The sequence below is a fragment of the Molothrus aeneus genome, chromosome 22 (genome assembly GCF_037042795.1).
Source record: "Molothrus aeneus isolate 106 chromosome 22, BPBGC_Maene_1.0, whole genome shotgun sequence".
Taxonomy (NCBI): domain Eukaryota; kingdom Metazoa; phylum Chordata; class Aves; order Passeriformes; family Icteridae; genus Molothrus; species Molothrus aeneus.
In genome coordinates, this window is record NC_089667.1 from 889,320 (window position 1) to 952,421 (window position 63,102).

General features: G+C 50.4%; 1 protein-coding gene across 1 annotated transcript; it reads right to left on the reverse strand.

Annotated features, from left to right (window-relative positions):
- Positions 1-16,086: 16,086 nt before the first annotated feature.
- Positions 16,087-36,082, reverse strand: KCNJ5 (potassium inwardly rectifying channel subfamily J member 5). The gene is made up of 3 exons (XM_066564347.1): positions 35,712-36,082; positions 27,186-28,132; positions 16,087-16,856 (listed from the first exon to the last, which is right to left on the reverse strand). The coding sequence occupies exons 2-3, from the start codon at positions 28,123-28,125 to the stop codon at positions 16,513-16,515; spliced, it is 1,284 nt and encodes a 427-aa protein (XP_066420444.1). The 5' UTR covers positions 28,126-28,132; positions 35,712-36,082; the 3' UTR covers positions 16,087-16,512.
- Positions 36,083-63,102: the final 27,020 nt, after the last annotated feature.

The following is a 63,102-nucleotide window of genomic DNA, read 5'->3' on the forward strand; positions in this document are numbered from 1 at the left end:
GGTCCGGGGTCAAACACTGCTGGTGGCTGTTCAGTCTGGAATCGGGAGAGGTGCAATCCTCCAGCGCTGAAGGACAAGTCACAGGCTCACCTGTCCTGCCCAGCTCCTCCTCTCTCATGAGGTCAGGAAGCTCAGGGTGCTGCGTTAATAAAACAACCCCACTCCCATCACTCACTGCCGCCTTTATCTTTTCCAGACACCTCTTGCTGCCAACAGCCCTGTTCTATTTTTACGGAGCAAATGCTCCGCTTCCCTGTGCTGCCCACTTGATGTGTTGTTCACACCTCGTTTACTCTTCACACCCTCAAGGACCTGGCCGTGGAAAGGATCCCTCCCCTGGAACCGGAGGACAAATAGGAACCAGAGTTGCTGTCAGCACTTGTGGCTCTGGGAGGACAGGAGGGAAAAGGGCAAGGGGGGTATCTTTACTCCTTCAGCTGCTGCCCTGATTATCCCTTCTCTCCTTGTAACCAGTTCGCAGTGGAAGCCATCAAGAAGAGCATCCCCTCAGCCAGGGCCTGAATTACTGCATCCCAGCTGGAACTCTCCTGAAATTCTCCATGCGGGAGCACAACCTCCCACAAGGGGTCCAGTGTATCCACAGAGGAAGTTTAGGACTCACAGTCCCAGATGAATAATTTAATAACTGAACAAACTTTCCAGATGTGCTAAAGATTCCCTTGTGTAATCACTGGGATCACAGGGGCCAGGCTGGGTCAGCTCATCCAGAGTCTTTAGGGTTGCCATGCAGGAAACACATCCCTGTCCTTCAGCACTTGCTAAGGCTGCAGCAAGATGCGCTCCAAGTGTGGCTACTAAACCAAGTGTAGTCTTGGAAATATTCCCAAACCATCCATCTCAGTGACAATTAGGTCAGAAATATGAATCCTTTGTTATCAGTTCAGAGTTTTTCCAGTAACTTTCTACTTAATCTTTGGAATGTGCACTATTCAAAGAGAGAGGACCACAAATTTAATTGGGATGGGAACATATGCATAAGACCAATATAATTTGACTTTAAGGAATGATCCCAGTATTTAAAACCTATCAGTTTTGCCCTCCACCTCAGTTAATAATAGCATAGGTGCAAAAGCAATCAGCCACTTCTCTTGGGATGACCCAAAGCTGCTGGGGCTGTGTGGGGCTCTGGAAGGGCATTTGGGCACCTGCAGGTCAGAACATTGTGTGCAGATGCCCTGCTGAATGCAGCCTGGCTGTGAGTTCCCACTCTAAGAATAAACACTTCCTAAAAATAAACCTGTGCTCTCCTGGCTTTCTCCTTCTTCTTCTTCTTTCCTTTGTTTTCTTTCTCTATTTGTTTTCTTTCTCCCTTTCCTTCTGCCCACCTATCCAGCAATCTTCTCATCTTCACTTTGTGCAGATCAAATATTCCCAAAATCCTTTCTCCAGCCTCCCAGCACACAAAGAAAACTACAGCACTTTTAAGTTCACTTTCTAAAATCACAGATATGAAAATAAGCCACTTTGGAGCCAAGCCTCTGTTTTACAATCATTCACAAAGCCTGTAATTCCATCTTTATAACCATCAGCAGACTGTGTAAGGAGTGAATCACTGAATTGATTTGGATAAGGAAAAGGCAGCTTTTCCATGTCAGAATTACAACAGGAAGAATTCAGAACTTATTTTCAACTGAAAAACAAATGAAATGGTTCAGAGACTCCAGAATAGTCACAGGGAGGAGATGGACAACTACCACAATAACACAAAGTTCAACATCATAGAGCCTTTCCCTTGTTGTCATTTCAAGTCAGGTGTCCCTCCATCCCTCAGTCTTCCTAAGGAGAACAGCAATATTGGCACAAAGGGCATGAGAAATTTCTAAGACTTTCCTTTTTTGCACCCTCACTTCCCACTCTTCCTAAAGGAACGTTCCAAGCCCAAGGGGAAGTTACCAATACCCCATATGTCACAGATAAGGGGTTTGGTTCTTTCCTCTGTCATGATGAGCAGGGCCAAAATCTTCATCTCTCACTGAGTGGTCATTTTGGAAATCCAGCTGGATCTGCCTCAAGGGAACATGCTTTTCCCAAGCCAGCAGAGCATGGATCTCACTGACAATTATTGAGCACCTTTTGTACTCAGCCTCTCCTCTCTCTCATGCAGAGCAACATCAGGTTAAGTGTTGTCATCCCAGCTTTTCTCTTCCCACAATCCAGCTCTTCCACATCAGCAGGGATGGGGACAGCCCTCCCCAAATGTATTATTTCATTGAATGTTTCCAACCAGGCTACATTTTTCATGGTCTTTATTTGGATCAATCACACTAAAAGCTGATGTAGCATTATTTAATCTTTGACAGGGGGAGAATTAAGATACAGGTTTATTCACTTACAGAAAATGTCAGACTAGAATTAGACGATCACTTAAGGGATTGAACTTAACTACTATGAGAGCTGCTTTTTCAAGCAGAAAATGTTAATATTCTTGCCTTGTTTTTCCCTGGGTTCTGGTGGCATGAAAATGGGATTTATTAGAACCAGGAGTAAGTTTGGGGTAAATTATGCTGTTCTTTTCTTCAGTGCAAACAACTGATAGCTGAATATTCAGCACCAAACAGCACTAGGCTGGGTCTGGGAGCACCCTGGGTAGTGCACACTCACACAGTGGAATTTTAAAGACTTCTGCCTGAGGGCAAGTGAGATTGGCTGTGCAGTCTGGGTCTGGTCTGGCTTCTGACAGTGCTGGGAGCTGATTTACAGAGCCAGGACAGCTCCTCTGCAGCTGAGGCTTTCCACACACCGAGCACAGAAGGATGGAATTCAACACCAGGTACTCCAAGAGATCATTCCATGGACATCCCAGGATGGAATGGAGCTGTCCATGAGCCAGCACTTTGTCCTGGGGCCCAAGGAGGCCAGTGGTATTGCCAGGGAAGCACTAGGAGGAGCACTGCCAGCAGGTCAGGGAGGGATCCTGCCCCTGTGCCCAGCCCTGGAGGCACATCTGGAGTGCTGTGCCCAGCCCTGGAGGCACATCTGGAGTGCTGTGCCCAGCTCTGGAGGCACATCTGGAGTGCTGTGCCCAGCTCTGGCTCCTCCTGGAGTGGGGCTAGTGGAGGCTGCAGAGCTGAGGAAGGGCCTGGAGCAGCTCTGTGCCCAGAAAAGGCTGAGGGAGCTGGGGCTGCTCAGCCTGGAGAGGAGCCCCAGTGAGAGGGGCCTCAGCCCTGGCTGTCCCTGGCTGTCCCTGTCTGTCTGTCCCTGTCTCTCCCTGTGTGTCCCAGTCTGTCCCTGTCTGTCTGTCCCTGTGTCTGTCTCTGTGTGCAGGGGTCAGAGCAGGCCCAGGCTCTGCTCCAGGCCCAGCAGTGCCCCCAGAGGCACAGGCAGGCCCTGAGCCCAGCAATTCCCCCTGCACAGGAGGCACAACTCCTGCCCTGGGCAGTGCCCAGCCCTAAGAGGCTGCCCAGGGAAGGTGTGGAGTCTGCTCCCTGGAGATATTCCAGAACATGGACACACTTCTGTGCCCTGTGCTCTGGGATGGCCCTGCTGGAGCAGGGAGCTGGACCTGGTGACCCTCTGAGGCCCTTCCAGCCTGACCCATCCTGGGATTTTGTGGAAATCTTCTCCTCTTGATACACTTGCCTGGGTCAGGAGGCTCCCTGCAATTATCACTAAATTAATAGAAATTAAATACCTCAATAATGAACAAGCAGCTCTGTAGACCTTGGTCCTGTGCTGTGCTGAGTTCCCACTGATGAAACACCCAGGCACTGATATTTCCTCTGCACCATTCAGGGCCCAAGCAGCACAAACAGCCCTGGGAGTGTGGAGCTGGGATGGGGAACACCAGCAGCTCCCCAGGAACCCCTCCTTTCATCTCCAGCCAGGCCTGAGCCACTGCTGCCCAGCCTCCTGCACCTCGCAGGGAGCTCTGGTGAGGAGGGGGTTAACAAGCAGCCACACACGTTTTCCTCCTCCCTAGCTGAGTTCCCCCCAGTCGAAGCAACAGCCTGTGTTCCAGCATGGATCTCCTCTTCTCACTCCAGGGTCACAGACTGCCAGCCTTGTTTTAATGAGCTGTGTCCTGCAAATTTCACAGTCACTTCCAGTCTAATAAGGGAACCCACAGGGGTGGTGTTTTCAATTTGCTCCTCTTTCCTGGAGAGTTTGTGCCATACATCACACAGAGCAGCTCACAGCTGGTGCAAAGAGAAAAGAATTAGCTTGTATTCCCCACGCAGGGGTTTTATAATTCAATATTTATTAAGATTGGGGTCCTCTCATTTGAAAGGCCAAACAGTTTGTTTTACTATGTGTGGGATAGATTATGTTAATATAGTGAACAAGGGCTTCCAAGAACTAATTTAGTGAGGGTGTTGAAAAGCCCTGCACATGATAGAAATATTATGAACAAGTAAGAATCCTTAATACTTTGTCTAACCAAGCCCTATGCATACAAATTAAACATAATTGGAAATCCTGTTCCAACCATCAGACTAAGGGCTACTTTACAACTGAAATGACACCTAAATGTCTAATTTTAATTTTAAATTCACTCTATAAAAGCACAGCCTGATTGTTTTCCTCTCTTCGAAAGAAGATTTGTGAAAAACGGGCAAATCTAAGCTTTACTTAAATGTATATGAATGAACACAGCTTTCAGCTGAAGCTCATTGCAAAGCAGAACTCCTTGAATATTCATTAATTCTTCCAGACATCTGATATTCCCCTGTACGCACAGTAGCACAATACTATTGCTCAGTAAATAATACCAGAGTCCCATGAGAAATTCAGAGATTTGGTTTCAACTTTTAATCTAAAAGCACTGTGAAATATTCCATCATTTTGGAATATTGACTATATCAATATTCACATAGAAAACTTTGTATTAGAGCCACAGATCTGGGAAAACCCTCTAGGACCACTAACAGCAGCCACCTGGCAACAACAGCCCAGCACAGCCAAGGCCACACTAAACCATGTCCCCAGGTGCCACAGAATGGGAATTGCACCCTCCACCCTCCCTGCCCTGGGCAGCTGTGGAAGGGCTGGACAATCCTTTCAGTGAAGAAATTGTCCCCAGTATCCACCCTGAGCTGCCCTGGCCCAGCCTGGGGCCGTTCCCTCTGCTCCTGTCCCTGTTCCCTGGAGCACAGCCTGACCCCCCGGCTGTGCCCTCCTGGCAGGAGCTGTGCAGAGCCACAAGGGCCCCTGAGCCTCCTTTGCTCCAGGCTGAGCCCCTGCCCAGCTCCCTCAGGGATTCTCCATTCCCTTCCCAGCTCCATTCCTGCCCTGGACACGCTCCAGCCCCTCCATGTCCTCCTTGTCAGAGGGGCCCAGGGCTGCCCCAGCAGGGCCAGCACAGGGGACAATCCCTGCCCTGGGCCTGTGGCCACCCCACAGCTGGCACAGCCCAGGGGCCAGTGGCCTATCGCCCACCTGGCTCGTGTCCAGCCACTGGCACAGCACCCCCTGGGCCTTTCCCAGCCCCTCTGCCCCAGCCTGGAGCTCTACAGGGTTGGTGTGACTCCGGTGCAGGAGCTGGTGCCCGGCCTTGGTGGCCCTGTTGGATCCAGGGTCCAGCCCTGCCCATCCCTCTGCAGAGACCCTGCCCTGCAACACAGCCAGAGCCAGAGCCAGAGCCAGAGCTAGAGCCAGAGCCAGAGCACAGCCAGAGCCACAGCACAGCCAGAGCCAGAGCCAGAGCCAGAGCCAGAGCCAGAGCCAGAGCCAGAGCACAGCCAGAGCCACAGCACAGCCAGAGCCAGAGCCAGAGCCAGAGCCAGAGCCACACCAGAGCCAGAGCCAGAGCCAGAGCCAGAGCCACACCAGAGCCACACCAGAGCCAGAGCCAGAGCCACAGCCAGAGCCAGAGCCACACCACAGCCAGAGCCAGAGCCACAGCCAGAGCACAGCCAGAGCCAGAGCCACATCACAGCCAGAGCCAGAGCCAGAGCCACAGCACAGCCAGAGCCACAGCCAGAGCCACACCAGAGCCAGAGCCACAGCCAGAGCCACACCAGAGCCAGAGCCACAGCCAGAGCCACACCAGAGCCAGAGCCACAGCCAGAGCCACACCAGAGCCAGAGCCAGAGCCAGAGCCAGAGCCAGAGCCAGAGCCAGAGCCACACCAGAGCCAGAGCCAGAGCACAGCCAGAGCCAGAGCCAGAGCCAGAGCCAGAGCCAGAGCACAGCTACAGCCACAGCCACAGCCACATCACAGCCAGAGCCACACACAGCCACATCAATCCCACAGCCACACACAGCCACAGCCACAGCAATCCCACACCACAGCCACAGCCACATCAATCCCACAGCCACACACAGCCACAGCCACAGCAATCCCACACCACAGCCACAGCCACAGCCACACCAATCCCACAGCCACACCAATCCCACAGCCACAGCAATCCCACAGCCCCAAACACCCATGCACACCCACCCCATCCCCTCACCCACACCCACCCCGCTGGGTGGCACTGGCAGGGGCGCCCTCCATCCCTCCATCCCCTCCCCATGTTCTCCAGAAGGACATTGACCGGGCCTGGTGCCAGGCTGAGCCCTGGGGAGTGCCAGCCCTGCCCAGCTGGGTTTAACCCATTCCCCGCTGTGCTGGGGGTTACCTGAGCACACCGGCCGGGCACCAGCAGAGGTTTATTAGCAGAATACTCTGGGAAATGCTGGCAGAGGCTTTACCAAAGCCCAGGTATGGGGACCCACAGCCTGTCCCTCCCCCAGCAGTGTCTGCTGGGTCCTCTTAGGGCTTCTCCATGGCTGGGGGGGCTTGGCCAGCACTGCTCCTGCCTCTGGCACCAGCTGGGGACTCCTGGCAGCTCCCTCTGCTCCCCGGGCTGGAACCCCCTGTGCACCCCCTCCCTGCTTTACAGCCATTCATCCCAGTGCCTGCATTTGAGATTGTCCCTCCCAGCATTTGGGAATTTACCTGCTCTATTGAACAGAATTAAAAGATTTAATTTAGTGAGATTTGGCATTAGCTCGTGCTTCTCTGCTGTCCATTGGTGTCGGAACTGAGCTGTGGATCCATTCCAATAAATGTTTGTACAAACATGTTTGTATACAGATTCATGCAGGCTATAAATTCAGCGTGAGGCACTTCTCACTGAAACATGCACTGTGACTCACCAAAAACATGAAGAGGATTTCATTTTTTTGAGGGAAGAATTTTTTAATTAGCCAGTAAAGTTCAGGAGACAACACATCATCCAAGAGTGGACAAAGGCTGCTGTTAATTGGTAGGAACCTCCCAAATGAAGAGCAGCTAATGGAAGTATTTTTTTATCTGTCTCTCCCAAATATTCCTGGTTTGGATGTTTTCTGCATAAACTGTTCGAGTTAATGTGATTATTCAGTTAAATGAGTAACAAGAAGAGATTCCTCAGCAAAGGGTGTGGCAAACATGTTAAACACGCCTGGAAAACTTCAACATGTCTCCATCATACCCAAATCCCAGCACGTGCTCCTGCTTTTTGCACAAACTGGAAAGAGAGCCAGCCACTCAAGAACCAGGAGGTGCAGAGGGGCTTTCCAGTGACCAGTGCTCACCTTCTGGTGTGTACAGGAGACTGAGCCACACTTAGACCCTTGCAGGTCGGCAGTGAGGCTCATGTTCATGCACCCACTGTACAGTTCTCATGGGCTCAGGGAGATATTATTAACCTTAAACCCAAGTTTAATCTTCCATGTCCTGCTGGAAAATCTCAGAATGTCAAGGAAAAAATTCTCTCAAGTGATTCTGGAGTGACTTTCTGTGGCCTGGAGAGCAGAAGAACATGGTGTGGAAAACAAAGAAAACCAGCTTTACCTCACACCACAGTTAATAAAAATTAAATGTCAGACGGGACAAGAAAAAGTGATGTGGTAACATACAGAGGACAGGATCCATGAGAGACTCTGAGTAATGAAAAGGTCAGGGGAACCTATAAATAAAGCCTGAGGCATGCGAGGTCTGGGGAGGCAGGGAGCTCATCAGGGAGTACAGAAACTCAGGCAATTAATGGATATGTTTTATGTAAATGGAGCAATTACTGTTCCAGGTATGGAACCTGCTTTTTCTCAGAACTCTACAGACCCTCCCTGTCCACCCCCGAAACACAGCAAGGGCTGATCACGGTCCCTGTAAGACTGGACTGTGCAGGGACAGCTCAGCCTGGGGATGAGGAGCCATTCCCACCTCTGCCAGGCTGCCCCGTGCAGGTGTGTCCCAAAGCCCAGCTGGGATGTTGTTTGTAGGCTGTAGGAGTGACTGACAGGGGTGGGACGGGACAGACGGACAGAGATGAGAGATCTCTGGAGCCAGGTCTGGGAACTTGGGGCTCATTGCAAAGGGCCTGGGTGCAGGGCCCTGCTGGGAGCTGCCAGCCACAGCTCAGAGCAGGCCCAAAGAAGGAGAGAGAGGGAAAGAGAGAGAAGGCAAGAGTGTGATAAAGAGGATGAGAGAGCGAGGAAGAGTAAAAGAGAGCGAAGTTCCCGTTACAATACCATAAATCTTCTGTGCTGAACATTCTAATTCTCACTAACCAATCTAGTACAAGATACAAATCCTATAGCATTTACATACAACCTATAAGAATCATTACATCACCATCCTGTGTTACATTTTAAACCCTAAAAACTCCTCTTTGGGTCCCTTCTGCCAAGCTGTAGGGTCTGCTCTGACCCTTGGGCCTGTCTGCAAGCAGAGGGAATTGTTCCATCAAAAGGGGATCACCTTCAGCTGGCCACACCATTGTTTTCCAGTTGTTCAGTAACTGAGGGATCTCAAAGCTTGCTTTCGTTTCAATCTCACTTATAGTTTCTATATTCTCAAAATCTTTTGCCAGGCAATCATATTTATAAGGCTTTCCTGTTTCATCTTCCCCAACAGTGGACCCCACCTTCTGAATGGAAAATCCTGAGGGCTTGCAGCTTTTTCAGGCATGAAAAGTCCCAGGTTTGCATGGTTACATGGTTGATATTCCCAGGGCTTTCCTCCCTGGTTTGAGTCTCCAATTCAGTCCCCTCTGTAGGACAGAGTTTTTCCTGGCTCTTTATCCCCAGCATCCATGCACAGAGAGCTGTCCCACCCTGCACTCAAGGGCTGTGCAATGTCCTGTGGCAGTGCCCCACCCCGCTGTTGTACAAATCTGGATGAACAAACAGATTAAATTGCAGCCATAAAGCCCCAGCTCGAAAAACCAACCTATTTAAAATTCAGGACATGCTCATGGGCCTTCTTGAGCAGGAGCCTAAACTGATCCCACAAAGCCACAGGTGTGAGCACTGAATTGTGTGGGGTCAGTGGGCGGCAGGGACAAACCCAGGGCTCAGAGTCAGCCCCTGGTTATGGTGCCTTCCCCACATTGTTTGGAGTGAGGGGCAGCTCTTTGTGCTGGGGTGGCTGCTCAGGGACACCAGCCAGGACCAGTTCCTCACAGGGCTCACAGGGCTGAATTTTGGATGTGTAATGCAGGAGGAGCTGCACAGGTGCTGAATTTTGGATGTGTCATGCTGGAGGAGCTGCAGAGGGGCTGAATTTTGGATGTCTCATGAAGGATGAGCAGCACAGGTGCTGATTTTGGAGTGGAATGCAGAAGGAGTGGCACAAGTGCTGATTGCTGGGGGTATAATGCAGGAGGAGCTGCACAGGTATGGATTTGTGGGTGTGTAACTCAGGAGGAGTTACACAGGTGCTGAATTTTGGAGTGGAATGCAGGAGGAGCTGCACAGGTTCTGAATTTTGGTTACAGAATGCAGGAGGAGCTTCACAGGTGCTGAATTTTGGATGTGTAATGCAGGAGGACTCACACAGGGGCTGATTTGTGTGTGTGATGCAGGAGGAGCTGCCCAGCTCAGGCTCTGCAGACACAAGCCCAGGAGCTGAGCTCTCGTGGCAGCAGATGGGGAGAGGAGCTGTGTGGGTGAAGCACAGGGCAGCGAGCAGCCCTGATCCCATAAAACCAGACATCCTGAAACCCAGCATGGCAGAACAGCTCCTCTCCCTGTCCTAGCAGCCCCATGAGCCCTGCCCTGGCCCTGCTCCCTCTCTGTGCCCCAGTGCCATTTCTGTCCCTTTATCTGCCTTGGCAGCATGGAGAGGCTTTGCCAGGGAAGGACAAAGCCCTCCTGGGCTCCCTGGAAGGGTCCAGCAGGCCAAGGCTGTCTCTGCCTGCACCTGGCACTGCCTCCCCTCCTTCTATTCTGGGAGCAGGGAAGCAGCTGAGCCCTGCTGTGACTGGAGGCAGATGGGGCACGGATTCAGCGGTTCTGCTGCTCATTTGTTTGGCACAAAAATGACGGGCACGCAATGGAACAAGCGGCAGCACGCACAGGGTGAGCACCCAGCAGCTTCCCCCATCATTCATTTTCCTGTTACTGTGAGTTTTTCTCCTCATTCAGGGATAAATCTGCAGCAATGCAAAGGGTTGAGTTGTCAGCCTGATTCTCCCCAGGTGCTTTTAGGTCTATTGCTCTGATTTCCTACAGTGCATTTCTTGCACTTTTGGGAGGTGGGAATGGCTGTGTCCTGCTCAGTGAGTTGCACACTGGGACATGAGGCACTTCTGAGTTCTAGGTTTTTTCACTATATCTTCAGATCAGTCTATAAAATTAACTGTAGTCAAAATGAAAAGTCTTAATATGCATAAATATGGGAATTCATACTGGAGAAAGAAGCACCCAAGGCACACAGGGCAGCTTGGCCCTACACAAATTGTGGAAGCATTTGCTCCTCTTTGGGATGGAAATATGTTTTTTATTAACCTGGCATTATCTGCATTTAGTTTTCATCTCTAAATCACACAGGATATGAGGACCTGAGTAAAATTAAGAAAGAACAGATTTTAAGATTAATTTTTTTTTGACATCCATCCCCAAAACCTTCATCAACCAGGACAGTGTATTCGGTGGTTCTCAGCCTAACCCACAGCAGCTGTTTGTACACACAGTAAAAACACAATCTCTTTCAATCTGATGAAAATCCCATAAAGGAAAATATAATGAAAGAAAGATGGGTCAAAAATATGATTCATTTGCACTCCTAAAATGCAGACTAGTCTTGCTGAATTTGCACATTGTAACTGTAAAAGGCATGAAATCCTTAAAATATTCCTGCAATGGTCTTATGCTGAATGAAGAGCTTTATGAATATTTCAATTACAAGATGAGGCATGAAAGGATAGAGTTGTTTCAATTTTGAATCACCCTTCCTTAAATAACTTGCCCTATTTGGTAGGAAACGAGACTCAGTTAAATCTGACACAGACTGGGTAAGGATGGAGCTCCCTGAGCTGGAACCCCCTGGCTGCCCCCCTTTGCTGCTTGGAACAGAGCAGCCCTGGCTCCACTGAGCAGACACAGAGCCCTCGTCACCCCTGGGGCAAACAAGCCCTGTCTGATGGCTCCAGGCCTCCCCTCCTCCTCCTCTGCTGCTCTTTACAGTATTTGGTAAATGAAAGGCTCAGCTCTTTGCTGTGCAGTGCTACACCTGCCCCTCTTTGCATCGGGAGGCCATCCAGTCCTTTTGGGATTTGAGAGACACCCAGAGGGCAGCAAATCCACTGTGCTGAATGGATCAGCTCCTTTCTATTCCCAGGTACAGAAAGGCCCCTGATTTCCTCCTCAGCCCTACTCAGAGATAGACCATGATGCAAATACTCATGAGTTAAAGCAGAGCTTTACAACCATTTCATGTCCTGATTCTGATATCACCAACCCAACCAAAATACAGCTCTGATTTTGAGAGTTACTCCTGGTTTTACTGGAGTTAATGAAACCAGGCTATTGTTGTTTTTTTTTTCATTCATTCTTTCAGATCACCCAATTGAACCAGAGTCTGTATTTACCCACACCTTCAGTGCTTGCTAAACTGGAGCAGCTCTAGAATTGCATCCACCCCAACATGTGAAGCACAGATTTTAGAGGAACTTTGGATTTCAGCTTCTTGGGAAAGTAGTTCCATGTTTGTGCTGCCTGGTTCCAGCTAAGCAGGACAGCTCAGTCCTGCAAGGAGAATGACAAACTTCCTTCAGCAAAGCTGCAGAATCAGATTTCACTTTTCAGCAGAAATGATCCACCACCACCAGTTCAGCAGACACCCCTGTGTGCATTTTCTTATGCACAACAGTGTCTCAAAGTGCAACTTTTCCTCCACTCCCTAAGGTAGGATTTAAAAAACGAGTTCAGGTCTGATAGTTTTTGGCAAAGCTGAAGGACACACTGGGCTCCCTGAAACCTTTCCCCATTTCCCTGAGAGAGAATGATCACCCCAAATGAAATCAGAACTCAGCCCTGACTTCCTCATGGAATAAAATGCCAGACTCTGGATTCTGCTGCTCCTCACAGCCACCAAAGAGACCAAGCACCCCTGGAAATGGAGCCTGACTGGTGCCACTCCAGCAGACTCTCAGGAGTTCACACTGCTTCCCTGGCCTTTGGATGGAACCACTGCTCTGAAAGCTTGCCTGGTTGCCTTGTACCTTAATTAAGCATCTTCTCTGTCCTCCACCACACTGCTGTTTAACACATCCTGGCAACCTGCCCCTCATATATTGCAGGAGATATGGCTGGCAGCAAGCAGAGCTTATCACTGGGTATTAATTACTTGAGCATAAATAACATTCCCTTTTCTCTCAGGTCCATGATCCACCCTTTCTGATGGAAATATATTCATAGTAACAAGAGAGAGAAAACAATGGGGCTGTAAATTTAAGCCTAAAATGAGTGATGAGTCTTGCAATGGGTGAAGATTAAAACTAGAATAATGAAAATGAAAAATAAGGTACATTTCTAAGAGGGATATTGATTAACCCCTGCCCAGAACCATCTGCCAAGGAAAAGGCTGGGTTTTTCCACTCTATCTTCAGATCAGTCTAAGAAATTTAACTCCAGTCAAAATGAAAATTCTTAATATGCATAAATATGGGAATTCATACAGGAGAAAGAAGCACCCAAGGCACACAAGGCAGCTTGGCCCTCCATGAGCACCAGCGGCACTGCCCAAGGACAGAACAGCTCAAAGGCTGGGGCTGGGAAAGCAGCTGATCAAATAAACCATGGGGTGTGCAGGGCTCCCTCCCAGGGTATTCCCAAAGCCTCCCAGAAACCCCAGCTGAGCACAGAGCCTCTGCTGTGCTCCCCCTGCCTCTCCACTGCCCCCTCAGCTCTGCCTCAGAGAGGTGCTGCCCACCCTCCCTGCACAGGGAGGAGAATAAAGCACAGGAAATGCAGCTTTTGGCTGCTCCAAAGTTCTCATGGGTGATTGCAGGGCAGGAGCACACCCTGGCATCCAACCCCTTCTGCTCTGCACTGCTGAGGGTGTTTGTGCTGTGCCATGTGGGCTGTGCCTCTGTGCTGCTGGGAAATGCTCTGAGGGTGCAGCTTTGCCTGCTGGGGACACACAGTTTGTGGAGAGGCACCTGGGCTCATGTTTAATAAGCCAGCCCTCAGGTGCTGTGTTAAAATGCAGCGTTCAGGTGGAAATGTTTGCACACACAACACTGGCAGCTTCTGAGAGCCCCTGTTATGCTTAAGTGGCTCCTACATGAGTTGTGGATGGATTCTGTTGTGACTTTGCCTTATCAGTGATACATTCATAAAGCAGATGTTTTCCATGTTTTGAATATGTATTTTTAGCTTGTTTACTGGGTCCATTATAGAAATGGTTATTCATGGGTGAATAGCATGCTTACAGGTTATAAATGTTTCTTGTGGAGTATTAGTTAACATTTTTAAAAGTACACTGATGAGTGTAGAGTTTATATGGGGTATTTACGTGGGTGGATGTATCTGTGTGAGTTATTTCAACTCCCAAAAGAGATGCAGCTTTGTATCTAAATGTTAATTACAGCAAAGAGTGGATCTTTTATGCTTTTATTCCCATGGTTTATTGTCCTGCACGCGCTGGTGAACAGCAGGGAAACGGATCCAATTGTCAGAGAGGACAACTCTGGAAGAGGTGCTCTCCCGCACTTTCAGGAAAGTTCAATACACTCACTAAATTAAAACTCTTTCAGGAAAAGGACAACCCTGGGGCCTGCCTGACAGGCTTTGGAAGGGGTCCCTGAACCCCCAGAAGTGATGGCCAGGCTGCACAACTTGAAAATATGGTTTGAAAATACAGGAAGCGTGTAGGGAGCCCCCAGCCCTGGGGGACCCTCTGCTCTGGATCTGCTCATCTCAATGAGGAATGCAGGAGGGTGTTTCTCCATCCTCCAGAACCAGGGAAATTCCTGGGCTCAGCTCATGCAGACACAGCTTGAAACCTCAATTCAGGAAGTCACTGGGGCACAGTTGCAGATTGCAAACACAGAACATGCCTTGTGCTGCCCCCCATGCCCTGGGATGGATTTTGCAGACAACCCAAACTCCTTACAGGAGGATATATGAACTCCCAGACTCGACAGTCTTAGGAAGGAGCAGCTTTGTGGGATGAGATCTCAAGGGCAGTGAGCAGACTAAAGAGCTTCTGGGATATTTGCAGGTGGCCATTTTCTCTCTGGGAGGCAAGAGCCAGGAAGGAGCAACGTGCAGAGGGGGTTCAGGGCCATTTTCCAGGCTCTGTCTCTGGCCTCACAGGAGGCACCCATCAAACCCCTCTCAGGTCCAGCTGAGCTGGACAAGGCACTCCCTGGGCAGGGTTTCTGTAACATCCCACTGAGGGTTCCAACTGCCTCTGACTTGCACAGACCCACTGCAGGTTTGCTTTCCATTTCCATCTCCTGCAGGAGGAGATCACTTCAGCTACAGAGGAAGAAAATCTGAAACCCAGTTTGGATTTTTGACACATAATTACCATGCAGAGGTTGGGTGAGAAGGTCTCAGAAAATGGACAAGCCATTCTAAGGATCTCATTTTTCTCTCTGTTTTCTTCTCTCTGTTCCTCTGAGACTCAGGATAGAAAAAGAAGAACCTGAGCAGAAAAACAAAAATGAGACCTCTGGAAAAGTTCTGGCCACTCTGAGGCTGCAAGATGCTTTCTAGAACTGAGCATTTCCAGTGGAGTTCCTTCCCTTGAAATGTGCTGTATAACTGAGAGGTAATTCCTGTACCCTGGAGGCTGAGCTGGCTGCTGGTTCCTAGCACGGTTCAAGTACAACACAGCCATGTAGTGGTCATTTTTCCACCCCCTCAGAAAAACCCCCACAAATTTCTCTTTCCCTACATTATAAGATTACATCTCTAAGTAAATAGTATCTCTGACCCCTGCAGATTGCATTCTCCTCCTTGTTTCCATGTCAATAAGACCACTGCTTTCTATTTCCAGTTTATCTTGTCTTTGTATTAAAATCAAGAGGCAAAACTGTATTTCAGATCCTGAGTGTGCAGCTCAGTCCAGACAATGCACATTTATTTCCCAGATAAAGATACAGTCCTTTCTCTATGGAAAATAACTCTTGCATATTATGTATTCCTCATTTTATTTTATTAAAGATGGAATTCTGCAGGTAGCCTGTTTTTTCCACCAACGTTTTAGGAGCAAGGGAAGAGATTTTCCCCAACATGGCCATTTTTTTTCCCTGTGTTGTTGAAATTTGTGGAAATCTTTTATCTCAAAGATTGCTTTTCTTCATTTGTTTTCTGGATGAGACAATCCTCTTTGGGAAATCTGGTTTTCTGCCTCTTTCTAAAGATCAAAATTGTTGGCTTCAGTTATGTCAGTGTGTTCCCATTAGCTGCAGGAACATCAGCACTTCAACCTTTATTTTAAATATGTGCTTTGCAGAAGAGCAGCGAATTTTGCAAACTGCCACTTACCAAGTCTCCCTACTCCAGAGCCTCTGAAATTCCAGAACATTCTAACCCCCAGGGGACTACATCCTTTGTTTTAAATCATCAATTGGAACTGCAACTGGGACATTGAGGCCAGAAAAAAGCCTTCACTGGGGCAAAATCTAAACTTTCTCTGACCATGGGTAGCCGATGAAATGTGTCAAAGATTCCATGAAAAGAGTACATAAAACACTTCAGCTGGAGAAGACAAAACATGAGATAAACATGTTAAAGGTCCGCAGGCAAAGGTGCCCTGCTCATATCAGACATTTTGTAGGAAATAAACCCCAATGACTGTAATCCTGGAAGCAAACACTAACATTGTAAAATTCATGAAGGCAAAACGCTTCACTACATAGCAGGGAGGTTTTTACCTTTTCTTTTAATTTAGCTGGAACAATGTCTACAATACATTGACTCACAAGTTAAGTGAAGGTATGAAATCACATTCTTCATACTGAGATGGGACATTCTGGACTGGTCAAACCCCCTGGCAAGAGGGGCAGAGTTCTGCATGTCCAATGAACACCTTTTAAAACAACCAGCAGTGGGAATTTTGCTTTTGACAGTGATGAGAAGAGTGGGCCTTGTCCATGGAGATCAAGGTGCTCTGCAGAGGAGGGCAAAGCTCAGAGCCTCAGGAAATCGAGGGGCCCTGAGGCAGGTGCAGTGCAGTGACTCCCAGGATGAGCAGCAGGCCAGGGATCCCAGCTCTGGCTCCCAGGGGGTTCCTGCTGGCCAGTGCAGTGTCCCAGCAGGGTGTGGGGCTGTGCTCCAGCGGCTCCAGGGTTATACAGGCACCTCTTCCTTCCCCTCTCCCGCCGTCCCGTTGGCTCCGCTCAGTCCCGCCGGCTCCCTGCCTTCCTCCTCCTCCTCCTCCTCCTCCTCCTTGTCCTCCCTGGCTGTCCCTGTGTCCCGGCCCAGGCTGGGCAGGGGCCCGAGGAGCTGCCCTTCCCGGCGGGACTGGGCCAGCTCCTTGGCACAGCACACGGGCGTGTGGGTCTCATAGGTGCTGTGGAAGCTGTTATAGTCCACCTCATAAAAATCCTTCTCCAGGCTGAGCACGGGGGTGAAGCGGTGTCCCCACAGCACCTCGGTGTCCATGTAGGAGCTGCGAGCCTGGCAAGTCATCCCTGGGTGGAAAGAGAGGGATGTTAGAGGCAAAGCTTCCTTATGTGCTCACCCAACCACGCCTGGCACTTAAAAGCACTTCTGTGTCGTTTCCATACCTGATTACTCTGGGACACAGAAAAGTCTTGGCTTAATAAGCCTCAAAAAGCCTCTATCATGAACAAGCCGAGCACCCAGAGGGAAAGGGGTGCATTCACATCGGCATCTTCCACCTCCTGAACCTCGTGCTTAGGGGTTTGCAGGCTCTAAGCAGCTTCTCTCTGCCTCCCCCTGCTCTGCTGAGCTGCTGTTTCTGTGCCTGACACAAACAGGTCCCGGTGGATCCTGCTGGAACAACCCCCAGCCCTGCAAGTGCTGCCCCAGCCCCAACCCACACAGCCCAGAGCACAGGGAGCCACTGCCCTGCCCTCCTCAGGACTGGCACCATCCCTTCTCTGCAGCAGGGCCAAATTCCTGTGCAGCAGTGTCAAAATCCCCTGCATTAGTGCCACAATTACTCCTGCATTAGTGCCACAATTCCCTGCATTAGTGCCACAATTCCCTGCATTAGTGCCACAATTAGTCCTGCATTAGTGCCACAATTCCCTGCATTAGTGCCACAATTAGTCCTGCATTAGTGCCACAACTCCCCTGCATTAGTGCCACAATTCCCTGCATTAGTGCCACAATTACTCCTGCATTAGTGCCACAATTCCCTTCATTAGTGCCACAATTCCCTGCATTAGTGCCACAATTCCTGTGCAACTGTGCCACAATTCCCCTGCATTAGTGCCACAGCTCCTCTGCACACAGCTGCACACACCTGGATGCTCAGCCCAAAGGTGAGGGGTTCCCAGCTGCCTTTTGACTCCCCAGGAGGGGTCAAGCCCTTGTGCTGCTGGGCTGTGGTTTGAATGAACAGTGGCTCACAGGAACTGGTACTTGTCAAGCTGCTTCTCAGCCCCATGGATCAGAGTTTAATTACTTTGAGAAAGTTTAAAGAGAAGGTTTGCAGAGCAGGGATAAGTACACCTGTGAGCAAATCCTCTTGGAATCACCCCCAAGTGTCAAGGCTTTCTTCTCTTCCAAACATTTTTCTTCTCTTTTTCCTAATTATGTTTTCATTTTGGAATTAATTTCCAGTGAAAAGCTAACCTCACAAAGTCCTCCCACTGTTCTCTCGTAGAGGGTTAGGGATTGGCCTGACTGGAATAGATTCAAAACATGCCTTGATCCAGTTTCTGGCCAATACTTGCAAGTCTAATTCCTACAGCCCAGAGCACAGGGACAGAAATCTAAAGTAATGCATAGGGAGAAAAAAATCTCAGTGTCAGATGCTTCAGGAAAGAGCACATCACATATTCTCACTCTGTGAGCTCATTAGTAACTGAAATCTCAGAGCAATCAGAAAACTCCTTTCCTTAAAAAACCCCACCTTTGTGCAAAGAGGAATATTTTGTTCTTATAATTGCTACAGACCATTAAAAGACACCCACACAGGCAAGTTCTCTGCAAAGCTGAAAGCCTCTTAGTGCTTTCCATGGTTTAAAGCCACCAGGCCAGGAGTATTTTGTTCCTTGAAAGGGGAAGAGACAGTGACACACGCAATGCTGAGACATCTGCAGTTCTGTAGCACAGGCTGCAAACCCAATCTTTCCCCTCAAGAAGATCTGCAGGAGTGTTTGCTTCTGGGCAGGAACAACAAGTACAGCGTTAGTCACAGTGTTCCAGCGTGCTGCTTCCTGGGCTGGAAGGAACTGGGAAGTGCAGAGGCTGCCTTGAGAAACACAGCCAGGGAATGAAAATCACCCCAAGTGCTGCTGCCTCATGGAGAAGCTCTGTGGAAGTTCAGTGTCTTTTCAGGAAACTCAGCTTTTGCTTTAGAACTAAGGAGCAGGTGGGGCCACTCCTGCCTTTGGTGGCTCTGCAATGTGCAGCATCACCAGCCCTGGGGTGAGGAGGGTCAGCCCCTGCCCTGGCCAGCTCCTCACTCCCTGGAAGCCCCAGCAGTGCTGCTTCCCCAATCCTGGTACAGGTTTTGCCAGGGGAGCTGTGTTCCAGGAACTGATCCCACCCTGACCTACCCAGGCAAGGGCTTTTATTCCTGTTGTCTGGGGGGTCAGGGCTGCAGAGCTAATCCCATTTCCTGGCGCTGCCTCATGCCAGGAGGTTGGAAACCAGCAGCTGGCTAAAATAAACCAGTCCTTTTCCCTTTGCACAGAGCTGGTTTGGCACCAGACATCCCAAAGGCCTCCAAGTGCCTCCTCCAGAGCCAGCAAGGAGAGCTGGAGAGGAGACCCTGCAGGCTCCAGGATCAGTCCTGGATGACCCAGCTGGTTCTTACCCTGCTTTTCCAAGTGCTGCATCAAGGTACCATCAAGGAGTCTCGGGGCAAAGACGGGGCCTCCTTGTGAAATGCGGGGGCCTGGGGCCCTCTGAGGGAACTCCTGCCTTAAAATCCAGGCCTGAAATAGCTCCTTCCCTGGGGGAGCACCTGAGTGAACCTGAGCTCCTGGGACACCATCCCAGTCCAGCTCTAAGTATTCAATTAGGGCAGGAACAATGGAAAGCTTTCAGCAAGCAAACACTGCTGCTGCCAGCTTCCTGCAGGAGCTGCTTTCTGTAACCCCAGGGGGACACTGAGCCAGCACAATAAGACAACTTGTAATTGCTCCATAATCCCATTCAAATATTCCTTTTTAGCACATGTGCAGTGGTGTTTAATTGCGTGGGGACACACTGCTTGGCAACTCCCACATCACCCAGTAAACAACACCATTGTCTCTGCTTCAAATTCCATTAAGTGCCTGCTTTGCAGGCTGCCCTGTGCTCTCCAGCCTGGTTAATTAATGCATCTGTAATGTCCCTAGCTAATTATTGCCTCTGTGACTGCGAAAAGATGACAGAAGAGGTGTGGAAACAATAAACCTTGTTTTTATTAAGAGCACATGGATGCAGCCACTTGCTACTGGAACACAACGTGCACCTTCCATGCTTGGAATATTCCAGTCCCACCCTGCAGAGGAGCACAGCAACCTCCAGACTCAGACCTCTGTGTATCCCTGAAAAAAATCACCTGTTCCATTGTGTATCCCTGAAAAAAATCACCTGTTTCATTGTGTATCCCTGAAAAAAATCACCTGTTTCATTTCATTCTGGTTTATCTGAGGCTGTGGGATGTCTTGGGTATAGGGAATCATTTGCCATATGCTCCCATCCATCAAGCAGAATCCAAATTCAGAGTATCCTGAATTAGAAGGAAGCCACAAGGATCACCAAGTGCAACCCCTGGCTGCAAACAGACCCAGATCTGGGTACCACACCAACTGTGACATTACTGCTCTTCCGTCACTCATGCACTGAAGCACTGACACTTTGGGGAGCACAAGAACTGAAGAGAGATTCCAGACTCTCTGAATTTCTTGCAGAATTAACCATAGCATGTATGGCCCCAGTAAAGGCTGTTAATCCTTCCCTTAAAGAATATATAACTCCACATTTTGGGTTTAAACTGTGCAGATACAGAGAAGTGGTATTTGGGGGTTTCATTTAAATAAACTTCACGCCAAAAGAATACAGAATCCCAGAATGGCTTGGGTTGGAAGGGACATTAAACATTGACACCTTCCCCTGTCCCAGGCTGCTCCCAGCCCTGCCCAGCCTGGCCTTGGACACTGCCAGGGATGCAGGGGCAGCCCCAGCTGCTCTGGGCACCCTGTGCCAGGGCCTGCCCACCCTGCCAGGGAACAATTCCCAATTCCCAATATCCCATCCATCCCTGCCCTCTGGCACTGGGAGCCATTCCCTGTGTCCTGTCCCTCCATGCCTTGTCCCCAGTCCCTCACCAGCTCTCCTGGAGCCCCTTCAGGCCCTGCAAGGGGCTCTGAGCTCCCCCTGGAGCCTTCTCTTATGAACAATCCCGATTGTCTCAGCTTTGCCTCACAGGAGAGCAGCTCCATCCCATCATCTTCATGGCCCTATATCCTCCTTTTCCTTCTTTCAGTCTGAGTAGATCTACTTGAATTCACAGACAGATATTTTTCAACTCTATCATATTTTAAGGGGTTGTAAGACCACTAGAAGTTTCATTTTCTCCTAAACAATCTGGTTTAAAATGAAAAAGTATGTTTAATATACATGTGTGCTATCTGTCTGTTGAGGAAAACATGCAATGATATGAGAAATCTTCAGATGTCTACTTTTAGTTGCAGCTTTCTCATCTCTTACTGCAGCAGCTCAGCTTCATGCTGCAAACAAAACTCAATATTAATGGAAACCAGAGATAAAATTTGTCTGAAGTTAGAAGCAGATGCACCAAGTTTCAGTAAAGCTAGAACTAGTTCCAGGGTTTAGAGGTGCTGGGGACCAGGGCACTGTGTCTGGGTTTCCAGTTGTGCAATAAGCATTGCACAGAGATTTAATGATCATTTCATTACAGCAGAATCCTAAGAAGTGGGTTTGTAGTCTGTGGGTTGGAGGCACAGATCAGTAACTGAGCTGTGCCTGTTCCTGCTGAAGGCAGCCAGGGATGCTCCCTGCACAGCCCCGTTCTCCTTCCCAGCAGAGGCAGCAGCCCCAGCAGACTGTGATGTGTATTAGAGCCGGTGTCTGGGCACATCTGAGAGCAGAGCGTGTAAAACAAGTGCCAGGAACTCTGCAAGAGGCGCTCTGCTGTCATCACAGTCCTTATCAAAGAGCTGGAATGGCTGATCCTGCTGCTCTGCCCTGGAGCACAGCCTGGCCTGGGAGGGCACAGTGCCCCTGGTGCCCGGGTAAAGCAGACCTCAGCACCCCAATCTGCAGCTGCAGCTGCTTGGGGGACACCAAAAGCTCTCTCCAGCTCTTGGAGATGCTGATTTTTGGCAAACATCCCATGCCAGGTGACCTCAGTTAATGGGAGAGCACAGGGACACACAGAGGGTGCTCTGCCAACCCCAAATATCCCCAGGCTTCCATGGGATCCCATCCTGAGCAGAGGTGAACCTTCCAGTGCTGCTCCAAATCTCCCCAGGTTTCCATGGGACCCCTTCCCCAGCAGAACCTCCCAGTGCTGCTCTGTGGCCTGAAGCTCCTCAGTGGGCAGAGACAGCCCAGCTCCTGGGGCTGTCAAGACAACATTTTTCATCAGGCTAAAATTAACTGTGCTCATTGAAATGCCAGGGAGCTCAGTGATTATCTGCTGGGAAATGTCATGTGCCTGCCTGGGCTGGGCCAGATCTGCTCAGCCCCTGGGACACAGACCCTGCTGGCACTACTCTCCCTCCTCTGCCCTCTCTGTTGTGCCCAGGATGATGTCTCTCCTTCTCCTGGATGCTCTGAAGCTGTGGAACACCCACTGCCCAGGAGCTGATGGCCTCAGAGGTGCAGTGCCAGTGATGGAAGTTTATGGGTGGTAAGGAAAAGGTATAAAAAATTTCAAGTTCTATTGCTGTAATTAAGCAATATGTGTCTTTCAATTTGCATTAGCATATGGTAAGTTATAAAAGTTATTAGTCCCTCTGTGTTAATTAGACCAAAGAACACTGTAACGTCCAAAAAGTCAATATTCTTCCAGCTTGAAATGGAATATTAGAAGGTAGGAGCATGGTGCTCCAATTACTTGTGCTTGTCTCCTTTAGAGGACATGGCTGGGCTTGATTCACTTTGTTATTTATGCCAGAGGAGAGTAATAGGATTTTAATTTATCTGAATGCTCTCCAGGCATGCAAAAGCTCTTAGGCACTGGGAAAAAATACAATAAAAGGACTTTATGATGTAAAGACCTTGGATTCAATTGCCATGTCTCCAGCAGGCCCAGCCTGAGCCAAGCTCACACCAGGTAACTCCTTTAGGGTTTACAGGGACTGCAGGGGCACCTCAGACACCACTGCCAGCCTCTGCCTCCAGAGGACAGTCCAGCTCATGAATACAATGACCTGAGACATCTCTTCCTATCATTTTTTAGGCAGTGTCTGTAACACTTCTGCAAGACATTCCTTGCAGAAAACTTATTTATATGCAAAATGCAAAGCAACACAAGACAACCCAAACCAGATGATGAATGCCCAGAAACTCCATTCAGTGATTTCACCCTTCCTTTGTGCTCCCATGAAAATCATGATTAATTTCAGCACATCTTTTGTTGTGACCACTCCATTTGCCCTTACATTTACAGCCAGGAAACTGTACTCTGTCCTCTGCAAAGGTGGATAAATTGAGGTGTGAAAACTCTGCTGTTTGCCTACACTCCCACAGGGACAGGATGGGTTAATTACTTCTAATCACTAAATCCCTTTTTATCACACTGACTCTAAGCCAGAAAAATATATACCTGTACTTACATAAGAGTTCATTAAAACTTCATTTAGTGACTGGACTAATCAGGCATCTGGAGTGTTTCTTGTGCCTTATTTAATTGTGCTGGGAAAAAGAGGCAATGAAAACAGGGAGGACCAGGAGTGGAGTAACAAGCTCTGCTGCCTCCGTGCCCAGGGAGCAGCAGTGCTGGATGCTGTGCCCAGGGAACGAGGGCAGCAGGAAGCTACAGAAAAAGCAGGATTTGGATCCAGGATTTGGATAACTGGCAGCAAACAGCAGAGGAAGGGTAAAGCTGGAAGAGAAGTGAGTCCCTTCAAATTACCTGTCAGGAAGTCTTGTAGGATATGCAGAATGTGTCAGCACATGCAGTGAAGGCTTACAGAGAAAAACAGGATTTTAAAAGATTGGACTTGCTAATGTTCGCTAACCAGATGAGCCAAATCCTTCACAACCCAGATGACTGCAGCACATGGGAGGAGGGCCTGGACCTCCCCTGCTCTCCCCTGTCCCAGCAGCTTTTAAACACTGCTCAGTTTGGGATCAGCAGGGCAAGGGCAGGAGCTTTGGCCAGCAGCAGCAGGAGCTGTCCTTCACCAGGCTGGCCCTGAGATTTTGGGGAGCAGAGAGGCAGGGAAAGCAAAAATGTGCAAACGGATTTTCCATCTTTGCTTTGATCCCTTCTATTGCAAGTCAGATTTGGGGCAGTTGATGTTGATAAGAGTCCCTTTCTGATAAGGCAGAGATAAAGAATTCCCTGAAGGAATGCCTGTGCCCAGCTCACCAGGAGCACTGGGGCTGATGCTGCTGCCCCCAGATGCCCATGGAGCCCCCTGGGAGTCAGAACAGTTGTCAGCAATATTGATTTTATCTTCACAGTGCTCATTTCACTCAGCAGTGACCACAACAGATCTGCCCAGAAATTCACTCCCCCTTTGGCCTTTTCCCCCCTCTTGTGGAGCCCCATCACCCATCCCAAACATGGATAGGAAAATCCTGGGGCTGTGCCAGGCTCTGAGGGTCCCTCAGTGCAGCAGCCACAGGTGCCACACAGCTCTCACTGCAATAACACCAGCTTTTTTATCTTTTTCAGCCAAATAAACCCACTGCCTTTTAGGCTGGCTGGTGAGCTGCTGTTCTTCAGTGTGCTGTTACTCAGACCTTTGAAAAACCAAGATAACTTGAACACAAAATCTTTGTTTTAAGTCACACTGTTTCACTTTCTAAAAAACCCAATGACTTGAAGGGTGTGAACTCCTCAGAATTTATTCTACACTTTTCATTTGAAGCTATTTACCATCTTTGCCTTGCACTGGGTCAGAATTAAACTTAAATGTCAGTAAATAGAACTGCTTGTTTGAGAGGAGACAATACATTACATTTGTAATACGTGTGTGCCTGGTTAAATCTACTGAAAATAGCTATAACATCACTGTCCCAAATTATCAGTGAGAAATAGCCCCACTTTTAGTCCTGCTTCCGTTTCTGTGGTCATTGATATATTGCCAATCACATTTCTGACCTGCTTTCCAAACACCTTATGGAAAACAGAGCTGTATATTCTAGAAGACCAGTGGTACCTCTAAACCCTGGGGGGGTGGAGTCCTCATTTTCCATAGGGGTTGCTAAGGGAACAAATGCTCTGTTGTATTTTACACTGCCCCGAACCCGACCAGGCTGTGACAGTGTCAGGCTTTAACAGAAGTCCTGCTGGGAGTAAATATCACACCACTCCTGAGAGCAGATGGGGCTTGAGCAGTGCCATGGGCTGGGAAGTACCTTAAGAATTTGCTTGGAGCAGATTTTAAGGTGTGGAGGGAGAGATTAATAACCCCAAACTGCTTTATCAATATTCCCAAGTGAGAAGATGAAGCAGGAAAGCACAAACACTGTCTCTGCAAGCCACTCTTCTTGTCACAAAATACCCCACTCCCCTGGCTGCCACAGGTCCCTCAGGACCCATCCCAGCCTCCAAACTGGATCCAAGGTCCACTCAGCTCTGAGTTTGTGCAAAATGCCTCCTCCAGCTCCAGGGTGGGACTTCCCAGGCTGCCTTGTGAGCCCAAGATAATTCATTTCCACAGATGTATGCTCCTTAATATCCTTACAGCCTGGCCTGTGCAATCCCTCTGGGACAGGAGCCCATTTGTAAGGCAATATTATTCCTCAGCCATGCTTTTAATTCCGAGGTTGTTATTGATAATGACTTCCTCTCCCACATCCCCAGCCGAGGCTGAGCCTTCCTGCGAGGAAGGCAGAGCAGCAGGGGTTCAAAGCATTCATAGTGTCACTGTGTGATGAGGAAAGAGGCTTTGGACAAACAAGGAGCTGCATTCCATGCTCAGATTAGGAGGCTCCAGCCTCTAATAAATGTTTAGGCTGCAGAATAAGTCACGGTTACAAATCCTTGCCTTTGATAGTCTTTTCCACTCACCCCTTCCTTTGCCACGTCTCTACAATGCTCTGCTGGGGAAGAGCATTTCCCTGGACATGCCAGGTGAATTCCACTTGCCCAGCACATATTCCAGCCCCAATGGAATGTAATTTATCCATCACCTGCCATCAGCTCTGTCTGGGAAAGTCAGCCACTGCTGATCACCTAAAGGGAGGCTCTGGGACACTGAATTACCTCTCTGGAGAGCTGCCTTTGGGAACAAAGGTTTGGGAGGCAGGAATTTGAGAGATTTTTCCTCCTCTGGCTCTTGCAACTAATAAGCAGATCTCCAGGAGGGGATAACATTAACAGTCAGCTAGGGGCAGATTCTGTGAGACAGGGTGCTGACACCACTGAGTACTTGTAACAAGCTGAAAACCCCTGCTAATGACTCAGAGAGAACCTCACTGAGATGGAACACAAACTCCAACCACCACCCACAGGAAAACTCTGGGCTCATTACTAAAATCCTGAAACACCAAAGGGGAAAACTGCTTATAAAAGCTTTTTTTGCATCTCTTGCTTTGTTTGTCCATCTTTACCCAGCAGTTCTCTCCTCAGAGCTGCCTGCAGCCCTTTCCCCTGCAGACCGTGATTCCATAAAGGCATTCTGGCCACCGCAGGCTGGAAAACCCTGCCTGGAATGCACCTGAGCATCTCAGGGGCTTGGACTCATTCCCTGTGCTGCAAGTGCAGCAGGAAGAGCTGCCAGTTCCTCCCCAAACCCGGAGCAGAGGGATTCATGTGAGTGGAAATGACCCATGGAAATGACTGCCAGGTGCAGCCAGAGCTCCTGGGGGAGATACCTGTGGGAAGGAGCCTCTGTGCCCATCCCTCCCTCAGCTGCCTTTGCCATGCCGTGGAAAGCTGAGGGTTATCCCTTTTTCAGAGTCACTATACATGGACACAGAGTTCTTTCATTGCCTGTCACAAACACACCCCTAGGAGAAACTGGGAATGGGCTGAGGATATCTCCTAATCTCCCATTACCCAGCTTTGTCTGAGCTGTTAAGCAGCTGCAGGGCTGCAACAGTCACAAAAGCAGCTTCTGTATTTTTCCTCTTTGAGCTCCTTCTGGGAATGTGTGTCCTGCACCACGTGCAAGTCATTCAGCCTCAGCACGTGCTGCTTTATGGGATACAGTGAGACTTGGGCACTTCATAGCCCCCATTAAAATCAACACTACAGCAGTACCTAAAATAGCACACTTATAGCCTATCTTTAATACAGGGAAGAAATGGGAGAAGATTTGCACCATGAATTTTGATCACAGGAAACAAGACCACCACAGACTTTAAGAATCCCTTTAATCCATTGCTTTTTTTCTCCCCTGGATCAGTTCTAAGTGATTATGAGCGGCTTCAGGACTAACCCCTTCACCTCAATCCCAAATTTATAAAAGAGGGTGAAACACTACCAAAAAAGAGGGTGAAACCCTACAGCACGAGCTAAAGGCCCAACTTTTCACTGCTGTTTATCTCAGATGCCCCACCTGAGTTAGGCACTACCTAAGGACAAGCCTCACTGTGTTCCCAAGCCAGTGAAATCCTAATGCCAAACTGCCCACAATGCTTTGTGCCCCCTTCTTCCTCAAAAGAGTGACTGATTGCTGATAGGCCCTTACCTGTGGCTTCCACCATTCCTTCCAGGATGACCACAATCTCAAACTCCTCCTTCTCCAGCTGGGTGCGGGACATCTCCCAGAAGGGGCTTTTCTCATTGATCTCATGTGAGATGATGAGAGGGGACACCAGGAACAACCTGTCGTCTCCGGTGTCAAATCCCACGTTGATGTCCGTTTGATTCAGGGGAATAAACTCTCCTTCTTTGGTCTGTTTGGACTTAATCAGTTTGGCTCGAATGGAAGCCTCGACAATGTGGGAATTGCGGAGGTCCCCGACCCGGAACATGAGGCAGAGCTTCTCGTCCCTCATGGAAATGACGGCGTTGTTGGAGAACATGAGGGTCTCTGCCCTCTTCTTTGGTTGGCTGATCTTGACGAACATGCATCCCACCATGAAGGCGTTGACGATGGAGCCCAGGATGGCCTGGACCAGGAGCAGCACGATGCCCTCGGGACACTTCTCCGTGATGACCCTGTGGCCGTACCCGATCGTCGTCTCAGTCTCGATGGAAAACAGGAAGGCCGAGACGAATCCGCTGAGGTTTTCCACACAGGGGATCCAGTTCTCGTCCTCCAGGTGGTCCAGGTCTCCTCGGATGTAGGCAATGAGCCACCAGATAAACCCAAAGAACAGCCAGGTGATGGTGTAGACCATGGTGAAGACCAGCAGGTTGAAGCGCCACTTGAGGTCCACCAGGGTGGTGAAGAGGTCGCTGAGGTACCGGTAGGTCTCCTGGACGTTCCCGTGGTGCACGTTGCACTTGCCGCTCTTCTCCATGTACCGCTGCCGCGGCTTCTTGCCCTCGGCGGAAATGAGCCGGGTCCTGTCCGTGGCGATGGGGACGTCATCCCGAGCCTGCTTGGGGATCTTCTTGGGCTCCCGGGACGTGACCCCGATGTCCATGTCCTGGTTCATGAAGATCCGGGAATCTCCAGCCATGGCTGGTCTGCGCAACAAGGAAGGACAGGTTCAGGCAGAAGGCAAAGAGAAAAAAGCCAATTTGTTTCACTCTCTGGACCATCAGGACATTGATTTTGGAGGGTTCACACTTCTCCCACAACAGTCACTTGTTAAACACAGCCCTGCAGTGACCCAGAATTAAAGACTGATTTATCACACACAGGCCCTTCAAACATCAGCTGCTACTGGGGTGATGGGGACATTGTGGGAGCATGGAACGCTTAAACCTTGAAACATTTTTGGGTTTTTTTCTGTCCTTAGATTTTTTTACATACCAAATTTGCTTGAGATCACAACTCAGAACAAAGTAAAGATACATCAACATTTTTTCAGGAGGGACTTTTTCATGCCTCAGGTTTTGGGTGCATATCAAGAGAAACCTTAGAAATTAAGAGAAAATGCTGAGCACTGCTGTCTACCTAAATCTCACATGAGTCTAAATTATGCATGAAGGCTTCCCTTGCAGTCAGCAGAGAAAGGCATCTCCAGGGATAACTCAGGTTTCAGGAGTGCTGAATCACCTTCTGGAAGTTTATTTGTGAAATAAACATTTAATTGAGAATCTTGAATCCCACGTGTGAGGGTGTGACGAATCCAGGCCTGCTGTTAATGAGATCTATCAGAGCTCACCCCTTTGCTCCACCTGACATTAGACAAAATCATTGGGCACTTTTAGGAATGCATCAGAGCTATTAAAAAGCCCACTGTCGACATTCAGAGTAATGCTTACCAGGATACAAATAAATAACACAAGATGAGGGCGGCAATGCTGTCTGCCAGTTCTAATGTAACATCCTGTTTACAGAGATGATTAGATACTCCTTTAAAAAATGAGAGTCTTGACTCTGGATGCAGGGCACAGACAAAATCTCTGTGAAAGACTACCTAAGGAGCCTTAGGGATATCAAAGATAGAGCAGCAATATTTTCTATGGCGTTCATTCCCTGTATTGTCCTCTGCAAATCCTATTAAAACCTAACTAAATCTATTACTGCTCCCTCTGTCTTTAATCTTCTTATGTGCCTGTGAATGAGAAAAGGTGTAGAGATACAATTAAGAGTATCTTGGGAGAGACAATTTTTAAGACCGAGCAAAGTAGCTCCATCTTTTCGGTATTAAAAAGCACAAAGGGTGGGCGGGAAGGAAGCAGAGGCAGGATGAATAAATGAAACAACAAATTTTCACTTCCATTCGGCTGCAGCCAAGTCTGGATAATGGCAGAGAACTCCTTGTGGCCCTTGTCTAAGTCACCATCGATCAGTGCTCCAACGAAGCAGCCGGAGCCTGTTGCTGGCTCGGCTCCGCAGGGAGCCCAACCATCTGTGCCAGCCCAGCCCTGAGTGCTGCCTGCTGCCACAGCCCTGCTCACAGGGCCAGGCCAGGGCTGAGCCTGCAGCCACGCCAGGGGCTGGGAATGGCCATTCCTGGTGCTGGGATGGGAAATCAGGGGGATCGGGTTTGCCACCCGCCCTGGACACAGGGCAGATAATCCCAGTGCTGTGGGTTCCCTTCCTCCAGCCAGGATTTGGACACACAGAGTCACCCCTGCTCTGTGTCTGTCCCTCCTGAGGGCTGGCTCGGGGTGTATTCACTCACATCCTCAGCTGCTTCTCACTGCCTGCTGCAGTGCAAGCCTCCAGACCTGCTGGCCTGGCTCTCTCTGCTCTGAGGTTCGTCTCTTTACACGTGAGCAAAGCGCTGCAAGATACTGAAAACTGACAAGGGCACAGCTTGACTCTCATTTCCCAACATCTGAAAGCACATGGCAGAGCAATCAATCACTTTCCCCCCCTCTTCAATAGGGAAAGAAGCCTCCCATCCCCTGGAAATCAGGTAGTGAAAAACCTCCTCACTTCTTTCTTGCAAATAATATTCTCAATGTATGTTTGCATTGATTGATTAATCTAAAATTACTCCATTTGGACTAAAAAGCTCGTCATCAATCTAAATGTAAAACCAGGCAAGTGTTGCCTGTTGCTTTCAATTTTAAAAGGCTTGTTTTAAAGATAATTTTGTTATAACAGTAAATTCGAAGCTATCACTGGCACCATGGGAGAGAGAACAATCCAGTTCCAGACTTCAAACTAGAGTGGAAGGTTCCATGTTCTAGATTCACACCAAAGAGACCAAAAGGATCTTAAGACTTATTACAAAGAACAGAATAGAGGAAAAGAAACCAAAAATCCTAAATCCCTGGAAAGATCACCCTGGTGGAGCAGGTTTGAGGAACTGCCCATTAACAAATGTACGGAGGAACCTTTTTAACTAAAACACTCACAGGGCTGGCAACATCCCTGGTGGTGCTACTGATCTCCAGCAACAGCTCAGCTGAAACATCTCTGCAAACCTTCAGGAACACCTTCCAAGTGATCCAGTAAAGCAGAAAAATTCCTGCTGGATAAGAAGTTAACTGACAGCTTCAGTGGCACAACAATTCGTCTTTAACTTTCCCATTGTAGTATGAGCACAACCTCAGTCTGTGGTTATTGAAAATAATTAAGCATATGAATTTTTGCTTTGGAGTCTTTAAACAGAATGCTCCTGGTTAGCAGTTTGAGCACAGCTTTGGATGGCTGCACACTATCCAGCTTTCTGCTCCAAATGATTCCAGGGCTTTCTAATTCTGAGCAAATCACTGCTCTTCCTCCTGCCTTAATTCCTCAACAGTAAAATTTGTGATATGGATGTGGATGGTCTGTGAGATCCCAGGCACCAGAATCTTCTGGAAAATTTGCTGTCATTCTTTCATGATTTTAACTGTCCTGGGGAACTTTAGTCCAAATGACAAGAGACTCTGAAAGGAGCAGTGTAAGTGGGTAAGGACCTGGTTAACTCTTCCCAGTGCAGTGCACAGCCACTGCTGCCAGCCATAAGCATCTCTGCCAGGTCATGGTAAATATGTTCATGCATCTCCCGGAGATCTCAGCTCCAGTCTGTAAATCCCTGCTCCCTCCAGCACAGAGAGCCATGGGGTGAAATTGCCTCTTACAGTCACAGGCACTGTTCTGTTTCTCTGGCATTTACTGTCTTTGGTTAAACGAGGCCAGGATAATAAAAATGTCACTTCTGTACAAAGCACTGCCTTCCTTTAGGACAGGCTACTGCATGAGGAGCTGTGAGTCAGTGCATTATCAGCCTTGCAGAGAGGTTTTATCAGCCCTGCTGATGTTCAGCTCTGCCCCGAGATGACACACTCGGGGCAGGCAGTGACATTTAGGGGCTGGGATCTGCTGCACAGGAGTCAGGCTGGGGTTGGGTGAGAATCTCCAGGAGTCAGTGCTTGGCAGAGCAGCTCCCAGCCCCTCCTGACAGAGCTGGTGCTCCTGGCAGGTCCAGCAATTTGCCACAGACATCAAGGAGAGCAAAACTATAAAACACTTAAAGAAACTTCTTTCCTTGTTGACCAGGGGGCTTTTTCCATTTAAACAATTGCTGATCTGGCTGCAGTAAACACACAAATTTCCATGGGGATGGGATTTGATGCTGGAAAGGACCAAACTGACAGGCAGGTGGAGTTTAAAGACGCGAATCTGTCATCAAGTCTGTGTAAAAGCAGATTTCTTTTTGTTTCTTTTAAACCCAATGCCTGTGTTTTCTCACGTTGGGAGAATAATTGAGCAACTGTTCTTTAGCAAACCTCCCACAACTTCCCAGAAAAATATTTTTTTTTCACTTAACCATATCTTCTTTTTTTTTTCCAGGCAATGAGTCCTTCTCAACAAGCAACCAATAATACTGAACAGAGATTACTGAAAAACCTGACCTGGTTCTTCTGCTGCCTGTTGGCCCACACCCCATAAACCAGGTTACTGTGCCCAGGTTCCTCTGGGCCACATCATTCTGCTTTAGGTTACAGTGCTGCAAGGGAATGAAATTCTTAATTGTCAGACAAGAGCAACAGAGGGAAGTAGGTGCAGGAATAAAGGAAATTAAAGCAGCAGCACTGAAGAGAATAAAAGCATTGGCTGCTGAACACTGAGTGCTCATGGAAAGATGGAGGAAGGAGAAGTCTTAGGAAAGATGGCCTTTGACAATCTGAAAAAAAATGACTTGAGATAGGCTCTGACTGAGGTGGGGCTTGGATTTCCCTGAGAAAGGCATCCATCTTTCCTCCACCCTTTCATTCCCTGTGTGTGAGTGGGACTGAGCAGTCATCTCCACCAGCCTGCCTTTCCACACCCCCCTGAGCACGCAAGGTGAGGAAAGGCAGGTGGATGTGGGGGAAACCATGGAATATTCTGTCTTTCTGACTTGATATAAATAGAGGTTTGGGGTTTTGGTGGCTACCTCTTTGGGAAGTGCTTGGGGATCCACAGGTGGAGGGAAGGCTGCAGAAGAGTTATGTCCTTGAAAGCCAGGGAAAAAGATTCAAAGACACTGCACAAGAAGGGAGACCCTGTGGCACTTCACAAACAAATGTGGTTCCAAAGCTCCCTGACCCCAGTACCTGCCTCTCCAAGAGTCATCTCACTCAGCACTGAGCTGGGAAGGTGCCTCGCCTCTCCTCTCCTCTGTGAGCTTTGGGTAAGTCTCAGCAGCACTTTCCTGGCCCTCAGGATGTGTCAGCAGATTCCCCTGGGGCTGAGGAGGCCTCACCCTGCTGCCAGGTCACAGAGATGGGTGGCTGCTGCTTAACCTGAAGGGCCAGGGTGGCTTTGAGCTTGTCACAGAGCTGGGCTGTGACAGCTCCTGTGTGCCCAGAGTGCCCTTGGCTCAGAATACCCCAACAGAAGGCGCTCAGTCTTTCCAAAGAAAATGTCTCTGGCCAGGGAGCCAATCTGACCCCAAGGAAGGGTTTATGGACATTTGCACTTTCCTTTTCCCTGTGAGTTACCTCCCAATCCATCCTTCTCTGAGATCCTGGGACCCTTCCATTGCCACTTGTGAGGGAGGAACGTGACTTTCCAAGGTATCCAAGTGTTTTACAGCACTCAGCACAGATATCACGTGCTGTAAAATTTTATTGATGCATTTTCCAAGAGGCCTGGACCAAGGAAGGGCTCTGTGTCCCATATTTCAGGATGGGGGAATCACTCACAAAAACAGTTCTTCAACACTCAATTGGGAGTCTGTGGCAGGGCAAGAATTAAATTTAGCAGTTCCAAAATCCTAAATGAGCCCCTGGAATCACTGCAGAACTCTTTCCTCCTTCCCCCACTCCAGCAGCAGGGAATGCAGTCCCTGTCTGCCTCAGGTGTGTCTGAAGATCTCTTTGCAGAGCCTCCACAGCCTGATCCACCAGATGAATAACCCAGCAAGATTATTTCCAAAGCCAACTAACGCAGTTTCTGTTCTCTCAAATAGCTACAGGTTTCAAATACATTTTTCCCTCAGCTATGGATTGAAGTATAAAAACCCCACACATCTCCCAAGTTCACAGCTGCATTAAATATAATGACTCCAGACCAATACAGAACAGAGTGGAGAATTAAAACTGTGATCAGGAGAGACTGGGTAGGTTGTTTTCTACAGAAAAAGAAGATGAAAACTAGGAAATGCTTTTTGAGGCATCATTCAGGCTTTTACAACTTGTTAGAGCACGAGGACTTGAGAATACGGAGTTTCCAGAAGATTGGGACTATCTCCTACAGCACAGTTGCACTGCACAGGAAGGATGGGAGGATTTAATCCATGTCACTCCCAGGCAATTCTCTTGCACTTCATTGCATTAAAGACATTGAGTGTGGCTAGTCCCTGAGCAAAGGATGCAAACACAATATTGTGCTCTTAGGTGTTTTCCATGATTTGGAACAGTCAAATGATGTTTTCTCTACCAACAACAAATAAAGCCTGGAAATAAATCAATTTGATCCTTCCACCTCCAAGGAAGTGACTGTGCCTGAGGCACTCTGCAGCCTCTCTGTCCCTGGCCTCTCACCCCAGCTCTATTTTAGGGACACCTTATGGTGTCATTGAAAATCTCACCACTGTCTTTCAACCAACACCACTGAACAAAGCCAGGGACACCTTTGTCCTGATCAGACATTCCTGTTTCTTCTGCTCCTGGCTGTTTAAACAGCAAACACAGGATGTTGAGAAAGCAGAATCTCAGTTCTAGGAGAAAATCCTGCCCCAAGAACAGCAATGTTCCCATTCTCCATTGTTTAGGAATTTACCATCGCAGCAAAAGAGAATCATTCTGGAATCTGCAGCTGCTTTAAAAAATACAACAAAATTTTTTTAAAAATACAATAAAAGTTTTAAAAAATACATTAAACTGTTGGACTACTTCACACTTCTGCAGTACCTTGCACCCAAAGAGTTCACTGATGGATTTACCAAACACAGGCTCTTTTTGCCCCAAGGCCTTCAGCAGTGCTTGAACCCACTGCAGAAAGGGGTCAGTGTCAGAGGGACAAACTGACCTCATACCAAACTGTTGGGCCAGGGCCAGTGCTTGCCCCCAAGGGCCTCTCCTGATCCGAAACCCAACAGAAAGTGGGTGACTTAAACAGTGGAGTCTGGAAATTTGCCTTGGAATATTACTCCAAAGCTCAGCTTGCTTTTTTTTTTTTTTAAATAATTGGGTTGGAACTTCCCAGAGATGGAAAATATTCTGCCATGGGAATCAGAAATGATCCTAATCCTTTATTGTCAAGTGGGTAGGAATAGTGAGCCAAAGAACTGAAGCCCAGAAGTGAAATACCCCCCCAGCACAAACACTGCCCACACACTCCCCACCTTCTCAGGAGATCCTGGTTGCTTGGACTGCTCAGAGGACCAGTGAGAAAAGCCAGTTTGGTTTCCCTCTGAGCTCCTTTTCCACAAATCCTAGGTCTACTTTAAAGTAAAAGGGTGCAGGAGGAAGGAGCTGCTTGAAGAGAATCTCCAAAAACCAGAGCTAAGTTTTTGGGACAGGGTCAGTTTCTGCCAGTTCTTGGCTGGCTCCTGAAACTCCCTGTTCCCAAGGGAGAGAGGCTGTGTAAAAGTTAACCTGGTGCTCCCAACCACCATGTGCTGGCACAAGGAGAACCCCAGGCGCCTTTCTGAGTGATGCAACAGGACATTGGTAAAAAAATCAGTCATGCTTTTACCTCCCAGAGCCATAACCCCCGAGGGATACCCAATGCACTGCGTTCCCTGTCCCCTCCAAGGGCTGAACATGCCAGTTCCTCATCTGAAGCTGCACTGCCAGGGCTCTGTAACTCCAAGCTGACTGGCAAGTATCCTAATTATGAAAGAATTTAATCTTGGGCTCCAGATAAGGATTATGCAGTCGCTCCATAATTCAGGGCTGCTCACTGATCAGTCCCTGGTGCCCTTTGCATTCCAGTGATCTCCACTAATCCTGTATTTGAGCAGTTCCTATTTTTTAACGTCTTTTCCTGCATCACACCTTTAGATCTGACAGCGCTTTTGCCCAAGATCGGCATCCAATCCCTGCCTTCCCAAAGAGTTCCGTGGCAGCTGTGAGTTAGGCAGGACCTGTCCACAGCTCGCACCCGGGCAGGTCCGGGCACAGGAGCCTGGCATCCCGCTGGCCCAACAGCTCCGCGTTCGTCCCGACGCTCTGCAGCCGGGGAAGCTCGGGAGTGACCTGGAATAACAAAGGAATCGTAACTTACTCGCTACGAGCGGCTCCGCATCGGTGGCGCCGGGGCTCGGGGGGCGGCTGGCGGGGGGCAGGAGCGGGGCTGGGCGAGGCTGCGGGAGCAGCGGCCGGTCCATGCCATCACCAGGGAGCCGGGCTGCTCCTGGGGGCCCCGGGCCGGCCGCCGCCTCCCTCCCGCTGCCCGCGGGCAGCCAGCATCGATGTGGCACGGGCTGCCCACGCCCTGGCCCCGGCTATCCCCGATCTCCTGCTCTGCTCTGCTCCGAGCCCTCCTCCGCCGCTGCGGTGCCACTTCTGCCTCTCCTTCCCCGCCTTGCCCTGCCCTGCTCTGCCCGGTCCGGGGGACCCGCGGTGCTCCGGGTTTTGAAGGGCTGGGGCAGAGGGAGGGCGGGAGGCTGCGTGTGACGGAGCCTTATCTGCTCCCAGTGAGCGCAGGGGCGGGGGGCGAGGGAGGGGCGAGGGCGCTGCCGGGAGCGGAGGAGGGAGGGTGGGCAGGCGGAGAGGCGAATCCCTGCCCGGGGAGCTCGGGATCGCGGGGGCTCTGAGCTCGGCAAAGACCTCCGAGCTGCCCGGGACCAGCAGCGAGGGGCTCTGAGCTCGGCAAAGACCTCCGAGCTGCCCGGGACCAGCAGCGAGGGGCTCTGAGCTCGGCAAAGACCTCCGAGCTGCCCGGGACCAGCAGCGAGGGGCTCCGGGGGCTCCCCCAGCGCTGCCCGGGATGGCCCTGCCCGGAGTGCGGGCTGGGCTGGGCTGGGCTGGCACCCTCCGGGGCTGGGGGCTGTCAGCATCACACTAAACAGAGAGCAGCTCCTAAGAGCCAGGAGGAAGGGAGAGCGCGGCATTTCACACGTGTGAAAATCGTCACCGGCACCGTGGAAACTCCGCCGGGCTGGACCAGGCACTGTGGGGACAAGGGGGACAGCGTGGTTCCATCAGGCTGTGCCATGGTGTTTGCCGACCGAGCTGTGGGGTTTGCCTGGGATCCAGCCGGTCCCCGGGAATGCTCTCGAAGTGCTTCAGTGCTTTGCCGTAATTTTTTGTCTTCCTCTTTTTTCTTCTTCTTTTATTTTTTTCCTTTGTCACTGATAATACCACACTGTCTCCCCAGCTTAGTGAAATATTTCCTTTTCTGAAAAGCAAATGTCAGGCCAGCTGCATATCTCAGGCAGATCTGCCTGGTGACTGCAGGTTACCCCCAGGCTTTGTTGCCAGTCCTGTCCCCCTGTCCTCCCTAATTCCCTATTCCAGGAGCACACACATTACAGCCCATCAGAAAAGCTTTCACAGAAGATTTGTCTGGTCGGGAAAAGAGAATTTACCCAAACCAAAGCACAGTGCAGGATTGTGTGGGTATTGCTGGAACCTGCAAGCTACTTTTTGTTCTCCTTTGAATGATTTTCAATTTTTTCTTTTTTTAAAAAATTACCCTATTGCTAATGAAATACATTAGCATTGGAATGATATCTAAATAGACATTTTGCTACTTATTATTTGCATTCCTTTTTTTTTTTTTAACAGGACAAAAAGGGAACTAATGGAACTTCATGCAGATCAGAAAACTTGGTCTTAACCAGCATAAATCTAGGCTACATAACACCTTATTATGGAGACTAGACTGGGAAAATCAAAGACAGACATGCTGGAGAAAGGGAAATAACCACAGGTTCGAATATTATTAATAGTCATATTGCCCAGGGACTGGGAGAAGAAAGCCCATCTCTATACACACACTCCTTTTATCCATGCTCTGGTTCTTCCTGTGGATGTTGAATCTGTTCAGATGGGACAGGAATCTGGAGCCTGACCAAGGATTTCAGCCATCAAAATCAGTTTTGGAGATGTAATTTTGCTTTTCCACGTGCTAGTTCGTGTTTGCCACTGCAGCACAGCGTGGGCAGTGAGCTCAGCCCAGCCAGCCTGGCTCCTGATTGCCCAGCAGCAGCTCAGGCTGGCCCAGCAAGGCTGCAACGGCTCAGGGCTGAATTCCAGTCAGCACTGAAACCCCCTGCAAGGAAAGGAAAGGCCATGGTAAGGAACTGTTAACCAGATTCTGTGAAATTCCATCAGATCTTCTGCCTGCTCACAACTGCCAGGAATGCCTTTTTGGCAGAATTACTTTTACGTTTTAGGGGTATGTCTGTGATAACTTTATAAAAGTGCTGTTTGGGGAGTACAGTCACACTTTGGGTATTTTTAATGAGCATTCAAACTTCCTTAAAAAGCACTAAACAGTAAATTCATTCCGTTGGAGAATCAGCCCCCCTAAATCACAGCGTTGGCTTTCAGAGCAGGTCCCTGGATGCTGCTTCTCCAGCACTAAGGACAGTGCCACCTTCAGAATGGCACCAGCTCTGCTTCCCCCTTCGTGTCATCTCTGTTAACAAGATTTGCAATGAATTCTTGCGCTAGGAAATGCAGAAGGAATCTCTGCGCTGCCCAGCCAGCAGCCCTGGAGGAGCGCAGTGTGTGCAAGGCTGGTGTGTCACGGCCCGAGCGGCCGCCCTGGGATCGGGGAAGGGCTCGGGGAGCAGGGGGCGCTCGGAGGGGTCCGTGCTGGCTGGGTGAGTGTGTGGGTGTCTGTGTGGGTGTCTGCCAGCCCGCACGGCTCCCATGGCACAGGAGCTCCAGTGGCGCCGTGCCCCGTGCGTGTCCCTGACGCCTTTCCCGGCTTGGGCAGATTCCCGGGGCTCCCGGCGCTGGAATTCTGCTCTCCCGACTCTGGAATTCTGACAGGCACTGCCATCTGCCGGCACCGCGGCCATCCCTCCAAACCGGCCCCAAAACCACCACACGAGCGGGGTTACACCAGGGCTTAAACGGGGCTCTGGATTTTCACGGCCCCCCCAGCCCCTGCGGCTGCAGAAATCCCAGTTTCCCCAACATCCTCCATGGATTCTCCAACTGGAGAATGCACAGAGGCTTGGAGGCTCCTCCCCTAAGGACGTTTGTCCGTGGCAGGTGGATGGTTGGGACCCTTGCCCACCCTGTGGGATTGCACAGCGCTGTGCCCACCCCTCTGCCAGGTGTCAGCTCGGAGCAGAGCAGAATTCCTGACCCCAGACCCACCCAGCACACGCTGGAAGTGCCTTTCTGTGCCTGGTGCACCAAACCAAGCACAGCCCAGGCACACCAGGCAGGGCTCTTGAGAGGCACTGCTTCAGTCAGCACCAAAGGCCTTGCAGGAGCTTTTCTTTGATCACCAGGCAGGATCACCTTCCCCTGGTCCATGTGAGTCTCTGCTTTTGCTTCCTTATCCCTACACTGCAAACTCTGCTGTTTCACATATTATTTCAACAGACATCTCCCAATTTGTCCTGATTAAAGACCAGCCAGACCTCAGAGCAGTTTTTCAGCTGCAAACCAACTCCGGTGACATCACTGTGCCCCTGCTGAGGTGGTGAAAAAGTTTTCAATGGCCTCACAGGTTTGAAATATGTTCCAGAGCTGCAGGGATCAGCAGGCTGCAGAAGGGCTGATTTAACACCAAATGGCAGCACAGTTTGGATATTTTTTGGGCTGGGATGGAAACATGGAAATGCAGAGGGATTGATTTTCTGTTCAAGATGGGATTCACCTCAGGCAGTGGCATTCAGGATGCGCTGCTCTGAGTCTGAGCAGCCCTGCTCCTTCCTTTCCAGCTGATGCAGAGAGACAGGTAGGAGCAGGAGGCAGCCAAATTAAACCTTGTGCTGGAATGGGATGAAGGATCCAATTCCAGGAGCACAGAGGTACAGATTTCACATCAGGGCAACATCTTGATTTTCCTGGGGGTGCTCATAAGCTCTAACAGCTGTACTGTTCAAAGGACATCCAGAGCTATTTACAGGGGGGATTTATGGCAACTGTGGAATGCTCAGCTCCTGGAACTGCAAGCAGAACAACAAGAACAAGCTCTAATCTCATTTTGGTGTCACTAAATTGCTCTCTGAGGATCTTACTATATCAAAAGCTTGCCTAAAATGAACAGGTTGGATTTTTGCAGGGTCCTGTAGAACACAGCAGGGCAGCCCCACTTTTGATCTGTCAGGGAGCCAGTGGGGAGTTCCCTGCATTTCCCTGAGGTTTCACGGGCTGTAAATGAGCCATCCCCTCTGCTGAGGCCAGCCTGGCCCTGACACTCGTCACCCAAAGGGACAGTGAGCCCCGGTGACAGGAGCACCTGCTCTGCAGTCAGGGCAGGCTTTGGCTTTGAGAGGAGAGGGAGCAGCGGTGCCTCCAGGGAGCGTTTTAATTTGTTGTGCAATTTGATCTCTGGAATGAGAGATGTCTCTTCCCGTTTGTCAGCCACCCCACTAGAAGAAAACAGAGTTGTAAGAGGCAGTGCTGGAAACAGCTCCTAGGATTGCTCATCCACCTCCAGCCTCCCCTGGTACTCGCCTGAACGGGAGCTGAGGCTCTGAGAATCCTGACGTGACAGTCACCCACTCTGTCTCGACTTCCTTTTGTGTTTGGGGCTTATTCAGCCCCCAAAATCAAAACGGAACTTGGGAAGCAGGCGCAGAGGCAGGCGAGGGGAAGTTTCCTCAGCCAGCTCCCCCGCTCGGCTCTGGAGGAGTCGGGCTGGACGTGCTTTGATGTGATAACGAGGATCCCCGAGCCCGGCAGGGATGCGCTCCTGTCCCGGCTCTCGGGCTGGGGCCGGCGCTGATCCCCGGCCGAGCCTCGGATCCTTTATCGGGAGTGCCCGCCAGTGGGTGAGCCCTGCTCTGAGCGAGCGCTGTGCTAATTAACACTAATTACGCTCTTGTTTTGCAGGTGCAGCAGCAGCACCTAAGGCTGAACTTCCCCGGTAGGTGCCAGGGCGAGGATCCCCGGGAGGGGCACAGTGCGGAGCCGTGTGGCATCTCCTGTGTGCTACGTCCCCTGTGTGCCACCTCTCTCCCCTGTGTGCCACGTCCCCTGTGTGCCATCTCTCCTGTGTGCCATCTCTCCTGTGTGCCATCTCTCGTGTGTGCCATCTCTCGTGTGTGCCATCTCTCCTGTGTGCCACCTTCCCTGTGTGCCACCTTCCCTGTGTGCCACGTCCCTTGTGTGCCATCTCTCGTGTGTGCCACGTCCCCTGTGTGCCATCTCTCCTGTGTGCCACCTCTCTCCCCGGTGTGCCATCTCTCCTGTGTGCCATCTCTCGTGTGTGCCACGTCCCCTGTGTGCCACCTCTCTCCCCTGTGTGCCATCTCCCCTGTGTGCCACGTCCCCTGTGTGCCATCTCTCCTGTGTGCCACCTTCCCTGTGTGCCACCTTCCCTGTGTGCCACCTCCCCTGCGAGCTCAGCACCTCTCCAGGGCCGGGCTCCTCCCTGCCTGCAGCTCAGGAGCCACAGAGGCGCCGGTCAGACACGGATGGGGGCAAACCCAGGGGACAATTTCCCTGTTGGGCTGTCAGAACTGGAAAGGTTTGTGACAAAAGCCAACACCTCAGTTCTTCCAGGTGGGGATCTCGTTACATTAATTCCCTCCTGAAGCACAAAGCCTTTCCTTTGCAGAGGGATGGGATGGGTGGGTGGGTGCAGGGTGTAACAGGAAGGTCCAGTCTGGTTCTCAAACCAGCCACTCATTAACCCCTTCATGAACACGGATCTCAGCTCCAGCTCGTGGCTCTCCCAGCACTGGCAGGACAGGGACAGGAGGCAGAGCCAGCAATTCCTTCATTTGCCTATGAGGAATCTCCCAGGGGATTTAATTGGTTCTGAAAGATTCCACAAATGTCTCTGCATTAGTGTCATACACTGAGGGTTGCCTTTGGACACTAGAAACAGCTCAGCCAAAGCTGAGTGTGCTCCCCTCCAGGCCTGGATTGTGACCCTGTGAACAGGGATCCCCTGGAGAGGGATCAGGGGAGCCAGGGATCCCCTGGAGAGGGATCAGGGGAGCCAGGGATCCGCTAGGGAGAGATCAGGGGAGCCAGGGATCCGCTAGGGAGAGATCAGGGGAGCCAGGGATCCTCTGGAGAGGGATCAGGGGAGCCAGGGATCCCCTGGAGAGGGATCAGGGGAGCCAGGGATCCCCTGGAGAGGGATCAGGGGAGCCAGGGATCCTCTGGAGAGGGATCAGGGGAGCCAGGGATCCCCTGGAGAGGGATCAGGGGAGCCAGGGATCTGCTAGGGAGAGATTAGGGGAGCCAGGGATCCTCTGGAGAGGGATCAGGGGAGCCAGGGATCCCCTGGAGAGGGATCAGGGGAACCAGGGATCCTCTGGAGAGGGATCAGGGCACCATAACCAGTCTCTTCCAGCACATCCTGTGGTCACTGAGCAGAAAGCACAATCCGTGGAGAAAGCAACAACGAGTGGCCCTGCAGCACCAATTTGTGTAAATGCCATGTTTTGATATTATTTGCAATCCATTCTCAGGAGATAAAAGCAGATTGGCCCTTGCAGTTGGTCTCACCCCCCCTTGTTCCAAGTTCAGTCTTGCCCTGGGATTCTTTAGGTGGCAGAGTCCCAAAGAACCAAAATGTGAATTCCTGCTGCCCCAGCAGGGACTGGAGTGGCTGCTGGCCACACCTGGCCCAGCACTCCTGGCTGCACTCCCTTTCCCCTGCATGGGCTGGAAATGCTCTACAGGGAATTCTCTGCTCCGTCACAATTCCAGCCTTGGGCTGGGCACTGGATCTCCTCTGCAATTAAGTTTTATTCTTTTACTCTAAATAGACCATCAAGCTGATTTCTGAGGTGCACCCACACCTTCAAGGGAGCCTTACACAGTGAAACCAATCATTCCATTTGTGCCCAGAGTGTCTGTGGCCAGTGAGGAACCTGCATGCACTGGCTGAATTCAAAGCCACCACTGCAACCATCTCTGTTCATTAGAAAACCCCAGAAACACGCAACTCGGATTTCCACAGAGTTTACTAAAATTAGCAAGGTTTTCAGCAGTTTTTCAGTCATTTGCGAGCTCGAGAGAACCATTTCTAGAATTTTATTTGCAGACCTTGCAGCAGCATTCAATATTTATAAGGAATTCCCTGTCTTGGTAGCAACGACTGACAGTTACAAAAAATAAGTACATTATAAAATGCATTAATATTTTAAGTCTGCTTGAGACTGCTGGAGGAAGATACTGCCAGCTTTTGCCTGACTGGCTGATATTTAGTTCACACAAGTAACTGACAAAAGCAGACATATCTAGGAGGGAAAAGAGAGGGTATGTAAGAAACTGCAAGAGCTACAGTGAAAGATTTGTCTATGTTTACGCAATAAATCAGCAGCAGAATGAGGAAAAGAACCATTTTTTTTCCCCTGTTTTTGTTCCAGCCACTCATTCAGTGCTGTTATGCACTCAGATATTGCTTTTGGGTTCTAAGTAAAACCCTTCCTGATCCTCCAAATAAAATGTTGAGGTTGTGCTGAATCCAGGTTTTCCCAGACAAATACGAATAACTCACATTTAATGATGCAGCTGAGAGAAAAGATAAATCTTGATCTGGCTGGAATAAAGTGCTTTTTCCTGAGCCCTCCTGCATGCTGGGTGCAGGCAGTGCTGGCCACGAGCCAGGGCTGTTTACAGTGCCAGTGTGGCTGTCCCACACTCCTGAGCATCTGCACATTTTGTTCCTGGCATATTTGTGTCTGTGGAGCCAGCTGACCTTGAAACTCTCATCAGAGGAAGAAAAATAATAAAAAAAAATCAGCAGCCAGGAGCTACCACCCTCCATATATTCCAGTTATTATCAGAATATTTTTCCTCTGTTCAGTTTGCACAGAAATGACATTCAATAACACCGAAAATGTTCCCTCTGTCCCGAGAGAGGCATGTTCAGAGTGAAACCAGAAGAAATTAAAGGCCTCTCCAGCAATCCCCCAGCACGGGTTCATAAATATAAAACTGCAGCAGTGCCTGGCTCAAGCACTGAAGACAAAATGTGCCAAAGCTCTGGGGTGCCCCTGCTCCTGCCTCCCCCAGTTTCTGGCTCTGGGAGGCCCCGTGTCCCTCACTGCTCCCACAGGGCAGAGGTGGAGTCCCCCCCCAGAGGGGCTCAGAGCCTCAGGCCTCTGGCTGTGACAGCAGGGCCTGGCAGCCCTGTCCACCCCCTGTCCACACCCCCCTGTCCTCCCGGGGGGCTGGAGGGGGGACACCCTTTGGAGCAGCCTCGTGTGCCCAGGAGAAGGGTGCTGCACTGTGGGATCTGAATTCCCTGGGAAAAGGAGGGATGCAGGCACTGCTGCCAGACCCTGCCCCTCCCCAGCTGGGACAGCTGCTCCTCCTGCAACCCCAGCTGCAGAATGGCTTTTCACAGAACCATGGAACAGCCTGGGCTGGGAGGGACAACCAGGATCATCCAGTCCCACCCCTGTCCCTGCCCAGACCCCCAGCAATCCCACCCTGGGCATCCCTGGCAGCGCTGCCCAACCCCTCCTGGAGCTCTGGCAGCCTCGGGGCTGTGCCCATTCCCTGGGCAGCCTGGGCAGTGCCAGCACCCTCTGGGGGAGCCTGGGCAGTGCCCAGCGTTTTGGAGAACCTTAATTGGCAGATCTTCTTCAAAGTGTTTCCAGTCCTCCCGAGGAGTGAACAGATGAGTTCTGCTGTGAGCTCTGTGAAACCTGCTGCAGGTCAGAGCCAGGGACCTTTCAGGGAGCCCTGGGAATGAGGCTGTGCTGCTGAGAGCCAAACTGGGTCCTCTGCAACCTCCACTCCTCCCTGCAGTTGTGCAGGATTCAGTGACACTGGAGGGCTCCCTCCCATGCTGTCACTGAGCAGCAACACCTCTCTAAAATTGCAGCAAAACTCTTGGATTCACCCCACACGTCCTCAGTGGAACTTCCTTTTCTGCCTGGATCTGCCTGGGCCTTCTTCCTGTGCCACTCCACACACCAACTCCAAATTTTACTGCTGCTTAGTGCTAAAATTGTACGAGAAAAGATGCTTCACCCAGATGGATGAAATTTACTTTACTTTCTGGTTAGTCATGAATTTCATCCTCTGTTTGATGTATCTGAGCCCAAGATGAAGGAGATCAGTGTAATCTCAGCTTTATAAAACCTTCTCAGCGTGCAGCACAACCACAGCCATAACTCAGCCAACTGCAGGGTCCCTCTGCTCCGTGCAGGAACAGACAGAGGAATTATGGACTGGATTTCCCAGGACCTACCAGTGGAAATGAGGCATAACACCGGAATTGTAGGCATGTCAAAAAGCATAAAAATAATCTTTCCCAGGAAATATGATGCCATATGGCCATGGTCTTTGTTGTGGTGAGGCTCCTGGCAGTCCCCCAGGCGCTGCCATGGCAGAATGTTTCCGAGCAGAAGCCTGGGCTGTGTCAGCTCAGCACGGAAATTGCCTTGGGCTGTGGTGTTTCCACTCTGACAAAAGCACTGGAACTCGTGCATTCTGCACTGTCCCATTAGTGGAGAATTGATTCATCTGTGCTGATAGCCTGCACACACCTTGTCACCCAGCAAAGTCCCTGAGGTGCCAGAAAGGCTCTGATTGTTGCTTTGGGTGTTTTATCCAAGATTTATGCAGCACTCAGAGCCGAGGCCAAGAAAATTCCCTGCTGTGCCTGGACCAGATGCTGCTCTCATCTGAGCTGTGTTAAATCTGAGCTAAAACTGCTGAAGCCAACAGACAGGGAGTGCTACCACCAGCCTTGTTTTGGCTCCCATGTGTGGCCACCCCATCCCCAAAACATCAGCAGGACAACCACACCTGTGTGGAAAGCTCAGCCTCTCTGATTGCATCATTTGCTGTCCAAAAGGGTTTTGACAAAAGATTGAATGTTTTTTTAAATTGTTTGCCCCAGCCCTATTTTTAGGAGCAGGATGGATCTTTGTAGGGCTCAGGCAGGTATGGCATGAAAATGCTAAAACATTTCCTGCCCAAAGCTTCACCTTCACCCCCATCCTCCACCTTTATTTCATGTTTTCCAGAGGTTTTCCCACCACAAGCAGCCAGTGTTGCCTCCAGCAGTCCCAGCACAGCCCAGCAGAGGGGAGTGGGCCACCACACTGGTTTTTCCTCTCCTGCCCAGTCCTGGGGCAAAGCCACACATCTCTATGACGTTATTTAACCACACACCCTATTTGCAAAGACAGATTAAACTTTTTTTTTGTTGTTATGCATAATTTTTCTAGTGGAAGGTGCTCCTGGTCATGGCAGGGGTGGGAACCAGATGATCTTTAAGGTCCCTTCCAACCCAAACCATTCTATGATTCTAAGCATGAAGCAGAAGCTTTACTGAAACAAGGTCTCTGTCCATAGTTTGATGGCAAAGACACACTGATTTTAAGTTCTTTACCCACATATGAGGCCTAGGTAAGAGCTCACAGTTTAAGAAAGCACTGTGCAGGACAAACACGTTTTGGGACATCTGCAGAAAAGGTTGTGCAGAGTCAAGTTTCACCTCAACCTGAGTCATGGACACCTCCCAAAAACCTTGGTGCAGGAGCTGGAGGTGCCTGCCTGGACATAAATCAAGTTCCTTTTTCAGAAAGAGTCTCTGTGGAATAAAATCTTTGTAAAGTGGAATCTTTGGCACAAGGAGACCTCAGGGTATGGACACATGTAAGAGGAAGGGCAGAGGAGTGTCTCATCTACCCAGCTTGGTAGGCTTTTGTCAGGCTGAGAGAGATAAGGAGCCAACCTGCCTCAGATCTGGCGGAATTCCTGCTCCCCATTGCAGCAGGAAGGCTCTGGAGCCAGCTGCCTCCCGGGGGGAGCTGTGTGCCCCCAGAGCAGCCTGGCCAACCTGAGCCTGGAGGAGCCACGCTGGCACTGGCCCCTGGTCCCTCCAGCCCCTGCAGTGCTGGGGCACACGGGGCAGGGTGAGCTGGCACCCGAGGCTGGCACCTGAGGCTGCTCCTCTCACCCTGGGTGGCAGCAGCTCCCTCCCTGCTGGCAGAGCCCTGCCTGGATGGGCTCGCTCTGCACATCAAACATCCTTCATCCTCAGGTGCTGACCTTCCAAAGCAGGGTCTGGTTTGTGCACCATTCTCTGGGAAATATGCAAAGGGAGCCCCGAGGCATCGCAGGCCCCAGCTGAGGGAAAACCCTGCTGGAGGCTCCCTGCTTTTTTCTTCTGATAGCAGCAACCACACACAAAAGGAATGGCAATTTGAGTGGGAGCAGTGTGGGACTGCCAGCCCCCTGTGCTGCCCTGAGGAGCAAGGACAAAGCTGCCACCCAGCCCTGCTGTTCCCAGGGCTGGGCAGCTCCTGAGGGAGGCAGGGATCCAGGGGCCCCAGTTCCCCTGGCACTGCCTTCATGGAGCACAAACCCCTGCTCAGTAGTACAGGCTTGGCTCCTGAGTCCAGCTCTTCCCATGGAGGCTTGGCCTAAATCTCACAGTGCCAGGCCCCACAGGCCCTGAGCTACCCTCAGACAGCAGCCAAAGATAACCCTTCTCCCAGGGAAAGGGCAGAACAAAGAGCAGAACACATGTGGAGGGGATGTGCTGGATTCCTCACTAGCCTGTCGTGTGTCTTTGCAGCCTCTGGGACCTCAGTGCTCTCGGGAGATGACTGAATAAACAATCATTGCACACAACTCGCTCATTTCCTCACTCTCCTATCACCGTGGGCTCCATCCCAGCCATTATCTGCAGAGGGAATTCAGCAGGGCTGTAATTCCTCCACACAATGTGCTCTCACCTTCTGCATGGCTCCCAGGGGACATCAGTGGGTCAGGATATCAAACCAGGCTTTGTGCCTTGCTTTGCCTGTCTCTGCCTTGGTTATCCTCTGGGAAAAGCAGAATGGTGACTGCTTCCTGCCTCTCTCTCTGCCTCACCTGCATTCCCAGAGAGAGGGTGGGTTTCATTTATTAGTGCTGATAATTAATAAATGATGCTGTCTTTGAGCCCCTGGGGACCTGCAGATGAGGAGACTCAGCATGAAGCACCACAGAATGTTCTACCTTGCACAAGGATTGTGCTGTGCTGTTTCTTTTCAAAGCACCTACTGATGCTGTCCAAAGTGAGAGCAGCAGTAATAATCAAACCCAAGGAAAACCTTATCACTGGCTGGGGTCTGTGTACAAATCACAAATGGGACAGGACTGCTAAGAATGTGCCTTGAGCTGTTTTATTTTCCAGCATCAGTCTCATTACATGGCTATGACAATGGGAAGCTGCCAGCAGCTCACATCCCAGGCAGCAGACAAAGAATTTAATGTTACAACTCACTTTAAAAGTTTTTTGACCAATCACACAAAGCAAAAGCACATTGACAGTAGTTCTGTCTAACCACTATAAGCACACATACCTTTGGTTAAACAATGCTTGCTTATTTCAAATACAATACCTGCTTGTAAGCCTTAAAACACAATGCACAGAGCTCCATTATTAAGCTTCAACCTTCCTAATATCTTGCTAGATAAACTTTTCTGTAGCTTAGGGAGTTATTCTAGACAAGTGTTAATACACAGACCATTGTTCTAGTTGTCCTTGCTTTTCTACTTTTTAAATAATTTTTCTGCTGACCAATCTCATGGCTACTGCTTAGCTCTAATCACAGTTCTGCTGTCTCTGAGGCCTGCCTTTTGCAGCTTTCCCAAAACCATCTGATTTTGTGGATTCCCACAAAACCTGGGCCTGAAGTGTGTGAAGTGCAGCTGAGGCTGCCAGGCAGCCTGCTTAGGGAACAGATGGAATGAATTCCTGAAGCTGGAAGGGAGGGAAGGCTAAAATGGTCAGTTGGACATTGAGCCAAAAGGTGACCTTAGAGCACATCCCAAAGGGGACAACGACCACCACCAGCAGGTCCTGCTGCGGAGGAGAGCAGAGGGATGACAATATCTGGGAACTGCTGGGGAGCAGCAGGATCAACCCATTGCATTGTCAAGGGGCTTTGGGAGCAGCAGCACAAGGAGTGGCTGCTGCTGAGCAGAGTGAGGCAGGGCTGTAGCTACACAGAACTCTTCCTTTCTTCATCTGGGAAGTACCAGGGCTGCTAAATCTGAAGCTCCAACATCAGGTTTAGCAGAAGTCCATATCTGGTTCTCCAGAACCCATTCTCCAGAACTAAAGATGATATTCTATTCCCAACTGAATTTTGCTGGTGATGTTGAACACAGCCCTAAGAAGACAACTGAAATAAGCCAAATATACCCATATCTGCTATTTCCTGTTTGAATATTCAAGCTCTGGCAGACAGTCCCCATGCCTGGCTGTGCCACCCTGCCCCTTATCCAGCTCCAGGCTGGCTCAGGCAAGCAGGAGGACACATGCTCCAGAGGAAAACCTGTGTGGAGACACCTCTGTGCTCCCAGCAAAGCTGGATCTGACAGCCAGGGGCTCTCTGGGGTTGGTGTGGGGACAGCACCTCACAAATGGCAATTCAGGAACATCGCAGGCCCTTGAGAACAACTTAGACTTCCCTAAATGCCCTTTTTAGAGCTTCCAGAAGTATGTTTATTTGGTAACCAATGTGAGAGGAAACATGCAGAGGATGAAATGAAGTGTGAGCTCATTTTAAGGCTTCAGAGTATTTGATCAATTGCTGCTCAGAAAAACCTTGGCACGTTGTGTGTACCTGGGACATCTGTGCTCCTTCTTCTACCCAATTAATTAACTTTGTCACTGAGTTGCAGCTACTATTTAGCACTTTTATTGCCATCATGTGCACCAGAAAGGGTGAGAGCTTGAGAGCTCCAATGTCCCTCAGAAACCTCAGGTACCAGACAAACCCAGCTGAAAACCTGGAAACAAAACTTCAGCAGGTGTTACCTGCTGGCCAGTTCTTCGTGGCTTCAAACACTTTCCTACACAGAGGGTTTCAAACTTCTGTTTTTCAAGCTCCAAGCAGAAGGAGAGATTTCAGATATCTCTGAGTCAGGTGCCAGTGCCACTGTTCAGAGCACTCACTCATTTTTTCTACCGATTCCTTCGCTTAGGAGTGCAGGGAAGGTGACAAAGGCACTGCTGCCAGTGCAGGAATATGGCTCTTTATCAGTACAAGCCTTATCTTATCTTCTGTAGGCCCAGCTTAACTCTCTGAAAGAAGGATTCAGTGACTAGAAAAGGGAAGTGACCCTGCTGTTTGTGCAGGAGGGATTGCACACCCTCCACCTGAGGTGCCATGAGCCCCTGATCCCAATCCCTGCTCTGATCCCTGTTCTGATCCCTGCTCTGATCCCACTTTCTGTCCTGATCTCTGCCCTGAACCCTGCCCTGAACGCTGCTCCCATCCCATTCCCTGCTCCCATCCCATTCCCTGCTCCCATCCCTCCTCTGATCCTACTCCCTGCTCCAATCCCTGCTCCAATCCCTGCTCTGATCCCAGTCCCTGATCTGATCCCACTCCCTGATCTGATCCCACTCTGATCCCACTCCCTCCTCTGACCCCTGCTCTAATAGGTGCCCTGATCCTTGCCCTCCCATCCCTGCCCTGATCCCACTCTCTGCCTGCTCTGCTCCCTCTCCCATCCCGCTCCCCGCTCCGTGCCCATCCGTGGAAGGGGTTGGATGGATTCCCTGATGGATTCCCTGATGGATTCCCTGAATCCCCAGCCCATGCTGGGCTGCAGCTGAGCCCAGCAGGATGGAGAGAGGAGCCTCTGGGCAGTGCCCCCTGCCCTACACTTCCAGGGAAGTAAGGATTTCCCTGGTGCTCCCTGCTTTGCCAAGTTTACAAGTAAATACAGGTAAGGAGCTTTGCTGCAGGATAATTCCCTCCATCAGCAGAGTTGCATAAGCCCCCCTTTCCCCACGTGGCACTGCCAGCAGAGGTGCTGTCCCCTGAGGCCTTGCCATGGACCCGGAGGCAGATCCCACAGTTTTAGGAATTTTTTATGGCAGCTGAGCTGCTCCAGTGTAACAACTTGAAGATAGTGCTAAATTCTCATCATCAGTTCTCTGAAAATAATAGAAAAATGAAGTGTGTGAACGTGTCAGAAAGACACAAAACAACTTGGCTTGTTCAGCCTGGAGAGGAGGAGGCTGAGAGGAGACCTCGGGGTGATTTCAGCATCCTCACGTGAGGCAGTGTAGGGATGGGTTTGGACAACATTCCAGGCACAGAGTGGGATTGTTGGGCTGTCCTGTGCAGGGCTAGGAGCTGGGCTGGATGATCCCTGTGGGTGCCTCTCAGCTCAGGATATTCCATGATTCTGTGATCCCATGATAACTCACCAGGGCATCTCTTAGGCTGAGGAGGGATTTCCCATCTCTGGGCCCATCTGCGGTGCTCTGTAAAGGAGAGAGCAGAGAACACAAGGGCCCTACTGCAGTATCTGACCTCCAGGAGTCCAATCCCACTGGTCTCTGCCTTTCTGGGGTCCCACATGCACTGCCAGCATTTAAACAGCCTGTGCATTTAAATTTTGTCATTAGACTCAGCACAGGAGGACAAGGCTTCACCAAGCTGCTGCTCAGAACGTGTGAGGCTGAAGTGATTACAAATCCTTTGCTTTCATCACTAGCAAGGCTTGAAGGTGCTGGGAGGGATGAGGGGTATAATTTACTCCATCTGTAGGGCTGTTCTTCCATTGCAGGCACTCAGAGATTTACACTCTCTGCCTGCCTGCATGCGTGCTCAGATTATTTAGGGAAGGCTGGCGGGGAAGCCAAGAGGAGCCAAAGCCCCACTCTCACATTTCCCTGGGCTGTGACAGTGCTTATTCCTAGGGAAGGAGCCCCAGGAGTGACTCAGAGGCACTCAGACAGCAGAGTGAGTGCTCAGCCCCCTGTCCCTGCTGCTCCAGCACAGCTGGAACCTGCTCAGCTCCAGAAGGATGGATCACCTCTTTCAGGAAGGAGGGATCACCTCTCCAGGGAAGGATGGATCACCTCATCCCAGGAAGGATGGATCCCCTCTCCAGGAAGGATGTATCCCCTCTCCAGGAAGGATGGATCACCTCTCCTGGGAAGGATGGATCACCTCATCCCAGGAAGGATGTATCCCCTCTCCAGGAAGGATGGATCCCCTCTCCAGGAAGGATGGATCACCTCTCCAGGAAGGATGGATCAGCTCTCCCAGGATGGATCCCCTCTCCTGGGAAGGATGGATCCCCTCTCCTGGGAAGGATGGATCCCCTCTCCAGGAAGGATGGATCCCCTCTCCAGGAAGGATGGATCAGCTCTCCCAGGATGGATCCCCTCTCCAGGAAGGATGGATCAGCTCTCCAGGAAGGATGGATCCCCTCTCCAGGAAGGATGGATCAGCTCTCCAGGAAGGATGGATCATCTCTCCAGGAAGGATGGATCATCTCTCCCAGGATGGATCCCCTCTCCAGGAAGGATGGATCATCTCTCCAGGAAGGATGGATCCCCTCTCCAGGAAGGATGGATCCCCTCTCCTGGGAAGGATGGATCCCCTCTCCAGGAAGGATGGATCATCTCTCCAGGAAGGATGGATCAGCTCTCCCAGGATGGATCCCCTCTCCAGGAAGGATGGATCAGCTCTCCAGGAAGGATGGATCCCCTCTCCTGGGAAGAATGGATCCCTTCTCCAGGAAGGATGGATCCCTTCTCCAGGAAGGATGGATCCCCTCTCCTGGGAAGAATGGATCCCTTCTCCAGGAAGGATGGATCATCTCTCCAGGAAGGATGGATCAGCTCTCCAGGAAGAATGGATCAGCTCTCCAGGAAGGATGGATCCCCTCTCCAGGAAGGATGGATCCCCTCTCCAGGAAGGATGGATCCCCTCTCCAGGAAAGATGGATCAGCTCTCCCAGGATGGATCCCCTCTCCAGGAAGGATGGATCACCTCTCCAGGAAGGATGGATCAGCTCTCCAGGAAGGATGGATCATCTCTCCAGGAAGGATGGATCAGCTCTCCCAGGATGGATCCCCTCTCCAGGAAGGATGGATCATCTCTCCTGGGACTGCACTGCAGCTCCCATCCCTCCCGTGCCCAGCACACAGTAAACAAGGACTGGGAGGCTGCCAGGATTCCTGCACCGAGGTTAATGAATAAACAACGCCTGCAGGACTCACTCGCCTCCTATTTTTAACGTCTGTATCTTTGATTGCATCTTCGAGAGACCTCTCCAGAAATAACCATTCCAAGAGATAAAAGCATTGGATGTTTCCTTTGACAGAACAGAGATTATCAGCATTTAGACAGAAAAACTGCTGGTAGGCAAGCAGACTCTTGCTTTTTATAGAAAATGTTGCCTTTATCATGGCAAACAGAATGCTGAAAGACAAGAAAATGCAAATATAGCAAGGGACATTCTGGAAATGGGAGCTCAGTCATGCCTTGTTTTCCCCATTTTTCCTGCTGGGAGGTGCTCTCATCACACACATTTCCAGGAAAACAATGAAGGAAGCTCAGAAAAGTGGGCAGTGTTGGAAATTAGGAGAGCTGCCAGCACACCAAGGTTGCTGCTGAAAATGGGATTTAATTGCTTGGTTATGGATGCAGTTTTGGGAATATTACCCAAGGTGAATAAACAGTTTCACAAATACAACCCCTTGGATTTCCGAGAGTGCCTTGGGTGGTTTGGAATGTCCAACATGAGAGACAAGGAGGAGAAATCCTTCTGCACTTTGTGGGAATCCCTGCCATCCAAGGGGGCTCCAAGCACCTTGGAGTCATTTGTCACTTGTGAAAATCTAGGTCATTAACTCCCCTCCTCCTGCTCTGCTTTTTTCCATGATAAATATAGAATGTATTTTCTGGCTTCAGACTGAATAAAGTTGTTAATTACACTCTTTCCTAAAAACCTGCAATTGAAATTCACTTGGGGAGTCTCTGAAAGCTGGGGAAGGCTATTCTATTTTATAATATTCTTTTGACATGTCTTAGAGGAAAAAGGAAGAAAGCTCATTTGCTTTTAATTTCTCAGTTTTGAGGATAATATTTAACAGAAGCAAATCCCTTTAAGGGCTCAGTTATGCTCTTTGAAGCTAGAGGGAAAAATCCCATTGAGTTTCAGTGCAGGAGAACCAGCCAGATGCTTTGGAAAATTATGTTAAACAATCTGCAGTGTGTTAAGTGATGCAAGAAAATTAATTTGTGCTATCATGAACTGCCAATAGGTGCAAAAGATGGGAATCCTGAGTGTAGTAGGTAAGGTATAGAAATAGCCAGGTTCTTTCAGGGGGTACCTCATCAATCAGCTCCTGGTAAAGGGTCTGGAGCGATTCCATCCTCAGCTCCTGGTGCTGTAAAAGCCCAAGGGTGCTGGTGAAACACACCTGCCTGCCAGGAGGTGTAACAGAGGGATTGACATGCTCTGCAGATGAAAAGGGCTGCCTGAGATCAAATTTATTATTAATGATGGAGCTATTAGAACAAGGGGTGTCTAATAGCAGAGTTAATTCCTTGTTCCTGTGCTTTTGTCCTCGCAGCTGCAGGGCCAACGCTGCCTCCCTGAGCCACAGAGCTCCTCTGGTTCACTCTGAGCACACCTGGCTCTGCCCAGCTGTTAAAGAACTTGTTTTGAGCATCCAAATCTGTTCCCTCAAGCCTTGGAGGATCCCATCTCCAGCTGTCCCTGCTGGTGGCCAGAGGCACTGGGCGCTTGTTGCTCTGTCCCCAAGGGGAGAGCAGCTTCCAGGCTGGGGTTGTTGAGGGAAGAACTCCTTCATTTACAGCAGGGACACAGCCTGCCCCAGCCATCCTCTGCTGATGGAGAGGGATGGGCACCTCCACAAGGCAGTGCAGCCTTGGACACCTGCCTGAGAGGGAGGAGAGGAGATGCCTCCTGAGCACGAGGGCAACCAGAACCGCTTTATCAGACACCTCATGTCTGCAGGGGGGTGGGATCATCCCAGGCCTTGGTCACTTGGTCCTTCAGGATGCAGAGGACTGAGAACTACAAAAGATGACATTTCTCTAAGCTCCAAGGTGACAGCAGTGCAGAGAGAGAGGGACAGCAGCCTCAGTAAGGTCACTGCTGCAGCCCCACAGCAGTGGGGTCACTCCTACAGCCTCAATGGGGTCACTCCTGTAGCCTCAATGGGGTCACTCCTGCAGCCTCAATGGGGTCACTCCTGCAGCCTCAATGTGGTCATTCCTGCAGCCCCACAGCAGAGGGGTCACTCCTGCAGCCCCAGTGAGGTCACTCCTGCAGCCCCCCTTCTGCAAAGGGCCCAGATGGACTCAGGGGTTCAGCTCAGATCTGGGGAAGCTTAGACCAGGAGTTTGGACAAGGACACAGGCAGTTCCCAGAGCACAGCCCCATTAAACCAGGCTGCAGAGGGTTCTGCAGCATAGGGGGGGCATCAAGAGGCACCTGGTTCTTGCCCAAAGCATCTCCCCATGCAATTCCAGTTCTGGAGCTCACAGGTGGCCAAGGCCCCCGTGCTGTGCCTGTGCTGCTGGGCTGGGACACGAGGCTGGGGCGTTGGGCAGCAGCAGGAACTCAGCTCCCCAGGTAAGGCTGCATTACTGTTTAACTCTGGCAGCCCAGCTCTTCAGTGCCTCCCCATCCATCCTGCAGCCCATTCCCCTGCCTTCCACATGCCCCGTGCAGATGAGGCCCAGCATTAATGAGCCATTGCATACAGATGAGCTGGCAGCCAGTCTGACCTGCCACAGCCACACATAAAAGCCAAGGAGGGCCTTGGGCTCTCTTCTCTTGATGCAGGAGCTGCTGGACCCAAGTTCTGTGGGAGTTCCCTGCTCTGGGGGACACAGGCAGCTCCTCTCCCATCTCCCTTCTGTGCTGGGTGAGACACAAGGTAAGGGGCTCTGTTTTACTGCTTCCCCACCATATTTCCCTAGACTGTCCCTTCTGTCTCCTTGCACAAATTTACCATGTCAGGACTACAGCAAGGGAACAGAAAAATTTTTTTTTTTTTTGTGTGTGTGGAATAGCTTGTGTGGGTTCTAGTCTGCCTTTCACTGGCTTACCTCTCCTTGGGCAGCTCTTTGCCACTTCTCTGCCACTGTTTCTGCTCCTGCCAAGCAGTTACTGAGGAGAACACTGCCAAAAAAATCTCTGCATCTACTGGAGTCCCCTCAGCCACCGGGTGCAGCTGATGGCAGTTCAGGCACTGCTCCTCTCTGGGAATGCTGAGTGCATTTCTGACAGTGCCACGGGGCTAGAAGGGCCTTCAGCCTCAGCTCTGTGACAAACTGGGGTGGGATAAGCTGGTACAAGCTCAGGGCACGATAGATTTGTGTGGGAGCTGCCAGCACTGCTGTTTAACCCTGGGTTAGCAGCAGCCATCTGGGCTTCAGAGTGACTTCAGGAACTTGAGAGTAAATGAAGGGCTAATTAAGTGTGTGTAAGTGGACAGTTAATGAGCATCAGCTCAGGGTTTCCACAGCCCTACCTGAGCTGAGAGGTGTTTCAGCTCCCCAGAAGCAACAGCTCAGAGCAGAAGTTGCCCCAGCTCAGCTGCAGAAGATGCTCAGAGCTCTAGGAACAAGGTTCTCAAAACTTCTAAAGTTAAAAAAAGTAACCACCCTTAAATTCTCTTCCATTTTGGGCATGACAATGTGTAGTGCATGGTTCACTTCCTTAATCTCACAGTCAATTGCTTTTCTCATCCCCTATAAACATCAGCAGGGAAAGAGAAAAATCTGCATATGTGTTAGTAATAAATTTAAAAATCAGGGCATACCACTTAAGGGTTGACTTGTCAGAAAATGGTAATTAAAAGTGTTCCAGCTGACAGTGCTGCTTTAATGAATTATTAGTAATGTTCTCAGAGAACATTTGATGAAAGACACTATAAGAGCTCTTGCTTAAACAAACCAATTTTCTGCACCATGCAACTTCAGTGCACAAGAGGGGGAAAATCTCCCCTATAGAATCACAAAAATAACCAGGTAATGGTTTGAATGATCACAGAGGAACAAGTGGCCATTCCTACTCAGCCTTTATTTCCTATACCACATCCTTTTTCTATAGGTGCTTATCTGAGAGCTGCCACTCTAGAGTTAAACTCTGTCCCAAAAGCCCAAAGAGGTGCAGTGTGAGAACTTCTTACAGTTCCAGGTGTTCTCCATGCACAGGGAATGTCCCTGAGACAGGCACAGAGCCTTTGGCTCCAGGTCCCTGGGACAGGCACAGAGCCTTTGTTACAGGGAATGTCCCTGGGACAGGCACAGAGCCTTTGGCACAGGGAATGTCCCTGAGACAGGCACAGGGCCTTTGGCTCAGGGAATGTCCCTGAGACAGGCACAGAGCCTTTGGCACAGGGAATGTCCCTGAGACAGGCACAGGGCCTTTGGCTCCAGGTCCCTGGGACAGGCACAGGGCCTTTGGCACAGGGAATGTCCCTGGGACAGGCACAGAGCCTTTGGCACAGGGAATGTCCCTGGGACAGGCACAGGGCCTTTGGCACAGGGAATGTCCCTGGGACAGGCACAGAGCCTTTGGCACAGGGAATGTCCCTGAGACAGGCACAGGGCCTTTGGCTCCAGGTCCCTGAGACAGGCACAGGGCCTTTGGCACAGGGAATGTCCCTGGGACAGGCACAGAGCCTTTGGCACAGGGAATGTCCCTGAGACAGGCACAGGGCCTTTGGCTCCAGGTCCCTGAGACAGGCACAGGGCCTTTGGCACAGGGAATGTCCCTGAGACAGGCACAGAGCCTTTGGCTCCAGGTCCCTGAGACAGGCACAGAGCCTTTGGCACAGGGAATGTCCCTGAGACAGGCACAGGGCCTTTGGCTCCAGGTCCCTGAGACAGGCACAGGGCCTTTGGCACAGGGAATGTCCCTGAGACAGGCACAGAGCCTTTGGCTCCAGGTCCCTGAGACAGGCACAGAGCCTTTGGCACAGGGAATGTCCCTGGGACAGGCACAGGGCCTTTGGCTCCAGGTCCCTGGGACAGGCACAGGGCCTTTGGCACAGGGAATGTCCCTGAGACAGGCACAGAGCCTTTGGCACAGGGAATGTCCCTGGGACAGGCACAGGGCCTTTGGCACAGGGAATGTCCCTGGGACAGGCACAGAGCCTTTGGCACAGGGAATGTCCCTGGGACAGGCACAGGGCCTTTGGCACAGGGAATGTCCCTGGGACAGGCACAGAGCCTTTGGCACAGGGAATGTCCCTGAGACAGGCACAGGGCCTTTGGCTCCAGGTCCCTGAGACAGGCACAGGGCCTTTGGCACAGGGAATGTCCCTGAGACAGGCACAGAGCCTTTGGCTCCAGGTCCCTGAGACAGGCACAGAGCCTTTGGCACAGGGAATGTCCCTGAGACAGGCACAGGGCCTTTGGCTCCAGGTCCCTGAGACAGGCACAGGGCCTTTGGCACAGGGAATGTCCCTGAGACAGGCACAGAGCCTTTGGCTCCAGGTCCCTGAGACAGGCACAGAGCCTTTGGCACAGGGAATGTCCCTGGGACAGGCACAGGGCCTTTGGCTCCAGGTCCCTGGGACAGGCACAGGGCCTTTGGCACAGGGAATGTCCCTGAGACAGGCACAGAGCCTTTGGCACAGGGAATGTCCCTGGGACAGGCACAGGGCCTTTGGCACAGGGAATGTCCCTGGGACAGGCACAGAGCCTTTGGCACAGGGAATGTCCCTGGGACAGGCACAGGGCCTTTGGCACAGGGAATGTCCCTGGGACAGGCACAGGGCCTTTGGCACAGGGAATGTCCCTGGGACAGGCACAGAGCCTTTGGCACAGGGAATGTCCCTGAGACAGGCACAGGGCCTTTGGCTCCAGGTCCCTGAGACAGGCACAGGGCCTTTGGCTCCAGGTCCCTGGCACAGGCACAGGGCCTTTGGCTCCAGGTCCCTGATCGCAGCTGGGGCTGCTGGACCCTTCCAGGCTCTGCGTGGCAGAGTCTGGGGGAGCTGCACAAGGCAGCACAGAGCACCTGAGTGAGGAACTGGAGCTGGATGCAGAGGGCATGGAACTCTAGGGATGGGCTCTCTGAGTACCTCAGTCAATTGTCCAGTGACTCTTTGTGTGTTTTACTGCTTGGCATCTACTGCAGCTCCTGCAGGAGGTCCTTGCTTCCAGACAGAGCCTAGACTGGCCAGAAGACATTGAGGGGAGAGCATGTGGAGACTTGGAAACACAGCCCTGCTTGTTGGGAGTGTTGTGTGGAGTGGGGAAGGATGAGGGCAAAGGGCACTAAGCCTTAATCATGGATTTGTGCTTGGATGTGAAGGAAACGGTGGGAGTGGGGGAAGGAGACTCCCATGCTTCATTTTCTTGCCATGGGATTCTTGCTGGCTTCCAGCTCCATCCAAATTTGTTGTTTGTCCTTGACAGGAGAAATGTAAGAGTGCAGCTCTGGGAATTCACCTCTCTGGCAGAAGCCCTGTGGACCCAGCCCAGCACTGGTGAGCAGCACATGCTGGGGAACTGCGGGGTTCTAGCAGGGGTGGCGGTGGGAAAAGCCCTTCCCAAGAGGAGTTCAGAGCTCCAGAGGGCTGTTCTGGGTTCAGCAGCTCACCTCAGCCCCCTGGGACCAAGGCACATCCCTAAATCTTTGGATTACAGGAATGAGGGCAGTTTGACATGGGAATTTCCCCGTCCCAGCCAGGCTGCCCCAGGAGTGCCCGCTGTGTGTGCCCTGGGCACACAATCCCAAAGCTGCACCAGCACCACACACCCTGCCTGGAGTGCAGCTCAGCCTGCCCACAGAGCAAAGGAGCTTTAGAGCTCAGTTCCAGGGCTCTGGGTGCCCCCCATCAGGAGTCCTGTCCCCAGAGCAGGAGCTGGGAGCAGCACGGGGCTGATGAGGGCTCACCCTCCCTGCTGAGCCTCCCTCAGGTAAGGGTTTGCTCCCTTCTTGCTTTGCCCGGTGTGGAAGTTTGAAATAGCTTGGGTTTGGTGAGGAGGAAAGCAGGGCAGGGACATGGGAACCTGCTTCCTCTGCAGCATTCCATGAGAAGGGCAAAGGACTTTAACTCAGCCCAGGCTTTAACAAACCCTCCCAGCCATGGTGTGCTGTGGGCAGAGCTGTGCACAGAGGAACCCAGAACGGGTAACAAACTGCCAGGTACTGCCCAAAGCCCTGGGAATGCCTGTCCCAAAGGGAAAACCAGGCAGTTCTACAAATGTGCATCACAGGGCAGAGCTGCTGGGATCTGAATGGCCACCCTGTGTGTGGAGGTTTGTTAATATCCAGAGAGTCCCTCTCACTTCCCTTTCTTGTTTAAATCTGGGGGCTGTGTCTGATCTTGTCACCCTGGGTGAGAGGAGATGCCCCGAAGAGCAGCTCCTCCAGCCTCAAATTTAAACTGAGCTCTGGTGCCTCTCTTAAACGAGCTGCCTGGACTCTTCAAACGTTTGAAGGGGTAAAGTGAGGTGAGAGTAAATCCTTCATGGGTTTTACACCACTTTTGTAGAACTTTGGAAAGCTCAAATAACATCCGAGGTTTGCTGCATAATTGAATCCTACATGAAGTGGCACAACTGATACAAGATTTTTAAAAGCTCATTAATGGCTGAGGTCAGAGCTTCAGTTTTGGAAGTAATTTAGTCCCAGGTTCAACTTAGGTACTTAACAGAAGAAAAAACTTAAAATAGGAAGCTTGGTACCTAGAACTGCACGTGTTGCTGATGATCCAGGGAAGTTTGAAACAATTCATTTTGAAATGCCAGTTTCTGAGAGCTGAGAGGAATTCTGAGGCACCAGAGTCACTTGAATTAGTTCCCTCAGGTTGGTGGAATGAATCATCACCACAGAAAATTCCATCCAGATTTAAGCTCCCAAATGAGTGGGAAGGATGTGAGATGCCTGGACAGGTTAAGCTGTTTTTCCCTGGAAATGAAACAGTGGGATATATGTAAAGGGAGTCCAAGAGGTCAACACTGCTCTCACTTTTCTGTCTGGTTCTGTCTGGAACATAAGGACCTCCTGCAGGAACTGCATTAGGTGCTGAAAAATAAGAGGCAGAAAGAGCCACTGGGCACTTGGTGATGGTGTAATTTAAATACAAAGCCTTGCACAGTGTGGGAGCTCATCATAAATCCAAACTTAAGACTTTAATTTGCAAAAGGATCTGCAAATCAGCTTTGTATTTGTCCCCCTCCAAAAGCCATTGTATATTCCCTCTGTTTCACTCCTTGCTGAGAATATTGAGATATTATACTCTCAGAACGTTTTTCCCTTCACAGATAATAAACAGGTGCCTGCCAATATAGCAATGGGCCATCTCTTCAGACTCTCCTAAAATCTGTGCTCCATCCCAGCTCTGACTACAGCAAGCTGATGCTGTTACCAGCCCACAGCTCCACACTCAAAACTTTGCAGTCACTGAATTTATCCACCCAACCCCCTCCTTCCTTTTCCATCTTACAAGCAGATGGGGAAACAGGCACAAAAAGGAGAATATTTGTCCCATAGTACACAAAAAAAGTGGAAAGTTGGGAACTCAGCTCAGCTATTTGGACTCTGGGAGTGCTTTATCACTTGACTGCACTTCCTAGGTCCTGCAGCCAAAAGCCATTTGATTAGAACAGATCAGCTGGGTTTTGGGTTAAGACAGAATCTGCTCCCTAAGTTTACTCCTTGCTGTGAAATAGCAAGGAATGAATGTACTGAATGCTGGTCTCTGACCTTGGTAATAAGTTGATTTAATTGGATTTGATTTTTCAAATGTAACATCTCAAGTCAGCCATAAAGTCTGGAATTAGCATAGCACATCTCGGCACAGGAGAGATTTTCAAGCGGCAGAAGGAGATGAAGTCCGTGCCCAATGAATTTCAAATTACACTGAGGATGAACTCAGCCATATGCATGTCAAACCCAAATTGGGCAGGCTCTGAGTGCAGCAGGCAGCACAGTTATTAATGGCTTACATTTGCTATTAGGAATGCAGAGTAGCTGCTTTGCACCCAGTTTGTTCTGACATCTCCTCACATCAATGACCCATGTGACGGGTCAATAATTCACTCCATGCACTCTGCAAGCCAAGAATGTCTTGCAAGTCAATTACACTCATAGAAATAATTAGGAGCACAAAAGTAACTGGAGGATGGGGATAGAAAAAGCCTTGCTGGTGAAATATTGCATATCCCAGACAAAGCAGAGTGTTCCTGCCTTTAGATCTGCAGCTCGTGCTCCCCAGCACCTTCGAGGGCACTGAGCATGCCCCTGACAGCAGGAAATGGCCTGAAAAGGGGCAATTTGTGGTGCCAGTATTTCAGGCAATAATCAGGTTCCTGTGTAACTAAAAGCTATTTTCTTTCTGCAGGAGATGTATGAAAAAGTAGGACATTAGGCAAATAGCTGCCTGCTGAGATCTGAGCCTCAAAATTGTTCCTGAAATTTGTTTAGCTTCCATGGCATTAAACTGTAATAAATCCCAGGAACATTTTAACCAATCTGCTGGGCACAAGCAGACTCTAATCCAGATGGACAAAATCTGCTTCATCAGACCCTGTATGAAAGAGCACAAAATGCCTTTACCAGCTCTGGGTTCAGCTGGGAAGTTCTGAAGCCAGGCTTCTCCCAGCCTAAGCCTTGGGCTGAGCCTAAAGGCCACAGCAGGGGCTGCAGGCTGTGCATCCCTGGAATCTGGGCTGTGATCCACACCTTGGGGAGGCCGCCAGGAAGAGCTGAGGGATGGAAATTGCTGAGGTGAGATTGGAATGGTTGTTGTTGAAAATCTTGGGAATCAGGAACCAGGGGCAGGACAAAACCCATCAGTCCCAGTCTGGAGCACCTGTGATGGACAGGAATCCTCCCAGCCACTGGTGTCTGGTGTGTGATTGTGCACCTGGGCTGGTTCAAGGTGGAGCATCAGCCTGCAGGGGCCAGCGTGGGCAGCTCAGGAGAGCAGGGCCAGGCAGCAAAAGGGGAGCAGGGAAAGTCACCAGGGAGTGGCTGATGTGCTTCAGTGCCAGCTCAGCTCGTACCATGGGCAGTCAAAGGAATTCACAGGGCAGAAAACCTGTATTATCCAAAGGAAAAGCGCATCTGTGCAGCAATGCAACAAATCCTTTCCCTTTTGAGCAATTCTGTGGGGTCACCAGAGGTTTCTTTGTTTTCTGGAGGTGCAGGGAGAATTAAGAGGCTGCATTGTCCCCCCTGATCCTCCCATTCCCTGTGGTGCCACTGTGGCCCAGCTGACTTTGACTGCAGATATCAGGGAGGGCCTTTATGCTTCTGAGGTAAAAAGTCCAAAATGTCTGTTAATGGAGAGCAAGTCTGGAGTGATGTTCCCTTCAACACATCTGCTGGGAAACTCCTGAATGAGAGGCAGGACACACTGAGAGGAACCTGGCACGTGACCATGAAGCTCAGGGTCTGTTACTACTCCTGTCTGAGAGACACTGATCCTACATACAGAAATTCAGGAAACAAGGACAACTTGACTGCAAAACAAAGCCAGATCCAAGCAACAGCAGAGCCAGGGACAGACAGAACAGTAGCAGAAGAACTAAGAGTAGAAAAGCCCAGTGTAAATTATGTATTTGTGGGATTTACTATGAAAGTACTGTTATTTAAAGAAGGGGATGTGAGGTGCTAAGTCATGAGCACAGAACTCAGGCTGCAGTGCAGCCTTTAATCCCTGGCAGGTGAGACAGGCAGAGCTGGGAAATGCTTCACACACAGTGTAGTGCTGTAAATGATCCAAGGGAAGAGTTCCACACACACTTTGA

What these genes read in the sequence shown, in the direction of transcription:
- KCNJ5 (XM_066564347.1), bottom strand. Translation starts at nt 28,125, where the DNA reads ATGGCTGGAGATTCCCGGATCTTCATGAACCAGGACATGGACATCGGG. An exon ending in AGGAATGGTGGAAGCCACAG is followed by an intron (nt 16,857 to 27,185) that starts GTAAGGGCCTAT and finishes CTTTCCACCCAG; the next exon opens with GGATGACTTGCCAGGCTCGC.